Source organism: Nuphar pumila, chromosome 1, assembly GCF_984573655.1.
Source record: "Nuphar pumila chromosome 1, dmNupPumi1.hap1.1, whole genome shotgun sequence".
NCBI classification, from domain to species: Eukaryota; Viridiplantae; Streptophyta; class Magnoliopsida; order Nymphaeales; family Nymphaeaceae; genus Nuphar; species Nuphar pumila.
This window is the reverse complement of record NC_143249.1, coordinates 149,998,862-150,070,950: the sequence shown is the minus strand read 5'-3', so window position 1 is coordinate 150,070,950 and position 72,089 is coordinate 149,998,862. Positions and strand designations below refer to the sequence as shown.

The 72,089-nt window shown below is 35.0% G+C and overlaps 1 protein-coding gene across 1 annotated transcript; it reads left to right on the top strand.

Moving 5' to 3' along the window:
• Positions 1-26,078: 26,078 nt before the first annotated feature.
• LOC149849217 (uncharacterized) lies at positions 26,079-46,456 on the top strand. The gene is made up of 5 exons (XM_090013722.1): positions 26,079-26,345; positions 26,514-26,672; positions 26,755-26,835; positions 46,053-46,176; positions 46,280-46,456. Exons 1-4 carry the CDS (start codon positions 26,218-26,220, stop codon positions 46,162-46,164), a joined length of 480 nt encoding a protein of 159 aa, XP_089869848.1. The 5' UTR covers positions 26,079-26,217; the 3' UTR covers positions 46,165-46,176; positions 46,280-46,456.
• Positions 46,457-72,089: the final 25,633 nt, after the last annotated feature.

The following is a 72,089-nucleotide window of genomic DNA, read 5'->3' as shown; positions in this document are numbered from 1 at the left end:
GGTTTCATTCGTATTCTGACTATGGCCATAAATATAAATTTCACCAAGTTTGTCAACTCCCTAAGAGCTTGTGCACTTGCCATTCGTGTCAACCATAGTAGATTTGAAAAAATGTGCATGAATCATACATCGGATATTGAAATTATACGAAAGCAAACTATATGCAATGCACCCAATTCTAAGCAGAAAATGTAAATCTTATTCCAAATATTACATCTGATATTTACATTAAATTGAAATAAGAAAAAGAAATAAAAGAATAAAATCTTACACTTGAATATTCCTGCAAAACTAGAAAATGGGGTTAGCACAGAAATATAGGTTTATCTGGATTTATCTGACAATATCAAAAAATTATCGGATTTTACCCAAATATAAACCATGATTCATACCTCTCTGATATAAACATAAGAAATAAATGATGAAAATGGATTGAAAATATTGGAAATAAGATTTGGAAATTCGAAATTGGGATAAAAAAGACCAAAATGCCCTTGATAACAAGACTATGGCCTTTAAATCAGGGTTTTCAGAAATATATTTTATAAAAATGAGAGTTTTGAAATCCAAATGAATGTAAATGAAAATAAAATTAAACACAAGATGATATGACATGATTTTATGCATGAAAATATGAAAATAAAAGTTTGGAAATTCGAAATTGAGGTGAAAATGACTAAAATGCCCCAGATAACAAGACTATAGCCTTAAAATTAGGGTTTTCAGAAATAGTTTTTGTAAAATGGGAACTTTGAAATTCAAATTCATGCAAATGAGATTAAAATCAAACATAATATGATATAAAATGATTATATGCATGCTAAAACTCTAAAAATGCAAAAATATCACAAAAACACTGAATTTTGCCTGAATTTGACAATTTAACTAACACACAAGACAATTTAACTCAAAATTAAACCAAATTTGGCATGGACACTTATTTTAATCTTAAGAATGGAATGGAATCTGAAAATCTATTTTTGGTATTTTTTTAATATGGAAATTCAATAAAACCCTAAATTACAAGATTTTTGCCTGCATGCCCTAATGATAACCTAGTTTTGAATAGAAACTTATCATGGAAATGCACCAAATTTTGCAGGGTGACATAGGACAGTTAGGCAATGATTTTTTCCTTTTATAGATTTAGGATTCGACCTATGGTCGGAGAATTACAACTCTGGCAAGTTAGATCGGAAGCTGGTGAGTTTGGGAGTGAAGGTAAACTGACAGGTTTTCACAAAAATTAGGGAAAAAATTGAAAACAGTAGCCAAATGATATTTTAGGAGTATCTCACTAACAAACGGAGGAACAATTCCTTTTTTTACTGTTTTGGCATCCGACTTATGGTTATAGAAGACACATCGAACTAACATGACCCTAATTCTGACAAAATTGAACTAACAGGTAATTGACAGATGAACTTTTAAAATCTAGGAATAACAGTAATGTAAGTCCTAAAATTTTGAAATTCTGGTAAATGATAGAGAATGTTCTGAGAAACAATTCCTATTTTGATAGTTAGGGCATCCGACCTACGGATTGAGAAGCCACAGTGGATTAAGGTCGGTCTAGACCCTGACAAGCATGTAACAGGCTTTTCACAGGGGTCTACAAATCCCAAATTTTGATAGATACCAAACTTTTTTAGAAAAATCTCATAAAATACAGTAAAATAGTAGATTCATCCACGGATCTATTGTATTTTACAAAGAGTGATTAGGATCTCCCATGAGGGAGATCTCAAATCCACAAGTCTGCTACAGGAGGGGTCCCACATTTTTACAGAGGTAAAGACCCGACCCGGTATTGGATTTTTAAAATGAGGGTGCAGACATCAAAAGGGTCTGGTTTTTTTGAAAAAAATTGGTAACAAATAAACTCATATATGATAAAAATTTCAAGTTTTAACATAAAGAATTCCTACATAAAATAATGGATAATTCTATAGAATACTAACTTAATTCAATGAAATCAAAACAATACTTAAGCAAAATGTAAATCTAACTAGCATGATGCTTAAGGTATGCAACTAATCATGGAAAACAATGAAAATAAAAAAAAAGTAATCGAGGGGTATGAACCATATTGCTTTTTTATTGTTGTGAAAGGAGGGATCTGATCCATCAGTCGGATGGATCCCTTCCTCTACATAGCATTAACATGAAATATACAGAAAAATATATATGTTCACAAAGGGAACAATAATAAAATTTTAGAGACGACTCAGTAGGATAGGAAGAAGCTTACCTTGGCTTGGATAGGGATCGGCTGGAGGAGCAAGAGGTGTGGTTTGTGGAGGTTGGAGGTCTGCTATGGTTGAAAGGAGCTTGGAAGGGGCGGCAGCAAGGTTGAAGGCAACTTGGGCTTGGATAGGGATCGGCTGGAGGTGTTCTTGGAGCAGGTGGCGCCGGCTGGAGATGCTTCAACGTTGGAGAAGGTGGAGTTGCAATGGAAGCGGCTGCTGTAAAGGTGTTGGAGGTAAGCTAGAGGTTGGTTGCAATGGAGTCTAGGGAACTTGCTGTCAAGGGGCTGTGATAATGGAGGGCAAGAGAGTGAGAGAGATAGAGAGAGCTGGAGAGAAGAGAGTTAGGGCTGAGGGAGAGGTGGAAATTGTCCCAGTTGTGTGATCATTAGGGGTTTGGAAAGAGAGGGAGCAATAAGAAGGGAAAGGAAGGAAGGAGGGAAAGAAAGAGAAGGGAAAAAGAAAAAGAAAGAAAGGAAGAGGGGTTGGCGGCAAGGAGGAAGGAAGAAAGAGGGGAAGGAAGAAAAAGGAAGAAGGAAAGAAAGGGAAGAAAGAAGGAAAGAAAAGAGACAGAGAAAAGGAAGGAAAAAAGAGAAGGAAAAGGGAAAAAAAGGGGGAGAGGGGGTCGACCACCTTGGTGGGACCCACTTCTCTAAAAAAAATGGAATAAAAATAAAAACAAATGAAAAGGGAATAAAAGAAACATTTTTTTTATTCATTGGAAGGAAATAAAATCAATGGTGACGCCACTTTGGAGTGGGGCTATATATCATTTTGAAATTCATTTTAAAAAACAAAGGGGTGAAATGGTTTCTTTAGAAAAAATTTCGGATGAAATGAGTTATTTTTGGCAACTTTGCAATGAAGCTCAAAATTTGAAATTATATACCCCTTTGCAGAGTAGATCTAGTTTGAAATTCAAAAAATCAAGTTTGAAAAGAATCTAGATTATTTTCTCTGGAAAATATTTCCAAATTTAGAGCCCTGTGGGTAAAAATATCAATTTTGGAAACCTAGGGTTTGAAGTTGAACTTTGAAAACTTTAAAACTCAAATCTGGATTGAAATTTTCAAAACTGGAGTTCTAAATCTCGAAAATGAAATGATATGAAATGATGAAAAATGATGAGGAATGATATGAAATGCCATGCAAAATGCTAACCCTAGATGAAGAATTTTAGATATTAGACCCCGATCGACAGTTGTATCAGTTCAGAAAGTGGTAAAATTGATAAAAATGGGCAAAATGGTTCAAGAAATGTTTTTTGTCCCTGTCGGGCCTAGAGTGACACTAAAAATTGAGGTTTGAGCTGGTTTGAACTGAAATGAACTGGATTGAGCTGGGTTATAGGGTTTCAAAACTCAAATGGACTAACAAGACACTGACTCAACTAAACTTCTGGACTGAATTGTTAAGAAATACTGTCATTTTTAGAGAAATGGTGAGAAATGATCACTGGAGTGAAGTGAGTTACGAACAAGAACTGGGTTTGAGCTGGAACAAAGGTCAATAATACTGAGATGAACTAAAACTAAAGCTCAAACACTAGCTCAAACTAACTGAATTTAGCTCAAATCCAGCTAAAATGAGCTGAAATGGGCTAAAATGGGCTCCTAAACTGTGGGAAATGGATTTAAACTGAAACTGGAGCACTTGAAAACCTATTGAACTCAAGCTAGACTTAGAGGAATAGGATTGACCAAGAATAACTGACTCAGAGACAATTAGCTTGTATTCGAATTAGAAATGAGCTCATTTCTGAGAAAATGAACCCATTTTGGCAAGAATTTTCAGAAATGAACATGACCTGCTCACTGTGAGCTTGGGTGAGCTAGAAATGATTAACATTCTAACTGTTCTAAGCTTAAGAATGAGCTTGGTCGACTCTGACTGATATAGGTCTAGGATGACCTAGGGGTAAAATGGTAATTTTCCTAATGAAAGTGGGTAAAATGGTAATTTTCTAAGACATACTTGGGGTTAGACTCCTATATTGACCTACCAGGGTTGGCATCCATACGAGGGGGACTGTTTAAGAATGAATGAGGAAATTTTGGGGTGTTTACATCCTCCCGTCACCATGGAAAAGTGAAAAGATTGTTTCTGCAAGTTTCATCGAGCAATGGGACATGATACTGAACAATGCATCGTCCTCAAAAACATTATACAGGACTACATCGACAAAGAGCTTTTGGTACCAGAAGAAGTAGAGGAACAACCTACAGTCTTGACCAAGCCTTTCCCAGATCACTCAGAAGAATGACAATGTCAATGCCCTCTCATTTCTGTCATTTTACTTTTTGTTAGAACAATATAGTCCTAGTTGTTTTTCCTTTCCAAGTTGTCATTGCTTTTAATGCATCAATGAAATCATCAACCTTTTCTTATATATGGGCGTCACTTTCTCTATGATTTCTCCAAATTCTCATGCAATATATCTCTTGTAAATAATTTTTCTTTGAAAACTTTTGCTTGCCTTTCTTCTTTTGCAAAATTCTTTTTATATTTTTCCAAATCCACAGGGATGCTCATTACCAATTCTGATTTTCTTCCTTTGTCGTTATATTTTTCTCAAAGAACCTTCTTTAAATATTATTCTTTCTCCCCCATTATATTGGAGCATTTTTTCTATTATTTATGAAAAATCATTTTTCAAAAAAAAAAACCTGTATGCAGGCAGGATCAAATAAAATCTTTTGTCAACAAATTCTCATCAATCTCCAACAAGTCTTCATCAATTTCCAACAATTCTCATCAATTCTCATTTCCCTCTTAGGTTAAGGGATAAACCTGAACCTCGTTCTTCGAGGTATCTCCATTCAGGATAAGGGGATAATCTTGAAAGCAGGCCATATACAGTTAACTATGATGGTCTGTTAAACTCAAAATCTTTGTCAATCTTCATCAACTTTTATCAATTTTTATCCTTTTTCATCAATTTTTCTTAATTTTTATCAATTTTTATCAATCTTTCATCAATTTCTATCCCTTTTCATCAATTCTCGTCAATTCTTATTTCATTTCCCTTTCAGGTTAAGGGATAAACCTGAACCTCATTCTTCGAGGTCTTATTTCATTTCCCTTTTAGGTTAAGGGATAAACCTGAATCATTTTCCATGATTTCCTTAAAATTCTCATCAATTTTATTCAAATCCCATTCAGGATAAGGGATAATCTTGAGACCATTCATAGGAGCGATAAGGCTACCTATGAGAATTCTTTTACAAGACAATTTTCATCAATTTTCCTCAAGTTTCATCAATTTCTATCAACCTTTCAACAATTTCTATCCCTTTTCATCAGTTCTCCTCAATTTTTATCCTTCCCATTCAGGATAAGGGATAATTTTGAGCCCATCATGAACAATTCTAATCCTAAACCATCTTGGGTCAAGATTTTTGAATGAATTTCTCATCTTTGAAAAAATTGAAGTCTTCGAATTCAATTCAATACTTTTGTCGATCCCTCTCAAAATCCGGCTTTCAGGTTGGAAAATTATTTTTCCTTTGAAGATCTGAGTTCAGACTCAGGTTTTTCTTCAAATTTAATTCTCCTTTAAAGATCCGAGTTCTAACTCGGGTCTTCATTTAAATTAATTTTCCTTTGAAGATTCGAGTTCTGACTCGGGTTTTTCTTCAAAATTATTTTTCCTTTAAAGATCCGAGTTCTGACTCAGGTTTTCCTACAAATTATTTTTTCTTTGAAGATCCGAGTTTCGACTCGAGTTTTCCTTTAAAATCATTTTTCCTTTTAAAGATCTGAGTTCCGACTCAGGATTTTCTTCAATTTAATTCTCTTTTAAGGTCCGAGTTTCGACTCGGGTTCTTCTTCAAATTATTTTTTCTTTTTAAAGACCCGAGTTTCGACTCGAGTTTTCCTTCAATTTGATTTTCTTTTAAAGGTCCGGGTTCCGCCTCGGGTCTTTCTTCAAATTATTTTTTTTGTTGAAAATCTGAGTTCCAACTCGGGTTTTCCTTTAATTTTCTTTTAAGATTCGGGTTTCGACTCAGGTCTTTCTTTAATCATTTTTCCTTTGAAGATCCGAGTTTCGACTCAGGTTTTTCTTTAAATTATTTTTTCTTTGAAGATCCGAGTTCTGACTTGGGTTTTCCTTCAAAGTATTCTTCCTTTGAAGATCTGAGTTTCAACTCAGGTTTTCCTTCAATTTAATCTTCCTTTGAAGATTCGAGTTCTGACTCAGGTTTTCCTTCAAATTATTTTTCCTTTTGAGGATCGGAGTTCCGACTCGGGTTCTCTTTTAATTTAATTTTCCTTTGAAGATCTGAGTTTTGACTCAGGTTTTCCTTCAAATTATTCTTCCTTTGAAGATCCGAGTTTCGACTCGGGTTTTCCTTCAAAATTAATTTTCATTTGAAGATCCGAGTTCCGACTCAGGTTTTCCTTCAAATTATTCTTCCTTTCAAGATCCGAGTTCTGACTCGGGTTTTCCTTCAATTTAATTTTCCTATAAAGATCTGAGTTCTGACTCGGGTTTTCCTTTAAATTATTTTTCCTTTTGAAAATTCGAGTTCCGACTCGGGTTTTCTTTCAATTTAATTTTCCTTTGAAGATCTGAGTTCTGACTTGGGTTTTCCTTCAAATTATTCTTCCTTTGAAGATTCGAGTTCCGACTCGGGTTTTCCTTCAATTTAATTTTCTTTTGAAGAATCGAGTTCCGACTCAGGTTTTTCTTGAAATTATTTTCCCTTTTAAAGATCCGAGTTTCGACTCAGGTTTTTTTTCAATTTAATTTTCCTTTGAAAATCAGAGTTTTGACTCGGGTTTTCCTTCAAATTATTTTTCTTTTTGAAGATCCAAGTTTTGACTCGGGTTCTCCTTGAATTTAATTTTCCTTTGAAGATCTGAGTTCTGACTTGGGTTTTCCTTCAAATTATTCTTCCTTTGAAGATCCGAGTTCCGACTCGGGTTTTCCTTCAATTTTAATTTTCATTTGAAGATCTGAGTTCTGACTCAGATTTTCTTTCAAATTATTCTTCCTTTAAAGATCCAAGTTCAGACTCGGGTTTTCTTTCAATTTAATTTTTCTTTGAAGATCCAAGTTCCGACTCGGGTTTTCTTTTCGAAGATCCGAGTTCTGACTCAGGTTTTTCTTCAATTTAATTTTTCTTTGAAGATCCGAGTTCTGACTTGGGTTTTTCTTCAAATTATTCTTCTTTTGAAGATCCGAGTTCCAACTCAGGTTTTCCTTCAATTTAATTTTTTTTTGAAGATTCGAGTTTCAACTCGGGTTTTTCTTCAAATTATTTTTCCTTTTGAAGATCCGAGTTCTGACTCGGGTTTTCCTTTAATTTAATTTTCCTTTGAAGATCCGAGTTTCGACTAGGGTTTTCCTTCAAATTATTTTTCCTTTTGAAGATCCGAGTTCCGACTCGGGTTCTCCTTCAATTTAATTTTCCTTTGAACATCCGAGTTCTGACTTGGGTTTTCCTTCAAATTATTCTTCCTTTGAAGATCCGAGTTCTGACTCGGGTTTTCCTTTAATTTAATTTTTCTTTGAAGATCCGAGTTTTGACTCGGGTTTTCCTTCAAATTATTTCTCCTTTGAAGATCCGAGTTCTGACTCGGGTTTTCCTTCAAATTTAATTTTCCTTTGAAGATCCGAGTTCGGACTCGGGTTTTCCTTCAATTTTTTTTTTTTTTAAGATCTGAGTTTCGACTCAGGTTTTTCTTCAAAATTATTTCTCCTTTGAAAATCCAAGTTTCGACTCGGGTTTTCTTTCAATTTAATTCTTCTTTGAAGATCCGAGTTCTGACTCAAGCTTTCCTTTAAAATTATTTCTCCTTTGAAAATCCGAGTTCCGACTCGGGTTTTTCTTCAAATTTAATTTTTCTTTGAAGATCCAAGTTTCGACTCAGGTTTTCCTTCAAAATTATTTCTCTTTTGAAGATTTGAGTTCTGACTCGGGTTTTCTTTCAAAATTATTCTTCCTTTGAAGATTTGAGTTCTGACTCAGGTTTTCCTTCAATTTAATTTTCCTTTGAAGATCCAAGTTCTAACTCGGGTTTTCCTTCAATTTAATTCTCCTTTGAAAATTTGAGTTCTGACTCGAGTTTTCCTTCAAATTTAATTCTTCTTTGAAGATCTGAGTTTCGACTCGGGTTTTCCTTCAAAATTATTTCTCCTTTAAAAATCTGTGTTTTGACTAAGGTTTTCCTTCAAATTTAATTTTCCTTTTAAGATCTGAGTTCTGACTCGAGTTTTCCTTCAAAATTATTTCTTCTTTGAAGATTTGAGTTCTAACTCGGGTTTTCTTTCAAAATTATTTCTCCTTTGAAGATCTGAATTCCGACTCAGATTTTCCTTCAATTTAATTTTCCTTTGAAGATCCGAGTTCCGACTCGGGTTTTCCTTAAAATTAATTTTTCTTTGAAGATCCGAGTTCCGACTCAGGTTTTCTTTCAAATTATTTTTCATTTGAAGATCTGAGTTCTGACTCGGGTTTTCCTTCAATTTATTTTTTTCTTTGATGATCCGAGTTTCGACTCGAGTTTTCCTTCAAATTATTTTTTCTTCTAAAGATTCGAGTTTTGACTGGGGGTTTTCTCCAAAAATGTTTTTCTTTTGAAGAACCGAGTTCCGACTCATGTTTTTCTGCCAAGTCAATTATCTTTTCTTGAGGATTCAAGTTTCGACTCAGATTTTCCTCCAAATTAACCTTCCTTTGAGGATCTGGGTTCCGACTCGGGTTCTCTTTCAAAATAATTTAATTTTTCTTTGAAAGTCTGAGTTCTGACTTAGACTTGTTTTCTTTCAGATCCCAACTTCAGGAAGGATCTCTTCTATCGAAGAGTCGGTCTTTGCACTGGTCTCACTTTCTCCACGGTTCTTAGATTGAGTCCTTTTGAGCCAATTTCCCTTTTTGAGATATGATCCGTAGGTTGGATTCCTCCTGATCCAATCTTTTTCAAATGTTTGTCACCAAAATTTTGTTAAATGCCAAACATTTCAAAAATCAATCATTTTCTCTTGTAAATGACCCTTTTTCTATAGAGAGTTCGAGGGAGCTTGTTCCTTGTGCATACAATCATTTTTTATTGTTCGCAAAAACTCTTTTTTCAGGGAGAGTTTGAAGAGACTCATTTTTTCGTGAACTGTTTGCAAAACAACAACCCAATTTTTACACAAAGGAAGCCTTTTTCTAGGGAGAGCTTCGACGGAAGCTCGGTTCTTTTTGTGACCCCCAATTTCTTATTTTGGCCTCCCCATCGTAGAGGACCCTTTTTTCAGAGATAGTGTGATGGACTCGTTCCTCTATGGTATTCATTGATCTTATCCACCGGCCACCTTTCCATAAGAGAAGCCTAAGATTACAGAGTTTTGACGAAAACTTAATTTCTCTTCGAAAGTTTTGTTTTGCTAATACCTCCTCTTCAGGGAAGAGAGGAGAATTCTCATACCCGTTTAGGTCAAGGGTCAAGCTTGAGTCTCTTTTTGGGGAAAAAAAGAGGAGAATCTAGTCACGGATGTGTGAATTCGATGTGAAGCAATTACTTTCATCAAAGATTTCTAGAATATTTTGCCAATTTGTCACAAAAACAGTTGTTGATCTCAAAAGTTTATTGCACAAAATTTTACCTCAAGTTACCTTCAATATTCTCTCTAAAAGAGCGAAGCTTTTTGCGCGGAAAGAATAAAATTCAAATTTTTTCTGTTGGTCAACCGAAAGGGTGAAGATAAATCTTCGATATGACCGGCGAAGGAAAATTCAATGATGTTGAAAGGTCATAATTGAATTGATATTAATCATAGCTATGGCACATTTTTAAAGATCATTCTTTCGGCAATAAGGCAGTGGAAATATCCTGAGCGATAAAAGAATCCACCCAATCCCATCAATCATGTAAACTCCAATTAACTATCTGCAAAGAGGATCTCTCGACTATCATCAAGTTGAAGACTGATATACGAGTTAGATCTCCGGGGCCAAAGAAGACTCGTCATATCTCCAAGTTGATGGAGCATGTGATGTGTTCTTCCAGGAAAAGTTCAGATCATCGTAAAGTTGAAGGTCATTGTGATGAACCTCCTGACAAGCCCTCAAAGATATTTAATTTATGTTATCATCAAGAGATTTCAATCAAAGAGACGATATTATCAATCAAATTCCTGAGACCAAAGAAGACTCGGGTCATCTCTAAGTTGAAGGAGTATGTGAGGTGTCCTTCCAGGAAAATTAGAACATCGCCAAGTTGAAGGTTGATGGGATGAAATTCTCGCCAAATCCCAAGAGAGCTGAATTTTATGTCTCAAAAAATGCAAAAGGATTATCATGGGTAAACCCCAAATATCAAACTACCAAAAGTGCCAAGAATCATCTTTATCTATGTGAAATTCTTCTATCAATGTTTGTTTATCCAATTGCTTCCATGAAACTAAGAATATTTCCTCTCTTTTCATATCAAGGAAATGGATAGCTTCCTTGAAGAAAACTCAACAGCCACAAATTTGAATTTGATTCTAAGGAGTTAGCCCAATTGGAGGTAATACTCTAGGTAGAAAGAGGTAATATTTTTTGCACTAAACATGCATATTTCAATCATTTTTTAATCAACTACAATTTTTGCATTTTATTGGCAATATTTTCTGGCTATCCCAAAATAAAGCAAGAACTTGATGTCTGTTTTGATATATCCTGGCATTGTTTTGTCCCTCGTTAGGATTTGATAACCTGAGTTTTCAAAGTCTTTCCCTTTTGTTTTGATCTGAGTGCCTGGGCTCTCAAATTCGCACACTTTCCTATGTTCCCCACTGTCCCGCCATAGATAGTTCTTGTTCAGAGTAAGGGTTAAACCTGAATTGTTTTTGCAAAAGGTCATCTGTTTTAAAAGTCAGTCAGTCAGTCTCAGCAATGAGACGCCTCAATCGATCCCTTTTCAAGCTTTAGAGAACCCCATTTTCTTCCTTTTGCAAACCCCTCTCGGGAATGAAGATACCTTTTAAAACAGATGACCTTTTGCAAAAATAGATGATCTGAGCGCCTGGGCTTTTAAAACAGATGCCCCAATCAACCCCTTTTCAGGCTTTAAGGAACCCCATTTTCTTCCTTTTGCAAACCCCTCTCGGATTTATTGTGCAAAATCTGAATGTTCCATCATGGTTTCTTCATTCGAAGATTCTGTATTGTCATATTCGTTCAGGTTAAGGATTGTACTTATGCCTCACCTCACGAGGTATCTTCATTCCTGTCAGGGTAAGGGTTAAACCTGAATTGTTTCTGCAAAAGGTCATCTGTTTTAAAAGTCAGTCAATCCCAGTAATGAGACACCCCAATCAACCCCTTTTCAAGCTTTACAGAACCCCATTTTCTTTCTTTTGCAAACTCCTCTCGGATTTATTGTGCAAAATCCAAAGGTTTCATCATGGTTTCTTCATTCAAAGATTTTGTATTGTCATATCCGTTCAGGTTTAGGATTGTACATGCGCCTCGCCTCACGGGGTATCTTCATTCCCGTTCAGGGTAAGGGTTAAACCTGAATTGTTTCTGCAAAAGGTCATCTGTTTTAAAAGCCAGTCAGTCTCAGCAATGAGATGCCCCAATCAACCCCTTTTCAAGCTTTAGGGAACCCCATTTTCTTCCTTTTGCAAACCCCTCTTGGATTTATTGTGCAAAATCCGAAGGTTCCATCATGGTTTCTTCATTCGAATATTTCGTATTGTCATATCCGTTTAGGTTAAGAATTGTACCTGTGCCTCACCTCACGAGGTATTTTCATCCCCTTTCAGGTTAAGGGCTAAACCTGAACCTCATTTTTTTGAGGTGTTTCCTTCCCATTCAGGTAAGGGTAAAACTTGGGCCTCATTTTGATGAGGTATTTCTTCCAGTCCCCATCATGGTTTCCCCCATCAAGGAATTCATGCTTTCCATATCCATTCAAATAAGAATTATACCTGAGCCTCGTCTCACAAGGTATTTTTAAAAAATGTCCCATCATGTTTTCCTCATTCTGATAAGAAATCCATATATTTCTTCCCCATTCAGGTAAGGGTTAAACCTGAAATTCATTTTGAAATATTTTTGTCTCTTCCAGGTTAAGGGCTAAACCTGAATCCTTTTCAAAAAAGCTTATTTTTGTCTCAACCATGAGACTTTTTTAAAATCTCCATTTTCACCATTTTGGGACCTTCATCCAAAAGTCCCATCTTGATTTTCTCATTTCCTCTTATCCAATTATTTCATTCTTGAGGATTTTGTCTTCTTTCAAGCCATTCAGGATAAGGTGCCAAACCTGAGAATAAACTTTTACAAAGCAATTCTTCCACACCCAGTTAAGATTTTCTGACTGGAGCATTTTTAAAATTTGGTGTGTTTTCTTTACTACTAATCTCGACTTTAAATTGGCTTAGCAGCAAAGAGGGGCATTTGTGAACACCCCAAATTTTCTAAAAAAATCAAAAATTCCCTTTTTACACCTGGCCCCCAACTTCTGAATAAATTGGGTCAATTTCTGATCAAAATTCTATTCATTTCTCGGATTCACTAGAATCCAAATTCAAATTTCATAACTGACCCAATTTTGGATCCAGATCTAATATCCAAATCCAATTCTGAGCCCTATTATCCAATTTTCAATTCAAAATTCTAAAAATACAAAAATAATTTTCTTAATGGCTCAGACAGTTCATCCAATATCCATTTGGATCCACTCATTTTTGTGTCCCAAATTTCAAGATCCAAACTCGAATGTTTTACTAAAAACTCTAAATCCAGATCCATTTTGTTTTTGAAAATTTCTGAAATTTAACCCTATATTTTTACAAAATCTTCTTTTGTAAAAAACCTCAAGTTTTAAAACAAATATTTTATAAAAATGTTTCAAAAACCTTGTTTAGACCCCATCCCTTATATTTCCCTCGTGTTTTTAGGGTTTTCTTTCAAAACACAAAAAGAAAAAATTCGAAAAGTGGTCCCACCACCTTTTTAAAAACTTTTGTTTAAAAAGACCACCATTTTGAAAAAATTTAAAACTTGGAGGACCTGATTTGTAAAAATCCCTAACGGTCTCTCGTTATAAAAGAGACCACAGGGGTCGCTTGTGAAGGCATCCATGATCCATCCTTTGCATCCTCCATTGCTCTGATCCATTCCCCTTCTCTTTTCTTCTCCTTCCCATTTTCCTTCCTCCTTTCCCATGTCTTCTTCTTCTTCTTCACAGTCGGTTGAAGGAAGTTAAGACTACAACAGCAACTCAGAAGCCAGTTGACCCTGAAGCTTTGGCCATGGTAAGGATTCCCCCCTCCTTCTCTCTTTCATTTCTGTCTTCTTTTCCTATTTAATCGCCCCCATTAGAGCACCCATGTAGCATCAATTTTGCATATAGCAAATATTGATCTACGCATGTGAAATATTAACATAATGGTCTCATTCCAACATTTTTTTTGTTTTTTTTTTGTGTTTTGTTGTTTTTCATTTACATTGTATTTCCTTCAATGCTCTGTTCCATTTTGATAATCGGGTAGCAATTTGATCATCTTTTGATTTTTCTGAATTTTTGTTTCCATCTTGATCGTTTGTTGATCTTGATTGTCACGCTGATCTTGATTTCTTGTTCACATCAGATTTCCTATTTTATATAACCGGTTATGTCGTGTGAATATATTTTGTTCATCATATCTCTTGCTTGAATTCGTTCATAATGCATTTCCATCACTTTTATATCATTTCCGTAGCATTTAATCCTCTGCATCTGTTCATTTTCATTTTTGATCTGTCATCGGCATCTCATATCCACTTACATCCTCCATGTTTTACCCTATCATTTTGTTCTCCCTGTTCATCCATTTCATTCATGTAGCAGTGGATCATCGTCACATCCTCATACCCAGCAGTCCGAGACTTTATTGGTGTTGTCGTGGCCACACCCACTGACGTTAAAGGTGAGCAGGTGTTGAGTTCACTCAATTGACCAACAATATCATTGCAGATCAATTAAGAAGCATCACCTCCTCATTTACCTTCTGATGGGGCGCTCAGTGGTGAATTTTTCCTACTTGCTACACATGCTTTGCTCTGGTCATTGGATTCATTAGGATCACATACAAGCTCTATTCATATAGCTTACCCCTGATCCGATCATTTTAATTCTCTTGTGATGGGTGTTGATGCTCCCGTTAATTCAAAAAAATATTCATAAAATGAAGATGGTATGCATGGGTATTGTCATTGCCCTTTGATTTCTAGAGCTGCCTTTGTATATCCCAGTTACCTTAATGATTATTTTTTAGATTAATTTGCAGAAGTCATCTGGCAAGTCAATTTGTTGTTTATCTTACTGATTCACCTTTTGCTGAAATCAACTTGTTAATTAAGATCACTTTGTGGTGTTTATCTCAATGATGTGAGAAATTCACTGGTTAGAGGTTATGAAAAAAAAAAAAAAAACCTAATGGTCAGTGTGCTAGAATCAATGGATTTGCTAAAGCCTATTTGCTAATACTATTTGTCAATGTTGCTGCAAACATGGTTATCGGCTGAGATTATTTGTTGTCAAATTGCAGTCTATATGCCAAAAGCTAATTATTAAGCATTCTCAGTTAAAGAAGCTTAGCTTATGGGGCTGCTCTGGTTTATATACTTTGTATTTAATCTATCCAGAGCTTCATGATCTAAATATCAATTCATGCACAAACTTGCAACCAGAGGGGCTTCTTCTCCAATGCCCCTACCTTAAAAAAAAATTTGTTCATGCTTCTGGGTGTCAGCAAAAGCAGATTGGTGCAATTCAAAAACCAGGTTTTCAATGATTTTGTCAGCTTAACAACTCCCTTTCAATCTAAGCGGTTGGTAGATGGATCCAAAAGGGTTCAGGTTCCCTAGTTTGGTATCCAACATTCTTATGACAAAGATACAAGGAAGGTTAGCTTGCGTCCCAGATGCAGAGTGAAATTTGATTAGCCCATGTTCTGTTGTGGAGTTAGTTGATCAAGTGATAGCTGCACACAGAGAGATCTGATAAGAAGTGTTGGCCTTGACATGAATGCTTGCTTAACCTCCTGAAAGGGGCAAAAACTAATAGGTTAGAGTTCAATGTTATGCACCAATACACCACTAGCTATCATTGCATCCACACTTCATACTTCCAGCATCTACACATACACTTCACCAACAGCCACATCATTTTTACACTTTCACTCCCTTATGCACCTACCATTCACTGCATGCATTCCCTACCACATGAATCTCGGATTTATGAAAGTTTATATACAACACTTCTGCAGTTTGCCATGGCTTGTGTGCATTCACAACACCTACCTCACCACTCACATTTGTTGCACTTCTCACATCACTCACACGGTTGCACCTTATAATTTCACCTTGCTCCTCACCTCCTCACAACACAACCTTCACTGTTATTTCAATATGCACAACCCCCTGTTCACCACTGCATCACATTACTATTGTCTACCTGTACACACCTCTCACACTCACTACACCTCTGTAGCCTCCAACTCCAGCATCTTCAGTCCTTCACAGCAGCACGTTACCACTATCATCTGTCACACAAGACCCACACCTTCACTAGCATTTGTTGCCCAGCACACCACATTCACAGCACTCCCTGCTGCACCTATCCATGCTCTTGGTTCAAGCCTCAACATGACAAATAAGTTGCAAATGGCCATTTCATTGGCAAGTTCAAAGCAGTGGTTGTTAACTGAAACATTACCTCCATCACTGAATATTGTCCCCTGCATGTCTTCTGCATATGTATTATTCCCCTCCCAATCCAACATTACATATATGTCAGGTGGCATATATATCCAGTTTGATCTATGCATTGTACATGTCTAGTTGTACACCTATCCAATTGAGCCCATGTTCTTCACATCATAACTACTGTAATTTCTTGTGCCTTCATAGCTCACTAACTCCATTCATGCGCTGTGATTTCTATCTTTTCACAGCAACTCAATGAGTTGTTGTGGCTTCTTTAGTTGCACAGCAGTTCGATGAACTGTTGTGACTTCTACATTTTCACAGCAACTCAATGAGTTGTTGTGGCTTCTTTTAGTTGCACAGCAGTTCAATGAACTGTTGTGATTTCTATATTTTCGCATCAATTGGATCAATCGTTGTGGCTTCCTACACCCCTGTATCTTGCGATTCTCCATTATATATCACATTAGAACAATTGTGTATCAATCATTGGCATAATGCACATTCATTGTTTCACTGCACCTATTGCCTTATGCATTTCATCATATACATTGTAACATCCATTTTCTCATTACATAGGCATCTTAATATCCATCTTTCATTAGCTCAATGCATCAAATATATATCCCAGTTAGCTTAGTGCATTAAATATGCATCTCAATATATGTTTTCTTATTAGACATGATGCATTGAATTTTCATTAGCATAAGGCATATGCATGGACATCTCATCATTTGCATTCTAAATTCAATAAGATATTTGCAAACTTCATTTTACATTTGTTTGTTACCTTGTGCTAATTCAGTTTTTGCAGGAAATATATAGAAAATAATGATTTCCTTTCTTAGATTAGGAATTTTACAATTTCAATTTCAATTTCAATTTCAATTCAAGGTTGTAATAATTAGACATTAATGAGAAATCTTTATCTTTCTAGTTTAGAATAGAATATGTGAGCATATAATTCTCATAATTGTTTGTTTTATCTCATTTTATTTCAAAAATCCATAATGGTGAAACACGAATGGCACGTGCACCTTTCCAATAAGAGGTAAATAATTTTAAGTAAATAATTTACATTTATAACCATAGTCAAAATGTGAACAATACTTAGGATTTTTATCTTTTATAGAATAACATCTGACCTCCACCTAGGTCGCTTTTGAAAATCATCATATTTTTTTGAAATATTCTTCCTTTATCAAAATTTAATATGTGAATTAACTTAAGATATATTTGTGGCCATAGTCATGGATATATTGAAACTTAATTTAATTTTAAATCCTATAAAGGTACACAAATTTATTTTATTCTTTATTAGAATTTAAATATAGATTATATTATAATACATTTGTGACCATAGTCATGAATGTATTATGATTTAATCTTATTTCAATTCTATTAAAGAATGAAATATGTTTTTAAAATCCCAATCTTTAAATAAATTTCAAAGCATTCATCATTTAGGATAGAATTGCATTCTTTTTCATATTGTTTCAAGTCATCTTCCAAAAATCCAAGTGATTTTGAAATAAACTTTCAAAAACTCAGTTTTTTTATTTTCTAAATTCAAAATCATTTTCAACTTCCATTTGAAAATTCAGATTTATCCTTTTATTCTCAAATTCCATCTTATTTCAAATTCCAACTTTCAAATTTCCTTCTGATTTCAAATTCAAAATTCTATTGCCAATCCAATTTCAATCTTAATTTCAAAGTCTAAATTCAAATTTCAATTTCCAAATTCATTTTCAAGTTCAAAATTCAATTTTAAAATCAATTCAATATTCCAATTTCAAAGTTCAATTCAACTTTGAAATTTCATTCTGATTTTAAATTCCAAATCTGAATTCAAATTATATTTTCCAAGATTATGTCTCTAAAATTTCAACTTCTAAATTCATTCTTTGAACTTCAATTTCAGATTCTAAATTCAATTTCAATTTCCAATTCCATTTCAAAGTTCAATATCAATTCCAAATTCAACTATTATTTTCAAGTTCCATTTTCAATATCTCACTTCAAGTTCCAAAATTTAATCTTTTTTAAATCTCCCTTCTTCGATTCAAATTCTAATCTATTTTAAATCTTTGATTATTTCAACCTCAGAATTTCTAATCTCCTTTTTCAAATCCCAAATTCATTTCAAATTCCAAGTTTGGATTTAAATTCCGATTTTTTAAATCAAGTTTAACTTTTTGAACCATTTTTCAAACTTATTTCAAAATCACTTGAAAAAATCCAAAATTTTTGAAGCACTTCTCAAAGGCATACATCTTTGCATTTTCATTACACAAGCATAATTTTTTGTGCATTTAGGATTTCAGAATAATCATTTAGACAAATTTAGGCAAAGCAAAAGGCATTAATTCGATCCTTGGTTCAATTACCCCTGGTAAAAATGCCAGAAATGGTTGAACCTCGTACCGACGAGCGAATTCTGTCTCTCTATTTTTTCCGTAAAATTTCAAAAATGGAGGCAAGATAATTTTTCAAATCTTTTTCAAATAAAGGTCAAGTGAAACCTTGAAAAGGGTTTCTCTCTTCTTCTCTTTTTCTCCTAAAAAGGAGGAAGAAAGGAAAAGAATTTTTTTTGCAACGATCACAATAACATAAATCATCAAATACTTGAGAGAGAGTGATCGGTGAAGAATGGCTCCAGTGTGCTCGGTCTGCTTTGAACTGGGTTTGAACATTTATTTGAGAGGTCAAACTAGGTCAGATGAGTTCGACCTAGTTGAGAAAGAGGAAGAGCAGGTCAAGCTGCTAAACCCAAGTGGTTTGAACCAAACTAGGTTTGGTCCAAGTCAACTGGGTCAGGTGGGTTCAGACTTAGCCCAAGTAGGATAGGTCTAGGTCAAGGGAATCAAACCTAGTTTTAGGACCAAAAGGAACTTTGACTTTGACTAAACCCAAGTGGGTTCAAGCCAAGTCAAGTAGGTTTAGACCAGGTCAGGTAGGTTCAAACCAGGTCAGGCAGGCTCAGGCCAAGTAGGCTAGGTAGAAGAGGTTTTAGAGAGAGAAGGAGAACAAAAGAGAGAGAGAGGGGAGATGCCTATTTATAGGCAGAAGAAACTTGCTCTCCAAGTTTCCTTATTCCCAAATTGTCACTAGCTTTCCAAATAAGGATTGGAGGTTCTTTTTGTGTGGGGCCCACATAAAATATTTCATGAAATATTTTATGGGTCCCACCAACATTTTTGTGGGTCCCGTAAAAATGTTTGGTTTTTGATGATTTTTTTCTGAAAATTTTTGAGTACGTCATTCTCTTCATATCGACGTAACTACGAAAGTTGGCTCATACAAATCTCCTAATTTTACTCAGGGAGAAAGTTATGGCTCCCTGACTATTTGATCATATATTTGCGAAGATACAAATATCCTAAGTGTAACTGGTTCATAGAAATTGATTTGATTTGCATTTCGGGTTCATATGCTATTTTCACTTGAAAATGTCTCGTGAATTTATTCAGAACTTTTGCTGAAAAATTGTGGGTCTTACACAAATGGTTCTGCATCTTTCATGAATCTGATGAATTTGTGTTTTTTTATCAGTATACAAATCAGTTTGTAATAGTGTTCATTGATGATATATTGGTGTATTTTAATGATGAGGAGCAACATAGGACTCATCTTTGTATTGTATTAAAGATACTATGAAAACATAATGTTTTTGCTAAGTTCTCAAAGTACGAGTTTTGGTTTGATTGTGCTATGGTTATGGGCTACATTATTTCTGGTAGTGGTATCGAGGTGGATCCAACGAAGGTTGGAGCAGTGATGGCTTGAGAGTAGTCAAGGAGCATCACGAAAGTTCATAGCTTCTTGGGTTTAGCATGCTACTGTAGGTGATTCATTCAGGACTTCGTTAGAATTGCAGCCTCGATGATGAAACTATTGAGGAAGGGAGCCAAGTATGTGTGGACTCCGTAGTGTGATGAGAGCTTCAAGATTCTCAAAGAGAAGCTAACTTCAACCCCGATATTAGCCTTATCCAGTGGTTCTAGGGGCTTCGTTATTTATAGTGATGCCTCGGGTGTTGGCTTAGGTTGTATTTTGATGCAACATGGTAGGGTGATTGCTTATGCCTCGAGATAGTTGAGAATCCATGAGCGTAATTACCCGATGCATGATTTGAAATTAGCTGCAGTCATTTTTTTGCTCAAGATGTTGGGCCACTATTTATATGGTGAGACCTTTGATGTTTTCTATGACCATAAGAATCTCAAGTATATATTTTCGTAGAAGGAGCTGAATTTGAGGCAGAAGAGATGACTAAAGTTCCTAAAGGATTATGATTTCTCTATATCATACCATCTAAGAAAGGCTAATGTGGTTACATATGCGTTGAGAAGGAAGGCTTCGATTTCAAGCTTGATCAGTCAGGATTGGGATCTTCTATAGAGTTTCATCGATTGATAGTCGTTCGTGGAGAGTTCAAGCCATATTTGGTGCTCGAATCTGGTCACTAAGCTAGATATTCTAAACATGATCATTCTTGCCCAGAAAGTGAGTCTCAATTATAGCAATTTGTGACTGAAGCCAGTAAGGTTGATTCCCATTTTTTTGCAGCATTAATGGTGTTGTTTGTTTCATGCAAAGATTGTAGGTTCCTAGCAATTCTACCTTGAGGGAAAAGATTTTGATAGATGCTCACCAATCGAGATACTTTATTCACCTAGGAGTACCAAAATATTTAAGGATCGTCATATGAGTTTTTGGTGGAACAATATGAAGAAGGAAGTTGTCATTTTTGTTATGAGATGTCTAACCTGTCAACAAGTAAAGATAGAGCATCAAAGACATGAATGTCTTTTGTAGCCCTTAGGAAACCCAAAGTGGAAGTGAGATGGCACCACCATGAATTTTGTCATTTTTTACCCAGAATTCACATAAATAATGACACGATTTGGGTGATTGTGGATAGACTAATGAAGTTTGCTCATTTCTTGCCAATCAATAGGAGCAAATCATTAGAGAGTATAGCAGATTTGTATGTCGATGAGATCGTTCATCTTTATGGTGTTCAGTGATACATTGTATCAGATTATGATCCCTGATTCACTTAGCGATTTTGAAATCAATTGTAGAGTGTGCTTGGTATAAAGTTGAAGTTCAATACCGCTTTTCATTCTCAAACAAATGGTCAATCAAAGAGGACTATCCAAACCTTGAAGGATATGCTTCGCATCTTTATTTTGGATTGGTCATGAGAGTGAGATAAGCATGTTAAGCTGGCAGAGTTTGTATATAATAACAACCATCATGCGAGTATTCAGATGGCCCCATATGAAGCTTTGTACGAGAGGCCTTGCCGATTACCGAATTATTTGACTAAAGTTTGTGAACGAGCTTTGGAGTCGCTAGAGATTATTCAACATTATTCAGATCAGGTATAGATAATTCATTAGCGATTGTTGACAACATACATCCGACAGAAGAGTTATGCTGATAAGAGGCACAAAGATCTGGTTTTTACGGTTTGAGATCACGTCTTCATGAGAATCTCCCCCACTGAGAGTGTTTTTCGCTTCAGGAGGATGGGCAAGTTGAGCTCTAAATACGTTGAACCTTTTGAGGTGTTGAAGAGGATTGGTGCATCAGCTTATCAGGTGGCTTTATCGTCATATTTTGCATAAGTTCATGATGTTTTTCACATTTTGATGTTGCAAAAATATGTCAAAGACCCTTCTTTGTGATCCAATATGAGGATATTGAGGTACAAGAGGATTTGACAGTAAAAAAAAGCCCTGTTGAGATTGTGGACCATCAAGATAAGCTCTTGAGGAATAAGGTAATTTTGCTAGTCAAAGTGAGATGGCATCATCATGGTATTGAAGAATGCACTTGAAAATCATAAGCCAATATGCACAGTCGTTACACCTCGCTTTTTGCTTAAATTTTAAGAACTAATTTTTATAGTGGAGTAGAATATAATATCTGATATTTTTCTCAAATTTTGTATATATAAAAATTTGCAATATAGATGAATCTTTTATACCATTGACGTGTTTACTTGCATTCTTATAGATTTTTTGAGAAGAACAATCTTTATTTCATCAAAATTGGAGTTGTAACAAGTCCATAGCGTGGCTGACAAGTTTTAGGGACATAGTGGTCAATCTAGATTGTTCTTGGGGCATTTGTGCCTCGAGGGTCATAGTCATCCAACTTAGATTTAACCCATCTTATTCAACTATGTGAGGGACATATCCAAAATTATCCAAATTATTTGAGTGGCATTTTAGTAGTTTTTGAGTTTAGAAAAAGCTAGAAATGGGCTTAATGGTCTCATTTGGCCAAAGTTTGCTTTATGAAGGCAATTCGATCTTTGCAGCTTCGGTCCAGGCTAGCTGACCTATGTCACTCGATTCATACTGGGTCACGTAGTTCAGGCTGAGTTAGGCCAGATCTGACCAACCGTGATGGTTTGGTCTGATCAACGCCCTCACCGAAATCGGGAACCAGGGCTGGGGTTGAACTAATCTTGGCCCGTTCTTGATATATATCACTATAGATATGTTTTTTATTATTATTATTTTGAATCAAACATAACAACGCAGATTTAAGCAAAGTACATCTCTGTATGCAATAAAGTGTAGGAACCACATATCAAACATGGATGTATTGCTTTTGCATTAAAAAAAAAATCGCGATGCCGTTCTAATATCATGTACCCAAAGAGTGAATCAATGATATTTATTCAAAAAGAATAATGCATAAATAAATGTTCTTCCTTTTTTTTGAACTGATGATTAGAAAAGAAAACCATGAACTTTATATGTTAAATACATATATTCTAACATAATCATTTCCAACATAGATATACATATCATATTTCAAAGTTTTGAATACTATACCATTGTTATGGGATTCAAATGCACTTAATATGATGTTGATCTCACCACAAAAGGAGGATTGACAGTTATAGCAGAATAAAGGTGTTTGTATTTAGTTTTCTTTTTATATTGACCGTTAGTATAATCTTATTGTTTTTGTTTTTTAGTAGTGTAAAATTAGATAGATTTATTGTTGATTATTTGATTAGTTGTTGATTTCCTTTCAGTTGTTCTCAAATTTAGTTAGAATTATTATTATTTTGTTTTTAATTGTTAATTTTGTGGCCTTTTTGTTATTTCAATAATAGTCTTGTTAGTATATATATAGTTGTGTTATTTTGTTTTGCAGGTATTTTCTCTTAGAGGTTGTTACTTGCGGAGGAGAATATCTGTCATTGTCTCTTTAATTGAACATATATGCTGACACAATACTCATGCACTCTTGAGAAGAGATCCTACCTTGTTGTACGAAAATAAAACAAATCTAGTTCTAGTTATATGCACGAATTTGAGCAACCCACTGAGCTCCACCAATCGAGTCCTTCCACCAACCATTAGGAGAATGCAACAACACTTGAGGATGTAGTTTCTCGAATCGGTCACATTGCAACTCCATTGATAATTGGGCATCCTAATCTTTTGGAGATGGTTGTGGAAGCAGGACCGGATTCAACGATTTATACACCAACATCCCCTGTCTACTCCCCAACGACTTATGTTACTCCTCCAGTTTTGCCACACTATACATCGGCATCACCACCACATCCTCCTTTACCTGAGCAGAGATGTACAATGAACCTGATCGAATACTACAGGCATTACACTGGACGTAACTAGAATGTCTAGCACATCTAATTTTGTTATGAGTCAATTGATAGAACTCCAAGTTTTTGGGCTTCTACTTTTAAGGTTTTACCAACACTATTAGATTTTTGTGAACTTATTTTTGCTATGAAGCAAATGATATCCTTCAGTATAGTTGTTTTCTGAACATAGATAACGAACATATATGGATAGTTGTGTTGGATGATGATGATGTACAATCAATGTTATTTAGTGACAATGTTTACTTAGTTGCTCTCAGAGCTAAAAAAGTTGCTGCTTGCAAAGTTAAAAAAAAAAATGGTTAATGAATCAAATGATGAGAATGTGCATCTATCTATCAAGCTCAGACCTTTGGCGATCATCCAATTGTCCCAAATAGTGAACGATACTGGCATCCCAAACATTGAGCTCAGGCATGCAGAGGGCATACACCACATATCTGGTTTTATGAGTCACCAAAGCAATAAATTTCTTATAACTACTATTTTTGAGACCACAATAGATCTATAAGTAAGAAAATCAATGCAAAGATAACATATGTTAACCCTTTCAGAGGTCATAATTAATTGTCTACATCAACCACAAAAACATATCATTCATCTAATGAAAATAATATGTGAGAAAAGACTATCCATATATACTTCATACATTCAATTAACACAACTACCTACAACAACTACTCTAAAAACCAACTATCCCTTATTCAATACTTGTGCACCGTGAACCCTAGCCCCATTACATGAACAAGACAATAACGAATATTAACTAAAGGACAAACAAATAAACTATATATATACATATATATAAACCTAAATACAATATACCCTAAACTGTAAATCCGGTGGCAAATATTAAATAAAACACAGAGAAACATACAAAAAACATCTATAACAAATTAAAACTAAAAATAAATATGCATAAAGCTATTAAAGGATCATATCTACAAAAAAAAAGTTTATAGTGCAATAAAACAATATGCATATATATATATATATATTGTTTGTATAAAACTTAATTTTCAACCTAACTGAGAAAGTCAATGCGAAGGATGATACCACAACCTCGACAAAATGCAGCACCAAAAAGCAACCTAGCTTCATCGCAAGGAAAAAGGAACAATGTTGAGGGTTCTACAAGAAAAATATGATTCTTTTTAGACACGAATAAAAAAAAAAGAATAGAAATGAGTTTATATATCATTCGACAAGCATGTGAAGTTACGCTAGTTCGCATGACAAATATTTTAGTAGATAGCCACATATTTGCGTATCTCCTTGTTATTAAAAGGAGGTTCACATAATATCTCATGAATTTAATATCATATATGCGACTTTAGTCTAGTATTTATGAAGTTACGAGGTTTAGTTTAACAAGAGGTACATAAATATTTTTATGTGAATTTTGTGAGGCATAAGCATATTAAGTAGGATATAGATTAAGTAGGATATTCAAGAGGTTACAAGGTTCAATTTAACAGGAGGTTCATACCTTTTTTTGTGTGAATTTTGTATTATATATGCGAACTTAGTCAAGTATTTGTGAAGTTTTGAGGTTTGGGTTTAACAACATGTTATGAGGTTCAGTTTAACAGGAGGTTCACAAATATTTTTATGTGAATTTTGTAAGGCATATGCGAATTAAGTAGGATATTCAAGTGATTACAAGGTTCAATTCAACAGGAGGTTCGTACATTTTTTGGTGCAAATTTTGTATTATATATGTGAACTTAGTCAAGTATGAAGTTTCGATGTTTGAGTTTAACAAAATGTTCACAAATATGATCATGCAAACTTTGTGATGTCTACAAAAAATTGTGCAGACCTCCTTTTAATTAATGCGAACTTTGTGAGTTTCGCACATGCGAAGGGTAAAAAGGTCCTAACGAAGTTAGTTTTTTGCAATTTTAGACATGGGGCGAATTTTATAAATTGTGAAATATTTTAAAAAACATATCATTTATTTTTCATATATATTATATGTATATATATTCTGTGTAGGCCCATGAGCTTAATGGACGAGATATGGAGAGGGTTTTTTCCAATGGACTGACACGAAGAGAGGCTCTGGCTCAACTCGTCAATTGATGGACCGGTCCAATCAATGGCCTGGTCCATTAGCGGGTCGGGCTGGCCTAGCCACCCTTAGGAACCACAACTTGTAAATATCACCAAAGTTGATGGGATGTCACGGAGTTTGAAACCCATGGAGAGCATACCTTGCCACAAGATCGACCGTTGACCCACTTGATACCCAACCTGTATGATAGGTTGGCTTATTGGGCCAATGGGCTGAGCTATGGGTTGCCTTTTAGACTCATGCTCGTTAGAACTTAGGCCAAACCCAATTCATTAATAAATGGATGGACCACGCTGAAACAGGCCAGGGGTTGGGTCAGGCCGGTCCAATGCTCACCAAAATACAACATTTTTTCAATCCATGTCATGTACACGTACACGTCCGGGTCTTTGTAACCTACGCCGGGCGTTCTAACAAAAATAAATTTAACCGCAACCTTTTCTTTATATTACAGAAAACCTCGCATGTATCACCATGAAACGCTGTAGGAAGCGACCGTAGCGTGAAACGCAATCTCGTTTCCTCTTTGCATCGGCCAAAGATCGCCGAACGAGCATGGAATCAAGCACCATCAGCGACGATTTAGCTGTGGGATGCGTCCTCTCCATTAGAACGACTCTCGGCGAGGAAATCCAGGGGCAAATTATCACCTTCGATCGACCATCCAACATTCTGGCCATTCATATCCTTCAATTTCTAGCAATTTCTTGTTCTGAATCGCCCTCCTTTCCTTGTTTCCCTTTGTGGGTATCTCGAAAACGTCGTTTTTTTCATTGTTAAGGGCAACCATGTTGCGAAAAACACGCTTTTCCTCTCTCATCTGTTGGTTTCCTTAACGGTTTTGCAGCACAGGAGGGCCCCAAGAGCGGCCCTCGTCAGAACATTCGGTTGTTGAAGGCGAACTTCATCAAGGACTTCACTCTTTTGGGCCAATCCGATGACCCACTTGATGTGAAGAAATGCTTCCTTGATCTTAACGTTCTTCGAGCTAGAGAAGAAGCTGCTATCAGGTGGGCTTTTTTCTTCTCTTTTCGATTGGGAGAGCGTGTTTCTGTATCGAGTTTGTTTGATTGTTTGTTTGGTTTGTGGCAGACAAGCAGAGATTGACGCAGAGAGGATCGGCGTCGGAGTCACGGCTGAGGCTCAAAGTATTTTTGATGCTTTGTCTAAAACGTATGCTCATGACCAAAAAGTGTGTTTTGCTTAGTAATGCATAGACTCGGCCGTTTAATAGCTCACATGCAATCCTTTTCCTTTCTCTCTGTTTGATTTTTTGTTTAGAAAAGGAATATACAAGTAATTTGAATGGTCCATAAAAGATGCATAATATGATTTGTGCACCTTGTTTGACCTTTTGGATGCCTTATTTCTTCATGCTATGTACCAACTCATTTATGTTCAAACTTCAAGGAGACATGGATTTTGCAGGACATGGTGTATTTATTGCTTTGCTACATGTATTCTTATTGCAATTATTTGGTTTGAGTTCTTGAACTCCTGTTCAGTATGTTGGAACCACCAACCTTTTTATTCCTGGCAAGTGTTTGCTTTTGTTTTATTTGTTCAATTTTCTTTTGCAAATGCTTTAACTGTACGGAAGGAGTTGCTGAAACTGTTGGACTAAATCGACCTATCTTGGGAAAGATATATTGGTGCATCAAGGAACTAAAACCATCGGTTGGTACAGAGAGAGAGAGAGAGAGAGAGAGAGAGAGAGAGAGAGAGAGAGAGAGAGAGAGAGAGAGAGAGAGAGAGAGAGAGAGAGAGAGAGCATCTTTTGGAATTTTTTGAGTTCTTTCTAAATGCATTTGAATCCTCCCCAAATTAAATTGTCTGCCAGTGAAGGGTAAATGGTTGAATGTTACATCAAGTCAAGTTGCCATCTTGACCATCTTTTTGGCTTCTACTCGCAGTTACTGTTTTATTATAATGCAATCTTTGACATAGAAACTCTATATCTCTCATCATCATTGTTGTTGTTGTTGTTGTTGTTGTTGTTCTCATTTGTGTTCTTGTTTAGGTCTAAACTTCCATTAGTCCTGTATGAACTTTGAGCTTATCAATATTTTTTCTCTTGCCTTTACTTGCTTTTATGGCATCGAAAGTAAGTTATGAATTTTTTAGCCAAAAGAAAATGTACACGGACATCAGATTGAAACTTATTCACAAGCTCTTCCATTGGTTATGAATTGATAGATTAAGTCTTGAGAAATTGTTCTGATAAACAAAATATTCAATTACTCCACACTCCAAGGGGCAAAACTCCATAGGTGTTACCTTTGTGAAAGCTAAATATAGACTAGATGGTGCACGACTATAATAATCTTATGAAGCAAGTTTTTATGAAGATTATCTTTGTATAAGAGATGGATAAAAGCAATCCTTCTTTGAAGGAAACATGGGAATTGTGGTGGAGGAAATAAATAAAGTGGGTTCTATTAAGTGCTGAAGGTTGGAGGTTGGATTAGTCGATTGCTCTTTTCAGTTACAACTTATTCATCATATTTACTGATTATAAGGCCATGGTTGATGAGTATCTCGATGAAATTCACTAGTTGTTTTGAGTTTGAAGATGTTCTAATAATTTCAGGACCTAGGTTGAACTTGGTTAAAATTACCATAAATCTTATCTAGCAGCTGGTGTTGCTCAGTTTCTCAAAGTCAGGGTTTGTTGACATATCTAGGCTCTTTTCTGAGCCACTGACCATTGAGGACCAAGTGAGGGTAAAACCAAACCAAAGATGCAGTTGATGACTAGAGTTTTGGAACTTCCAATGACGCATGTCAATGGGATCCTTCTATTGTCAAATGAATTAGCTTAAAAAAGGTTCAATGTCTTTGCACAAGTTATAGATCTTCTCTAGATATACAACCATGCATTTTATTTTTTTGGGAAACTTTTCGCTGCGTCATCTCTGAATTTATAGTTGGTCCTTGCTTTCACATAAGCTGTAGATCTTGTTGAGGCCCTCCAACTATGCATATACAATTTACCTTTTACTTTGCCTGATCTCTAACACCATGTCTCTAAACTTCATCTACATTTTTTATGCCCTTGTCCTTAGTTTTGTAGTACTTTGCCTGATTACCAACACCGTCCTTGATACTTATTTTTTTTAGTTTGTCTTTTTGCTTTTTAAGATTTACCATCAGTTATGCATATTTCAATTTTCAACTCAGATTGTTTGTTTATTATTAATCATAATGCCTTAGGGTTGTCGCTTAAGAAAATTTCTTTTAAAAATGACATTCATGCATTATTACTTTAGGATGTGAAATTTGGATATACAAAATCTTACCCATTTTATAAAAAAATAAATATCTTCATTCACCCATTTATTTATTTAACCGTCTCTTTCCTCTAAATTTACAAAATCCTTATGTCATACCAAGTCTGCTGTACAAAGTTGTGTCTCTGTTGTGTCTTCTATCTGTATTCGTTGTGTTTATATGACATTGTTTAGATCATGAGCAAATGACTTGATACAGACACAAGTCAAAAGCCAAAGGATGTAAAATGTCAAAGGCCAGCTAGAGACTAGATGATAATGTTCGTTTGGACATATTTAATACTTGGAATTGTTTAAATTAAAATCTAATTCACATGAATATAACTAGTTATAATCACTTAATTTATAATGAAACCAGTGTCCTTGCTCTAACTTGATCAAATAAAATCAAAATTAAACCATACTTGAAAAAAACTGTATTAGCATTAAGCAGAGCTAAATGGCCTTCAAACCAAAATGCTTCAGAAAACTGTTTTGTTTTATAAGAATCCTGCTACTTGTGCTACTATTTAGGTTTCATTTATTCTAGTAATCTTGCGATGGTTAGATAACTGCATAACTGCGCATGTATGGAGAACATATGATTTTTGACATGCAAGTGTGTTATTGCCTCAGTTAAATAGTTTAAAAATCTTTCTACTTAGCTGAACATATCTGTGTATCCTGATCTCAAACTTTTGTCTTGATATATTTGTAACTTAATTTTCCTGAATCTTAACTTGGTTTAGACTCTGGAGTCATCATTTTAAGCTAAAACCCCTCATCAAGGCCTTTTTGCTAATTTGCAAAATTTGTCTATGAAAGTTTTCTAAGTTTTTTAGAACATCTCCGTTGACATAAGGTCAAGGTGCCTTTATGATTTCTGCTTATTCACATGCACATGAATAAAATAAACACAAAACAGTTGAAATTCAAATGACTGAATTCTTTTTAATCAAGAATAGAGGCTTGCAAGTCTGTTACAATATCCAACATACCCACAGATAGTGTCTGTACATGCAATAGAGGCAATTAAAGCATGTGCCTCTTGATGGCATTAATAAGCTTTTTATAGGTGCAAATGGACAAATTCTTCTTTTGTATGGATGCTGATTCCTTGCAGCTTTATGGCTAGGTTATCGTCCCTGATCACTGAACATTTCTCTAAGATAATGTAATCAGAGTCACATTTTTTGTTTTGAATGAATCACGAATTAGGGGAATATGAAGATGCGACAAGTTTTATAGAAGACCTTGTAAGAATATTCCTTGACGATGTGAATTCTCCTCTTTTTCCAAAGAAAAGATCACAACCTTCTAGGGATAAGTTATTCATATTTCTTGAACTGCTCAGCATGAATCCATGGTGAAATCAGGAAGTTCCCAATGTAAGAGCTTTGAAGCCTTCACAAAATGGTAAAAAGGGCTTTTAGTCTTCGAGTTTCATAAATATCTATTATTTCTAAAAGTTATAACAAAGAATAGCCAGAAACTAAAATATCCAGTGGAAGATTCAGTACTGAATCCAGTATTGGATTCCATGATATAGGTTGTACCACATGAACTGATTAGATATGAGAATTTGCAATATGAATACTAAGAGTCAATCATATGGATAGCTATAACATACCTCCTATGTCACATAGGTGCGGGTGTTGATGCAGATATGGGTGCGGAGGGTGCAATATGGCAATTTCAAAAAACTTGGGTACGGGGATGCACACCCACACCCACATATATCTGTGTGTGTATAATATAGATAAAGCTGGACTTGGTTAGGAACTTAGGATTAACCAAATCTACTTTCGGACAGAAATAGACCTCAGTTCAGTTGACTTCACCTGACACAAAGGAAGCCATGTCTGTGTGTCACACCGGGTGCGTTGCCCTATTAGAAGTGTCCATGTTACATAGCATACCTCCTAAAACTATTCATGGATTGTACCTGTAAACACAACAATTTTATAGTTGTGGACCTTCTTAATATCTGAAAAGATAATTTGGAACATTCTCTTCCCTTGGTAAAACATGCTTTGTGAGTCGTTCATAGATGGAAACTTAAAAACAACGAAGAAATTCATCAGGCGACATTATATTTTCAAACCTTGATATTATTAGTCCTATTAATATTGCATCTGTTTCACTAACGGTGACATGTTTAGGAATTATGCTTCATATCCAGCACTAACATACTTCCATCTAACTCTTTTCTGTGGAACTTGGAGGATTGCATTAACAGCCACCTTTCCCTTGTCTTTTCTTTAAGGTTCCCAATAAACTCTCTCTATCCAAAAAATTCTTGGGCCTAGCAATTCCTTTCCCCCCTTCTCTTTCTCTCTTACCATAACTACCCTCAATTTTTACAATATGATAGAAATATCATCTCTCTCCTCCCCATAACTACCCCAACTTTTTAAATATTACGAAATTAATATCATTTAATTTAACATGAACTTTTAAACATAGTATATTAAAATATTTACACACACATACAAATATATATATATATATATATATATATATATATATATATATATATATATATGCCTGTAGCCGTATCTTAATTTATAACAAATTGATGTGTTCATGTCTCGTGCGCGAGTCACATGAACTTACGTACCCGTATCTTTGTGACATAGGGGTTAGTATTTGGATCCAACCAGATCTTTAACCTAATTATTCATTAACCCTATCTACAATCCACCAATTCCTTTAAATCTGGGTTCCATGCCTTTAGTCATTGGACCCCCCCCCCACATCACCAAGTGCATACTCGAGCTGAGGCTTTGAGGTGCTGACTGGGCCTCCCACTCCCCCTTAAGATCACACCTTGTCCACAAGGTGAGGAGTGGGGGTAGCGCTGTAGGAGGTCATCTTCATACTCTCAAGTAGCCAAGTCCAACATGTTGCCATTCCAGGAGCAGCTCCGTGATAAGCTGTCCCCTCCTTCCGTCATCTTTGTTTGGCTAGAAGGCGTGCAAGTATCGAAAGGTGTTCTCCCATGAGGGGTGGGTTAGGGGTGACACCTTCAATGGATTCTTTATACAGCTTTAAACAAGAGAGAGAAAAACAGGATGGATATCAGAGGATTTTGGCAGCTTTATTGTAGTAAACCAGCTCGGGAGATTGGCTCATACGTGACTTGTTGGCAAGGAATCCTTCCATGAACTGGTTGACATCCTTGGACATACCTTACCAGAAAATTCTGTGTGAATTGTTTGTAGGTGTGCAGACAGTTAGGATGTCCCATTGTGGGTGTGGCGTGATAGTATCCTAGTATCTGATTTTTGTAGGCTGATGTTTGTGGCAATACAAGCCTACCCTTGTATTAAATGAATGGTGGCTGAATCTTGGCAAGGTCTCCTGGTTCTTGACTAACTTGTCCTTCAATTGCTTTATGTCAAGGCCTTGTTGCTGCTTCTGTTCCAACTCTGTGAGGAGTGGGAGCACATGGCATGGAGAAAGCTTGCTGCTTGCTTTGTCACTTGGATAACAAAGCACCTGTGAATAATTTTGTCTCATCAATCTTAGCCGATTTTAGTAAAGGTTCCAGACAACCACCCTCATCCTCTGATGTAAACTCACGAGATAGGGTATCTGCCGCAGAGTTTTTCCTGCCACATCTGTATTGGATGCTTTAGATCCACTTGTGTTGGGCTCCAGTAGAGATTGTATGATTCAACAGATATCGGAGATTTCAGTTATCAGTTAAGATTATGAACTTCTGCCCCAACAAATATGGCCACTAGTGGTTTAGGGCCAACATTATGGCAAACAATACCTTTATCATAATTGGAGAGAAACGTTCGGCAATGACTCAGCTAAAATACATGACGAGATTATTGAGACATGATCGGGATGTCTCTTGGATCTGGATCCATTCAGAAGATCTGACCCGATCCATATGCTGTCATGATTCTGACGTGTGGTAATTGTTCTTTTATTAGTTTTATGTATTTCATTATTACCTCTGCCAGTTATGTAAGATCTGTATTTAATATGGGGTCAATGTTGTAATTTATTGTCATTGATTGATATATAATAGTAAGTATACCACAAGTTCCCATATTGGGAAACATGAATTCAAAACCTGCTTATTCCTCTATTCTCCTCTTTCTCTTCTCTGCAACAACTCTGAAACCACAACAGGATACCAAAGTCTATTATGGTATTAGAGCACCAGGCCGATTGATGGGACCTATCCAAGGTATGTTCTTATAGATCTTGTTTGCCTTTCCGAATCACTCATTCTGCTATCTTGTTTCCTCTTCTCTAATCACGTTCTTTCTTTCATATTATTGTTGTTTCCCAGTTGTTCCCCTTTATCACATTATTTCTTTCACATTATTGCTGTTTCCCAATCGTTTTCGTTATCTTGTTGGTTAAGCAATCATTCCCTCTATCTTGTTGCTCAAGGCAGGGCATATTTCCTCCTTTCTTTCTCCAGATCAGATCTGATATACCGAGTATATTGTACATCAGATCTGATCTGAATATTATGTTTTATTCATTGATAGTTATTCTCGCTTCACCTGGATATACTTCATGAAACACAAGTCAAAGTTTTTAGATTGTTCCAAGACTTCTGTGCATTTATAAAAAATCGTTTCTCTTCTAATGTTATACATTTTCAATGCGATGGGGGAGGTAAATACTCTTCAAATGACTTTCTTGATTTTCTTCAAAATAATAGTATAAGTAGACGAGTGCTTTGTTTACATATCCTTCAACAAAATGGAGTGGTTGAACGGAAACACCGCCATATTGTTGAGAGCACTATGAGCATGCTTCATGATAGTAATGTTCCTATTAATCTTTGGATATAAGCTTTTCACACTACACATGTGATTAACTGCCTACTCATGGAAATTCTAGAGGACAAGTCTCCTTTACTCTTTTTGGAAAACATCCTGATTATAATGACATGCGTATTTTTGGTTGTGTTTGCTATGATCATGTTGACAAGTCTATGAGAAATAAATTCTAGGATAAAGCAGTCAAGTGCAGGTTTGTTGGATATGCGGATGATTATAAAGGATACAGATGTTACGATCCTGTAACTAAACGTATCAAGATTTCCAGAAATGTTTTTGATGAACAAAATTTTGAGAGTATATCATTGTCTCAAGAGCAGGTCTCATCTCAAAATGTTGAAGTTTATGATCCCTAGATGAGTGCAGAATTATTTACAAAAGACGAGGGGACTTGTTAGCCATTCTGTGAAAAATTAAATTCATATGGACACAATCTTGAACCTTCATATACATCATAAAACGAAAGGTCTAGGGAATTTCAGAGATTCTATGGTCAAGTTTATGTTCGAAGAGAGAGAGAGAGAGATCCTGTCATATACAATACCGAGCAGAATATGAGTCAACCTCTATTAAGAAGATCGGAAAGGATACGTCATCCTATTCAAAGGTGGGTCAACTATGATAATTTTTTCATGGATTTTCAGTTGTTTATGTCACAAGTTGAGAAGCATAATGAACCAGTCAATTTCTATCAAGCTATTAAATCCCATAAATGAATAGAAGCTATGAATGAAGAGATGGAGGCATGAGTGCCAAACCTGGGAAATTGTTCTTAGACTCGCGGATAAAACCGTTGTTCGGTGCAAGTGGGTTTATAAGATTAAATATAAGGCAGATGGATGCATTGAGAGATATAAAACAAGACTTGTAGCACGAGGATTTACACAAGAATATGGGTAAGACTATGATGAGACCTTTAATCTTGTAGTTGTTAACAACCTATCCATCACAGTTTTTGTACCATCCCATCCTCTCCCTTGATGGAACTAAAGAGACGAATGCGTATGTTAGGTTCTATTTTAACTGACAACATATTCTACGTGCTCTGGTCCTTTAAAGTTTAAACCAACTCGAGCATCTTGCTTGTGAAGGCGATTATCACTATTTATGTGATTTCCTTTTTATTGTTGTGCATTTTTACGATACGAGGTTACTATAAACCTTTCATTCAATCATCGTAGTACTAACATGCTGTTCATGTCAGATAGTACCACTACGATAAGAGGGATATTGGTTTCTCAGAAAGAAACCCCAATGTCATTTAAAATTTTCCTAAGTTCTGTGCTTTAGGCCAGAAATATCCAAGTTATTTTGGATACCAAAACAAAAGACCCAACGTATGTACCACTTAGGGCTACGTAGTCAAAGCCTTTCTGTTACACAGGTTTTGAGGGAAAGACTCGGTTGCGAATACGCAAACGCTGAAATACTTGTTTTGCTTTTTGAAATAACAAATAATATGAGCTTTGAAATCTCTCATGTGAAATCCCTTTTTAAAAACAAAGACTGGGCGAGTATGCGCAAATCTGCGTCTTTAAATGCAAGCGTAATACAAAGTGGGTAAGAGTATGCAAAACTGCATACTTTACAAAGTTATATATATATATATATATATCAAAGCATAAGCCTGTGCATATTACAGTGCGACAGCTAAGTAAATGACATGAAGCAAGACTCGATGTGCGAAACCACATATCGAGCTAAATAAACTGCGTAAGCGATACATGATGTATGAAACTATACATCAGCTAAATAAATTGCGTAAGCAGTGCACGATGTACGAAATCGTACATCGGCTAAATAAATTGCGTAAGCAGTGCACGATGTACCAAACTGTACATTGGCTAAATAAATTGCGTAAGTAGTAGACTGTGCATATAACAACGCGACGACAAAGTAAATGATATAAATTTTAAATGGACAAGAATACACAAAACTGCATCCTTGAGTTAAAAGCACATATATATATGTTTATATATATACGTATAAGTTAGAAATATTCTGTCATTTGTTCTCGTATGCAACTTTCTTCTACCTCGGAAATGGTCTAACTCGCTGACGATTCCGAGCATAGGTTTTTAAAGGCTTGTGCCTTAGTAAGCATGTCACGCCCGTTATACCGATGTGGTGCGCTAAAAAATATTTTATCGTGCTGCGAAAGAAACGATGCAACCGTTTTAATTTAACGAAGTAAGCAACGTTTGTATTGTAGGGGTCGAACCCGAACCCAGTTCAAGTCGACCGGATTGAGCTGGGCGAAAAAAAATGGATCAAGCTAAGTTTGACCTTTGTCGAACTCAGCTTGACTGAGCCAAGTGAGGGGCAGCCCATGTTGCCCCTTGATTGAGCCAAACTCGGTTCAAGAAGACCGAGTCGGGCTCGGCTCGGTTGTGCCTGACTGGCTGAAGGCGGGGACCGAGCTGGGCTCGATAATGACCGATCTCAACTCGGTCGGGCCTACCCAGCATGGCTGGGCAGGCCACAACCAAGCCAGGCTCAATTCCTGGCAAGAGGGGAAACAAAGGGGAGGGATGCGTAGCGGCACCCGCGTGGTGCCGCTGTCCCTGGCAGGGCAGCAACACTAGGCGGTGCCGCCACCACCGAGAGAGAGAGAAATAGGGGCAGGAGGGCCGCCCTCCTGCCGGCAACAGAGATGAGAGAAAAAGGGGCAGAAGGGCTGTGACCTCCTACAGGCAACAGAAATGAGAGAGAGAGGGGCAGGAGGACGACGCCCTCCTGCCGGCAACAGATGAGAGAGAGGGTAGGAGCCCCCCCCCCCCCCCCCCCCCCCCTTGCCTGGGGTTATCAAGGAGACGAAAGAGAGGAAACACGCTTCCCCTAGTCCATACACGTTTCCTATAACTTTGGGTGAAGTCAACCACACTAAGGTCCATTTTTGTCCAAAAGCAGATTCAGTTAACCCTAACCAAGTCCAGTTTTATGTATATTATATATAAATATATAAATGCGCACACATTCACGTATACATACTTATATACATATATATATATATATATATATATATATATATATATATATATATATATATATATATATATATATATATCCGCACCACTGTAGTGTTGTTTTTTATTGATAAGGAAAAACAATTATAGATTGTTAATTTGATTTATTGCTTGGATTTCTATATGATGAATTGATGATATGATAAATTTTTTTATTTCATTAGTTTTAACTTGAAACTATTAAAAATTATATATATATACCCTCCCTGCACCCAAGTTTTTTTAAAGTGCCGCACCGCCGCATAGGCACTCGCACCTGCACCCGCACCCATGTGACATAAGTGTTAAAATCTCTCTCTCTCTCTCTATATATATATATATATAAGAAGTATATTCTTTTTGTAATACCCGATAAGGGTGATTTTGTCTTTTCACTCTCTTTTATGCATATTCATCCTTTTGAATACGTTTGTAATTTATTTTTTCTTTTTCTTTTTCTATTTTTCTTCTTTTTCATTCTTGAGGGACTCCACAAATAGTTGTTGTGACCCCTCCAACGTTTAGAAATCTAACCGTTGGAGGGGCTCCAACGTCTACATTGGAGCCCCTCCTTTGCTCCTTGTGGATTATATATAGGGGTAAACTCCCTTTGTATTCTTTAAGCTTTTTAGTAAAGCTCCTATTCACATCAATAAAGATTCTTCTTATTTTATGCCTCTGAGCATTTGTGTTCTCATTTATGTGTTGTGCCTTTGTGCACATTTGTATCAAGTTCTCTTTTTGTGCCTTTGTGCACATATCACATTATTGAAGATTTAGTGCCTTTGTGCACATTGTCTCTTTGAAGACACTTTTACATGGTATCAGAGCAAGGTTGATGAAAGTATAGGTCATGTTTCGTCATACTCCTGTGGTTGCCTCGAAGTGCATGCACTTTCTCAATCTTTCCTTTTTGACGTGGAGAGCTCTTGCAATCCACTTCTAAGTATCATTCATCTTCTCAAGTGAGCTTAAAAGACCCCTTTGGTAAGAGCCTTTATTCTTCAAGTTTTTCTTTCTCATATACTTCTCCATGGCGGAAAAAGATTCCCATTTTTCTCTTGGCTTTAAGCTCAATGGGTCAAACTACCATGTTTGGGCCGGAAATATGGAAACATACATCAAAGGGAAAGGACTTTGGGGGTATATCCAAGGTTTAATACCAGAACCGAAGCAAAAAATTACGATGGTTGAAAAAGAGAAAATAGAAATTCTTGATGGAGAAGAAAGAACAAAAGCACTTGAGGAATATAGCAAAAAACATGAAGAGTGAGAGATGAAAAACTACAAAATCCTATCATGGATTTTTTCTTCTGTTGAGACAAGGATCAATGCAAATATTTTAAAATTCAAAAAAGCGTCTTTAAGTGTGGGAATATCTTGAGAGGATGTATACCTCAAGAGGCTTATCCCATAAGTATTATCTTCAAAAGAAAGCTTTGACTCTCCAACAAGGCGAAATGATCATTAGAGAATATTTTGCCAAATTATCTTCAATTTGGGATGAGCTTGTTATGCTTGAACCTAAGTGGAGTGGAGAAACCATTGACCTTCGCCATAAACAATTGGAGGAAGATCGGTTCTTTAATTTCTTAAATGGGCTTAAGCTCGAATTTGAATAAATAAGGTCTTCTCTCCTATCTTCTTTTACTTCTCCTCCTCTTGAAGATGTTCTTACCAAATTAAGTGGAAAGGAGACTCGTTTGGGAACAAGTAAATCAAACCTAAGTGTTCTTGCTATACCTTCAAACAAAGATGAAAATGAAGGTGCTTATGCCGTCTCTAGATTCGGAAGCAACTTAAAGTCATATAAGCCTCCTCACTTCAAAGATCAAAATCAAAGAGAAGGAGGACAAAGTAAAAGATGGAATCAAGGGAAGGAGTATGGAAAAATCATTTGTCACTTTTGTAAAGAATCGGAACACATTAAGCCAGTTTGTCCTAAGTGGAAGAAGAAAATAGCTATGTCTACTACTTTTCAACCACAAAGAGAAAAAAATCCATCTACTTTCAATAATGGGGCATTGTCCTTAAGTCAAATCATGAAGGCTCTTCAACCCTTACTCAAAGGATCTATCTCTGGTGCCGCTATGTCTTCTCCTCCCAGTAAGATCTCTTGGCTCTCAGATTCGGGTGCCTTTTTCCATATGACTCTAAATTTTTGTGCACTTTCCGAATATTCAAAAAATGTTTTTCCATCGTTTGTTTCAACCGCTAATGGTGCTTCTCTTGAAATCAAAGGAATTGAAAATTTTGAAAAACAAGATTTTTTTATTCCAAAAGTTAGATTTATACCAAAATTAAATTTAAACTTGCTTTCGGTTTCTCAACTCTCAAACCATGGATGTGATGTTAAGTTCTCATCAAATAAATGTTGGGTACAGGATCGTCGGTCCGGTAAGTTGATTGGGGAAGACTCTAGAAAAGGAGATCTCTACTATATGGAGTTTCTACAAATTCCAAAACATTCTTTTTGTAATATTGCCCAATATAAAGATATAAATGTTTCACATAAAAGACTTGGACATCCCAATATCGTCAAGCTTTCTTATTTGCATTTTGTTAAGGATCTCTATAAAAGTAATTTCACTTGTAATGATTGCATTCTTGGAAAAATGAGAAGCTTGCCTTTTGAACAAAGATCTATGTTTACAAACAGACCCTTTGAATTTGTGTACTCGGATATATGGGGACTGACACCCATGATATCTAAGAGAGGATTCGTTTATTGTGTTATTTTTGTTGATGATTATTCAAGATTTTGTTAGATATACTTTCTTAAACATAAGTATGAAGTCTTTGCAACGTTTAAGACATATCATATCATGATTAAAAATCAATTTAATGGTAATTTAAAAATCTTTAGAAATCTTTCAAGTGATTTTAAAAATTATCTTGACAACTATGAAATAGTTCATCAAAGATCTTATCCCAAAATACTGCAACAAAATGGTTTAGCCGAAAGAAAACATAGGCATATTATTGAAACAACTAGAACCTTACTCATTTCACAAAACATTCCTAAAAGATTTTGGGCCGAGGCGGTTCTTACCCAAAACTCAAAAAAGATTTAGATTCTATGATGTTAAGAACAACAAACTATATGTCTCTAGCAATGTGACTTTCTTAGAAAATGTGAATGATTTTGAAAAAGATGAATCCCATAAAGAAAATATGGATTATTCTTTCTTGTTTGAGTTACTATCTAGAGATGATGATATCTCTAGCGATGATGAACTAGATGACTTTAGTGAAAAAGAAAACGTAGTTGAAAACAATCATCCTTCTTATCAATCTATTGACCCACCTATAGAGGAAAGAACATCTAATGATCCCATTACTTATACACATAGAGACAAAAATAACTTTAAAAGTGCAATTGAAAAGTATAGTGAATCTAGTGAATCTTCCTCACTAACTAACTCTCGTAGAACCGAAAGAATTAGGAAAAATCCTTCTAGATTTATTTCTTATGAATCCTTCTTGACTAAATATCGAGCATGCCTTAGTTCTATTCATTCTTATATAAAACCTAATTTTTTTTAAGAAGCCGATAAAATGATAGAGTGGAGGGAGGTAGTGAATAATGAACTTAGAACTCTTAGGAAAGCTAAAACTTGAGAATTCCAAGAATTGCCTAAAGGAAAGAAAACTATAGGATGTAGGTGGGTTTTCAAAGTTAAAACCAAGAGTGATGGGTCTCTTGAAAGATATAAAGCCCGTCTTGTTGCCAAAGGGTATAGTCAAGAGTATGGTATTGACTACGATGAAACCTTTGCTCTGGTTGCACGCATGGTTATTGTTAGGTGCCTAATTGCAATTGCATCTATTAAAAAATAGAATATATATCAAATGAACGTTAAAAATGCTTTCTTAAACGAAGATTTAAATGAAGAAGTTTATATGAATGCTCCTCCGAGTATGAATGTACCTAAAGGTAAGGTTCTTTGTCTGCAAAAAGAGCTCTATGGTTTGAAGCAAGCTCCCAAGGCTTTGTATGATTGATTTACCAGTGTAATGATAGAAAATGGTTTTGTTTCATACTATACTGATACTGCTCTATTTGTCAAGAATTCTGATACAAGTATTGTAATTCTGTTATTATATGTTGATGATATGTTAATCACATGTGATGATGCAATAGGGATCAAAAGTATCAAATCTACTCCAACCGAAAAATTTGAAATGTCAGACTTTGGTTTTCTGACATATTTCTTGGGCATTGAAGCTGCCTATTCTCATAAGAGATATTTTTTGTCTCAAACTAAACTTGCTTGTGAGATCATTGACAGGGCAGACATTTCAGATAAAAAACTTGTGATACTCCTGAAGTAGTAGGAATAAAAATGAAGATTGATGATGTGATTCCCCTAGCAAATCCTACTTCTTACAGGCAACTTATTAGTTCATTAATGTATCTTAGTATTACCAAGGCGGATATCTCCCATGCACTGCATGTTGCAAGTCAATTTCAATACATGCACCAACAACAGTTCATATGAGTGCTGCGCTTCAAATCATTAGATATGTGAAGGGATCTATAAATAAGGGAGTATTTCTATCTTCATCTTCTGAGTTAAATTCAATTGCTTATACTGATTCGAATTGGAGAGGTGACCCGAATAACTGTTACTCCACCACTGGTTTTTGTATCTTTTTAGGAAAATCTTTGGTTTCATGGAGATGCAAGAAACAATAGAAAGTGTCGTTATCTTCTATGGAGGCAGAGTATTGAGTCATGGCAACCACCACCATGAAAATTGTTTGGATTCGACAGTTACTGAAAGATATGAGGGTTAGTGTTCAAAGACCTACAAAGTTATGCTGCGACAACAAAAGTACCATATATATTGCAAAGAATCACACTTTTCATGAGCGCACAAAACATATCGAGATGGACTGCCACTATGTTAGAGAAGAATATTTAAAGAATGTCATTGATCTGCCTTACGTGACATCAGAATATCAACTAGTTGATTTTTTCACTAAGGCGTTGTGTTTACCGCAATTCCATTTTCTCCTTGACAAACTTTCGGTTATCGTACCGTAAGCTTGAGTGGGGATGTTAAAATATGTATATATATATATATATATATATATATATATATATATATATATATAAAAGAAGTACAATCCTTTTGTAATACCTGATAAGTGTAATTTTGTCTTTTCACTCTTTTACGCATATTCATCCTTTTCAATATGTTTGTAATTTATTTTTTCTTTTCTTTTTCTTTTTCAATTTTCCTTTTTCATTCTTGAGGGGCCCTACAAATAGACGTTGGGACCCCTCCAACGGTTAGAAATCTAACCGTTGGAGGGGCTCCAACATCTACATTGGAGCCCCAACTTTGCTCCTTGTGGATTATATATAGGGGTAAACCCCCTTTGTATTCTTTAAGCTTTTTAGCAAAGCTCCGATTTACATCAATAAAGATTTTTATATTTTATGCCTTTGAGCATTTGTGTTCTCATTTATGTGGTGCCTTTGTGCACACTTGTATAAGTTCTCTTTTTGTGCCTTTGTGCACATATCACATTATTGAAGATTTAGTGCATTTGTGCACATTGTCTCATTGAAGACACTTTTACAATAGGCACCTTTGGGCATGAAAATGTTCGAGGGGGTTATGATTAAACATTCCCTTTGCTAGTAGCATGGTTGCATGGTGGAACTGTGAAAGATTGCTCTTTTTGGTTGTTTGATTCTGATGATCAAGTGGAGGTGGAGTTTATGCATGGAGATGTTCTAGGAGGGGGTTATGATTAGCATTCCTTTTGCTAGAAGCATGGTTGCATGGTGGACTTGTGTGAACAATTTCTCTTTTGGTTGTAAGATTCCGTTGGTCAACTGGAGGTGGAGTTAAAAAGTCTGCCGATATGTTACAGTGCTGTTTTCTTGCCTAAAATACAAGACTAATCTTTAAACCAAGCCAGAGACTAGGTGAGGGCATCTGCAAACTAGGCCCGTGACTGTTCCATTTCCTACAGTAATTTCAACCTTGCAACAATATATATTTAGAATTTATATCTTGCATAAGATTGTGTAATCTGTTGCTATTGTGGCATATGTGTAACTATATGCTTACTGTACATCAATAAAATAACATGGTTGCATTATATGAAGCACTATAATAGAAACATGAGTTATATGATTTGGAATTTCTTCTTTTGGATCCCATATGGAACACTTTTGGGAGTCTACAGGCAATCAAAGAAGTGGCTGAGTTGATCAGAGATCACTATTTGTGGGTGTTCCGCCCTTCCAGCTGAACAGAGAAATATTGATCCCTAGTTCATGTTTGCTCTAATTTTTCAACAAGGACATACTTTTCTATCACCAGGTAGGAGTCCTAAGGGGTGGACCAGAGGGAGAGGTGAGATCTTTCAGCCTAGGGTACAGGAGATTCTCGACTTGTTGCTCAGAGCTACTACAAAGCACAAAAATTTTGTTCTCTTGATCACAATCTGACCTGCTTCGGCACTGAAGGAAACTGGTTGATTTTCTTATCTTTCATGTGACATTTGGATTGATAAAAGTATCACCATCTTTACAGAAGGGTGGCAATAAATCCAGTTGTATATCCAAAAAAAAGATAAAAAAACAGAAAAAAGGAATAACAGAACAAAAGTGAGATATTGGAATCACATTTGTAGGAATTCTGTAGGTTCAATCGCTCGGTTTGAGATATTCATTGAGATCGCTTGAGATTTTTTGGAAATATTGAAGGATTCTCGTCTGATCACATTTTCTGTAGGAAAGCATCCATGGGTTTTTTCAGTAAACCAGCAAAGGGAATGCATATGCAGTCTGAATATACACATTGTGGATCCTACCAAAGAACTTGCCATCAAAATAAGAGACTTCATAGCAAGTACAATTAAATGTGTATTGGTTCTGCTTAAGATTTTGAGATGTCTATCTTAACCACGAGACTGGTTTGTGTCCTGTTTTTGCTTCAAGCTCACTGTGTACAATTAAAGCCTTCTAGTTTGCAAGTGCAATATTTTCTTGTGCAATTCTTCCTTTAACAAGGGTTACTTTGGTTTTGGTTAAGTTTGTCCCTCACTGAGCCGTTGAAGTATCATTTTCCCCACCACCTCACCTTGAACCCAATGGGCTTGATCAAAATGTTGCAACGTTGGGTGTGGTGGCCTGCATGGGACAGGTTTCAGAGCTGGTCGGAGTACCCTTACTAGCCCAAGGATAGTCTTCAATGATATCTATCGTTGATGGACCCTGATGCGATGCCTGGTGTGATGACTTATACTCACAAGGTCGCCTTCTGGTCGTGGAAAGCGGGATCTCATTCCACTTCAAACGCTTGCCCTGGATGGAATATGCAGATGGGGTACTTATCTTCCGTGAGAAAGTGGATTCACTGATCAAGTAGGCCCCACTTCTTTTGATTATCTTGGGGTGAAATCAACCAGATCGGTCTGACCTTCCTGAAGGATGTTAAGATTTTTCTCATTGAGCTGACTGCTTGTATGGATGTCTAAAGACCCGATGAGCGAGTTGACTTGACAAAGTCAACCATATCCAGTGTCGTGACTTGTGTAGATGCTTTTGTAATCTTCATGTAGTCCTGTCTGACCGTTCTTTTAGTGTTATATGTCCAGAAGGTCTAGCCACATATTCCAATTCTTGGGGATGTGTCATCGGGTGGCTTAGGAGCACCTGGATTTTCCCTGTGCTTACTGATTATTTTATTAATGCACTGGTAGGGGTTCGACAAATCCCCAACAGTTTCCTCCTTAAAAAAAGAAAAAAGAAAAAAAAGGAAGGTTGCTTTAGCAACCTGCTTGAACTTGGAGGTTAGAATTCAAGTGCATATCTTGTAGATTGCATGACATGGGAAACAAGATGTAATTTATTCCTAGAGGATGTTCCATATTTGACAATGAGAAGAAGTCTGGTTGTGTTCATCCTTTGAGGAAAGGGGCTATTATCCATGAAAAAGCAAATCCAGTTATCATATCTTTTCACCTACATGCATGCATTCTGTGGGAAGACCATCAATGTCGGGTCCCTCTTTGTCCATGGACTTGGTTCTTTGAATACTTGAGCAAATCAAGGAAGTGCCTTTGGTTGGGTCCATATTATCCTCAGGAGACATGGTTATCCATGCTATTGAAAAAATTGGGATTAGAAGGGTATCATAATTGCTACTTATGGATTCCAACTGTTACACCCTCCTATTAATACAAAAAGTGTTACACACGCGGACGTTATAAAAAGGGACCATCTTTTATCTTATATTCGGAAAATAGACCCCTGTTTTGATAATTGACATTTGAAGACTCCAACTTTTTGAAGATATTGTCAGAGGGAGGCATTAAGTCAATTTCATATTTAAAATATATGTATTATGTCTTTTTAACCTTCCTGTGCAAAAATGTTTGTACTCTTAGATTAGTATACAGGAGGGGCAGTTCATTAATTTTACCATAACTCATTATTAACCCGAGTAACTGGGCCTTGGATCCCTCATTGTCTATTTCTTCAAAAAAATAGGTTAAAATATCTCTTTTGTTTACATGAGACTTTTTGGATATAGAGTTAAACTTGGGTTCTTATTGAAAATTTCCCTTGTGAAAACATCTGTGCTATCCAAGAGAGGGCCTGTCATAGCCCCAAGGGGTGTTGGCGTAGTGGGGTGGGGCCTTGGCTGCTAGACGGGCAGTCAAGGTTCGATTCTCATGGGTGTCACCCCTCTGCGCAAGCCAATGCTTAGCATAGGCCCCGGGGGCAGGGGTCCTAGCGTCAGAGTTTTACGCTGCCGGAACGATGGCTGTAGGTATGACAGGCTGAGCCAGCACGACTAGGTCTTCGTGTCGGGTGCGGTTTCTTCGGGTTATAAATCCAAAAAAAAGAAAGAGAGGGCTATCATGAAAATTTAAAATTTGTTAGGGATAACAGAAATCAGCTTGTTTGTTAAGTAGTAAGGCGTAATCCACTTCATACATGCATTGTGCGTGTGTGGGGCGTGTGGGGGGGAGGGAGGGATTCAAATAAATGGCAGTAGTGGGCCTTTTGCTAGGAAAACTTTAGTGCACCAGCCTTTACCTGTTGCTGAACTCAGTGCCACGAGTCATTGATGCCACTCAAAATACGGTTAGTGTTTCAATGTTGGGAACTAACCTTCATAGAATCACTGCAGCGCCACTTCAGCCCTAGCAGGGCTGAATACAGGAAACTCTGTATAATGTAAAATTCAAAGATGCTTAGTTGAGAGAGAGAGAGAGAGAGTATATATGAGCACAAAGGATTTGAAACATCTTTTTGATTTACCAACCAGGCTTCCAGTTCGTTGGGACAAAACTGTCATAGTTGTGATGAATGAAGTGCGAGTAAGCAGCCCATACCTTCCAGAAAATGTTAGTGGAGGAACTCCGGCTGCTAATGATTGAGTGAAGAAAGTGGTAAGAGACCATGCTAATGGAAGTCGTATATCTTTTAAATTTTCTTTTATATGCTTTATCTACAGCTTGTAATAATATGGAATCCTTTTGATTGTGTTTCCAGCTTGAGCTTGAGAGGAAAAGGTTGCAAGCTCGTAACTCCACACAGTGAGTTCTTTTTTTCCTTTTTCTGTTTTTCTTTTTCCTTTTAAATCTCAAACTCCGAATTGCAATACCATATTTCAGAGTTACTATTTATGAAGAATGAATCCTATACAGACCAAATCATCTTTGAAGAGCATCCAAGACTTTCTCACAGTTCGTGTCATTGTTCATGTGATGGCGTGTCATTATAATGTGAAGATTATTGCTGTGATGTTAACATGAAATTCAGTTATGTTTTAAGTATCAGAGGTGCAATTCAAGCTATAAACTCATCTTGATCTCAGATTTGTAGTTTGGATGTGTCCATGTTGTGGTTGTATGACGTCAGTAGTTGAGTTTAGCTGCTACTGTATACTGGCATATTCAGCGGCTGAGCTTTCTATTGCATACCCACCAATCGTTCACCTATTCCGGGTAAGTAACGACCCTAGCAACTCTATAACCACACAAAGCAGACTTAAGTGGTGTCCTTGATTTTGCAAAAGAGGGTGAAAGTTTCAGTTGGTATACTGATTTTCTACTTTTTGGCTCTCCTTGCTGTTTTCCCGTTAGAAGCTGTATGAGATCGAACTCTACCTCACCTGACTTGATTCAAAACTTCTTTAAGGTCCAACTTAAGCTTTGCTCTTACTAGTTCAGATGCCTCTGTCTCTCTCTCCTCTCTGGTTCAAGTTTGACACTCTGATAACATGGTGCTGCATTAGCAATTATGCTATTCTATCATGAACTGGTGTAGAGGCTCGGTCATTGGGAAGTACATTATTTTGGATCTGTATTGGACCCATGTGATGATCCGTAAGTTGACTGTGCCATATATGGTCGGGTCCTGGTCTGGCTCTAGAGATAATCATAAGCAACCCAGGGACAATCAAAGTAAGGTATTTTATCTCAACAATCGTATATGTAAAATTCTGTTTGGACCTAGGTTAGAAGTGCCTTAGAATGACTGGTTTCTGATTGTAGCCAATAGGCATGACCTGGATCCAGGCGGGAAGAATGGGAACGCACTCACTTGATCCATTGTGTAAGAATTGAGTTTGGATGTGGGTATAACATGGCGCATTGAGAGCCTAACGGATGACATGAATATTGTTTTGAAATGTAGACATGGCAATCTGGATAGTGTTTCTAGATCTCACAAATCTGATGATACTGATTTTTCTTAACTGAAATATCTTTTTTTTTATTTGTTAGCCAAGTTAAGGGATAATCCCTGCAGGATCTGAACCTGAGGTTCCTTGGTCATGATGGTGCAATCTCACCATCCACCTATCTCATTCGACCCCAGAATATTCTAATTTGATTACACAAGATTGAAAATTGTTACACTTGGACATGCTAATCTGAATGATATTGAGGGCTGCAAATGAACTATTTTGTCCAGCTTCCAGTTGGAGCGAAAGTAGATATGGTTGGGTTGGATCTTTGATATGGATCCAACACCTTTTTCTTAGACGTGGTTCTTAAAATAAGATTGGGATGAGAATTCATATTGTATTTGGATTTCACTAATTGCACTTTGTTCGGAATCATAATACCATTTTGTCGGAATTGTTTTGGGGTCTTAGATCATGTCAGATCCCTTCACATGTAAAATCCTTGTTCCCAAACTTTTTTTAATAGAACCAGGGTTACCATACAAAATTCAAGTTTGGATTCAAATATACATTGGCTATGAACTAGATAAAGATTCAGGTTTGGATCTACTTCGGATCTATACCTGGAACAATAATGTTCCAGCTTGTAATTAACTTCTTTTTTGCTCCTAGCTCAAGGCTTGATAAGCAACTACAAGTTTGCCTGTTATTGCTTGGCATGGCTCACTACGCATACTCTACGGGTAATTTGATGCATTTTTTAAAAAAACTCTATAATTTTTTATATTCTTCTCATGTTCAAAATAGTAAATATCTAGATTTAAAACGACTTTTTACCCTTTAGTCTCTGTTCTTAGGTCTGTGTCTCTTAGCTTTGATGTTGAAAACCTGCATTTTTATAGTCGTTGAAAAGCTGAGATATAAGCTTGTAACTTTTATGTTTTGAGTCAGAGTCAAAAACCCCTCTAAGGTTTCCATTTTTGAGCTCCAAAATCAGAATAAAAACATGCTCTGTAAATTGGAACATACGACTGCACTTTTTCTATCTGTTTTATGACATTTTTTAGCCACACTGAAAAAAAGAGAGGATAGAGATAGATCAGGACGTTAGCTTTCCAGCGCAATGAAGATCACCTTAATTTGATGAGCAGTTGAGAAGAAATGTTATATAGAATATAAATTGTTCAGTTCTTCCAGTCTGCAGAGCATGCTTCTATTCCGTTTGTGGAACTAAAAAATGAGAACCTTAGAGAAGTTTTTGGTTTTGACTCAAAACAAGAAAGTTATAGGAATATGTTTCAACTTTTCGGCGACTAAAAAAATGCAGGTTTTCGACATCGAATATGAGAGATACAGACCTGAGAACAAAGACTGTTTTACAGAAAATATATATGCGATTTTTGTATATATTTCCTACAATTCTTAAATATATGTGATTTATTCCTATATATGTGATTTTATCATATATATGCGATTTTTGCATATATTTTTTTGTGATTTTTTTTTAAATATATGTGATTTCTTCCTATATATGTGATTTTCTCTTGAATATATGCAATTTTCTATAAAATATGTATTTTTTCTCCTAAACATGCAATTTCTTCATAAATATATGTGATTTCCTCCTATATATGCGATGTTTCTCCTAAACATGCGATTTCCTTCTAAATATATGTGATTTTCCTCCTATATATGAGATTTTCTCTTAAATATATGTGATTTTTCTCTTAAATATATATGATTTTTTCTTAAATATATGCAAAGTTCCGCCTATATATGTGATTTTTGTTCATGAAAATTATATATATTTAAAAAAATCACATATTTAAGAGAAAATCATATATAAAAGAGAAAATTCACATATATAAGTGAAAACTCATATATATTTAGGAGAAAATCACATGTTTAGGAGAAAATTTATATATATATATATATATATATATATATATATATATATAATGAGGAAATCACATATATAGGAGAAAATCATATATAGAAGGAAATCACATATATTTAAGAGGAAATCACAAAAAATACATGCAAAAATTGCATATATATTTTCTACAGAACAATCTTTGTTCTTATGTAAAACCTGCAAATTTTTGATATTTTACGAGAAAATAACAATGAATTTAAGGCTAAAATATTAGTTAAAATTCAAATAAAAATTAAATTAAAATTCAAGCATTAATCAAGATTTAAAATAGATTTCAAGTTGAGAATTTATTCTGAATTAGGGTTTTGATTTTTTATCGGATTTAATCTAGATTTAAGCTGAACTTAAATGAAATAAAATTTGAATTTCAATATTAGCCCGGATTCGAATTTAGTGCGTATTTGAATTTGGAGTCTTATTGAATTTCTAAAGCTTTATCAATTTTGATTTTGATTTGGAAATTTGAATTCGGATTGGATTTGAACTCAGAGTTAGTAAATATGTCTCAAATATTATAATTAGATTCGAGTTTGATTCAAATCTAAATCAAGACTTGATTGAATGTCAATTCAAGTTTGAATTGTATAATAATTTGAATTTTTGTTGAAATTGAAATCTTAAATTGAATTTAAAGGTAGTACCTACAAATTTTTAGGGTAGTTTTAATGAATAAAATAATATTAATGATGAATTTTACGAGAAAGAAGTGTAAAAATATAAATTAGCCAAAGATGAATTATGAGAAATATCTTATGAAAAAATTAAAGTTGATTAGAGTTGATTTTAGTGAAATTTGCATTCAGAATTGAATTTATAAAAAAGATAAAATTTAATAAAATAACTGGTCAATTTCATCGAAATAAAGTCGAATATGATTTCAGACGAATTTAGGATAATTCAATATGTATATAATGTCAATTTAATAAATTTGAATTGTTAGTTTCATAAGATTGAAACCTAATTCATAAAAAAATAAAATAAAACACTGAAAATGACAATGGGTCCTATCGACCCTACTGGAAATGGCTTTCGAGGTTCATTTCTTAGAAAATGATATTTTTAGAAAAAGAAATTAAATAATCTAGATAAATTAACAATGCTAATATATACTAAGAATTAAACTATGTATTACGAAAGACTTAAAAAAATTTAAATGTAAGAAATACACTGACATGCCCAAGTGTTCTACCAACCCTAGTGAAATTTCCTTTCTCAAAAATTATTTTTGAGGAATTAAAAAATTGTTAGAGAAGAAAAAAACATACAATAAACAACTAATATATCCAAAATTTTAATAGAGGACATGCACCTACATTTGAATTTAATTTAAGAGTCATTTCACTTAAACCTAGATTCTAGTTTTGAGAGAATTGAAATCCAAGTTACTAAATTAATTAATTAATTAAATAAATAAGTAGGATGAAAATTTTGATTCAACCTAATTTAGTAAAAAAAATGTCAGAGTCTATAGGTGGGTCGTCACATCCTATGTGGCACTCCTTTTCAACTTTAAAAAGTTAAAATAAAAACAAAGCTTTAAAATCACACTTTTTTTTAAAAGTTACTAAAAACCAATATATGAAACATAAAGTCAAAACCTTCTATTTTTTAAGGGAAGCCTCCTAAGAGAGAGGGGGGGAGGGTATGCTTCTAGGATGGAATGGTTGGAACAAGAAGGAGAATAGAAGGTAACAATGGAAAAAAGAAAGAAAGAAAAAAAATATATATATATATATATATATATATATATATATATATATATAAAAGAGATTTTTTATGACTAGCCAAACTTGCTTGCCAAGCAAGCAAGTTTGAATGTCATGGAATATGGAAAAGTCCAACCCCATGGGGGTCGACAAGCACCCTATTCATACAAGTTATATTATACATACACTATAGATCATATATGTGATATACACTAATTAAGGTCTAGAGAAAAAAATAAATAAATAAAATAAATATAGAAAGTTTGACAACTCTTTCCTTTGCATATGGGAAGGTTGGAAACTCCTAAGGTGGGGGGGGGAGGTGTCAACCAACCTATTCCCTTCTCATTAATACAATATGTACTATGAAGAATATACAAATATAACTTATGTTAATTTAAGCTAAATGACATTCTAATAAAAAAAAAGAGAAGATTTAAAAGAGAGAAAAAGGAAGTTATAAAACAAAAGAGATTTCCAAAGAAAACCTTGATGGAGATCTCACACTCACCTCCTATAAAACCATGGGAGTGTTTGCTCCCTTGAGATTTTTTCCCTTTTGCTCTCTCTCTTTCCCTTTGTTCTCTTGACTCCCTTCTTCCTCTTCTCTTTTTCTCTATGTATCCCTTGTGCTTTCTCTCTTGGTCCAACAAGGAGGACACCCACGTGAATTAATCGAGCGTAAGGACTTCGTTGGCACGGTCATCATATGTGTTTGGCGGCCGGTTCATGTCCGAAGTTTGATTTCGTAAGCATATAAAACAATTTTGCAATAAAGGTAGGGGGTTCTATTCTCTATACGTAATTCAAAACTCGTAGGCATGAGTTCTTCAAAATTTTTATAAGAACATACCCTATATCATGCCTCTCACACGTGTATTTGGCATAGGGTTGTCGAAATATAAAATAGAGAGGGTTTTCGAAAGAAAACTCCCTCCAAAAACCATTTTTTTCAAAATCGAATTTGAGGACCCAATTCAAACTTTTGATAAAAGAATAAAAAGGGTATTTACGTAAGAACTTATGTTGTGACTTATTAAAATGGAGTTAATTTTGATTTTTCCTAAAAGAAATCGATTCACCCCCCCTACTAGATGAATTTCTGAATTAAAATAAAAAAGAAAACCATGCATGCATGCTATCGATTTTGTCAGAAATAAAATCTGTAATTTTTGAAAAATACATATAATATCTATTTGTTTTCCTCCAAATTTTAGTTAAAAATTATAGTCAATATTCATGTGAATGTACTACAGTAATTATCATGATTTTCCTTATTTTTGTCATAGAAAAATATGTGTTTTTATGTGTTGCAAAAACTATTGAAACTATTTCTAAGGAATTAGGCTTCGGGAAGACGGGTCTTTTTTTGGCCTAACAGCTACGAAAATGAGATTTGTTCATGGTAGATTAGTTAAATGTAGTGTAGTTATGTTTTTATGATTTTACTTAACCGTTTATATGAAAAAAAATTAAAAATATGAATTTGGGTGGCCTGTTTTAGCCCACCCAAATGCATATTTCTTGTTAATACGTATTTTTGGTCTGACATCGATCGATAAATCGTTCGTATCTCCTTCATTCAGAGAAGTTTTTATGAACGATTTATTGTGTTGGAAAGTTAACAAAATCTCATAGCTTCTATGAAATTTTGAGCTCTGTTCATGGACTGAGCACTGAACTATGACCATCGAAACAAAAAAGTACGGGTCTGCACTAAATCATTCGTAACTCCCTCATCCGGATGAATTTTTATGAATGATTTGTGGTATCAGAAAGCTGACAAAATTCTTTACAAACTGTGAAAATTTCAGTTCTGTCTGACAACTGCAAAATTTTCTGTAACCTCTGTAACAGTCAGACATAATTAAGTTTTCGCGAGTTTGAAATCGGTTTAAGTCCCTACTATCAAATGCTTGTGAATTCTATGCCTCTTTGTGTGTGCCCTTGTGAATGAATGTTGTACTGTCTATGAACTATTAAAAGATTTTTTTTCCAGGAAATTAAGTGCCCAATTATAAAGCACAAACTGTATAGTGTGCTAAGGCCCAGGCATGCCTTCATGGCCTCTCGCTAGGTAATGGTCCGAAGTGCCCATCTTGCGAGTTAAATGCGAATTGTTAATGAACTGAGCATGCTGTAATTTTTTTCATATGACTGTCATGTACATGATGATAATGATGATGATGATGATGTGAATGATTGGATGCATTTAGTTTAATCGAAAATTCATTATTTTGTTTATGCATTTGCGCAGAAGTTTGAAAATAGTAAGGCATATACAATGATATCAAACTAAATGTTTCAAATATGCATCCACAAGCCCCAAAGTGGTCGAACCTCTTAAGTCAAACTATTATGTGAATGTTGCATGTAAAATAAATGATTTAAAAGTTTAAACATGTAACATTAAAAGATCAATAGTTACTAAGAGAAGATAAGTGATACTAGTCTGACTTCGTGGGTATCGAATTGAGCATGAAAGGTTGCTCCTCCCCAACCACGAAGATAAGAAAACCCTTTATATTAGACTGCAACGTGGAGGTACAAAATCTCATGAGTAGAGTCTGATGCATCGCGATGGTAGTGTGAGAACTTCTCTCGCTCTTGTCATCCTTAATCTGACACTTGCGAATAGTGCTTGGCCAGGCCAAAACCATCATTTGATTGAAAACACTGCCTGTATCGTGGCTCCGACCTATGACTGCTGCTTGTGTTTGTACCCATAGGGATAAAAATTATAACTTAATTCGACTGTGCATTAGATATGCATGACATGCACTACATAAAAAAAAATAATTAAAGATAATAATTGGTTCATGCATAAAGTCGACTTCGGCAATGGTAAGTGCATGCATTCTTAATTGTTCATGCATATTTATTTGTTCAAATTTAATGAGTGATTGATTGAAAGCAATTTAGTAAATTTATGCTTGAATGATATATCAGAAATTCATTTTTATTTTTGTACTATGCTTAATCTTGTTGAATATATGAAAAATCGAAGTAATTCCTATTTGTTTAATTTATGTGTTCTGAATAGCTCTACCCTACTGAGATAATATTTGTTTGACCCCCATTGATTTTAAATGTTTTCAGGTAGTGAGTGAACTCACATATGATGACGGAAGGTTGCGACAGGGACCGATCCAAGCCTTTCCCAACCTTAGAGTGTTTTTGGACTGCGAGCATCTTAAAATGTTCAAGACTCTAATCATTTGATTTAAAATTTTAAATAAACTTGTTATCATTGCAAAATTTTACTTTTGCAAGTCAAACTGACATTTGAAAAAGATTTTGAAAATAACTCGCTTCCATTTTAAAATGCAGGATAATTCTAAAGAATGGGATTCGCCTGTTGGTACGAGGTTCAATCGTTCCTGGCACCATAACTAGGGGTAATCAAACCAAGGATCAACTATGTGCTTTGCTTTGTTCAACTTGTCTAAATCGATGTTCTATTCTTAAATGCATAAAGAATCAGGCATGTTCTATGAATTTTTTAAAATGCAGATTTGAAAACATGATGTTTGCTTAGAATAATTGGAAAATACTTGGAAGAAAGACACCTTTGAAAATCGTGAATTGCATTTGTAAAACTTTTTTGAAAAAAAGAAAAATCGATCTCTAAAGATATCTTTATGTTTTGAGAAAATCGATTTTGAAGGAAACTTGGATAAATTTTGAGAAAATCAATTTTTCTGAGATTGGATCTTTGAAAGACTGAGTGTGTGGCCCTATGAAATATTTTCATGATGCAATCTAACCTAGATGATGTATGAATGCAATTTTAAGAAAATATTTTCTGAAGAATTTATGAAAAATCATTTGAAAAGGAAATTTATGTGCCTTATAGAATTTCAATGGAATAAATTCTCTACATATCCCTGACTATGGCCACGAATATGTATGGAATATAGTTTATTTGATTATAAACGGGGACAATATTTAGAAAAACTTTAAAATATGCAATAATTTCTGAAAATGCCTAAGAGTATAGGCTATTTGTGGCTTAGAAAAAAATAATAAATCTGGGTTTCGTTCATATTCTGACTATGGTCACAAATACGAAACCCACCGAGTTTATCAACTCCTTAGAACCTAGTGCACATGCCATTCGTGTAAACCATGGTGAATTTGAATATGCATATGAATCATCATTCATCACATTAACATTATTGAAAAATAAAACTATATGCAATGCAATCCTATTTTGAGTAGGAAAAATAAATTCTTATTCAAAATTTATAATTACAATTTAAATAAAAAGGAAAAAAATAAAAAAATACTCTTGAATTTTCTTGCAAAACTAGAAAGCTTGTTAGTGAAAATATGTCGACTTTTCTGGATTTATCCAATAATATCTAGAAATTACTGGATTTATTCGGATATAAGCCTTTTTTCATGTTTTCCTTAGATAAATATAATAAAAGATGATATAAAATTGAAGAAATAACAAAAATAAACAACTTTGAAATTTGGAATTGAGAGAAAATAACAAAAATACTCCTAAAAACAAGACTATGGCCTTGAAATCAGGGTTTTTAGAATTTTTTTTTTGTAAAACTTTGGATTTAGGGTTCAAATAGATTCAAATAAAAGCCAAATCGGGTACGAAGTACCCTAGCATGATTATAAACATGATTAACCCTCTAAAAATATAAAACTTTTTCTAAAAAAATCAAAATATCACAAAAATAGTGATTTTTGTCAGTGTTTTACTCGAACTGGGACTCCGCGGGCATCCTGTTTTCATGATTTAATCAAATAATATATCAAATGAATTAAAAAATCTATAAAAATCGACATGGATAGTTATGATAACTCTAAAATTAAATTGCATCCAAAAAATATATATTTTTGACATTATTTTAATACAAAAATTGAATAAAACCCTAAAATACGCAACTTTGCCCGCGAGCACGTATTTGTCACAATGTCAGGACCAAATCAAGTATCAAATCACTGTGTAAATTTATAAAAATTTACAGAGAGATATTAGGCAAAAAAAAAGATATTTCCCTTTTATAGATCAAAAAAATCATCTTCGGTTAGGGAGATATCGCTCTGGCAATATACAATTGATTTTGTCTTATATGTAATGAGTTGAAATAAATACATCCGGTTTTGGGTACATGAAAATATAACAAATCATGTTCAAAAATTATAAAATTTTAGCAGATAAAAGTAGACACACAGAGGAAGGTTTTTCCTTTTACGGATCATCGATCGGATCTCCGGTGAAGGAGATACGATTGACACAAGTCGATTTAGGGTTTAGAAAATACATAACGACTCTATAAAACCGATTCTACTTTCTGTCAGAGGAAAAATAGCAAACAAATGCATAAAAATCTGAATTTTTTACAGGAAATAGAATAACGAAGACACTGCAATTTACGGATCATCGATCGGATCTTCGACGAGGGAGATATCGCCTTGGCAAGTCATTCCTGAATCCACATAGCGTTTTCATGGTTCAAAAAGCATAGTTCGGTTTTTTATTTTTTTGACAGGGTTCCAGAACCCAAAACAATCCGATTTTTTATAGGAAATCACTGACAAACGTATGGATCAACCCTAAAAAAACCATATTTTTTTGACAGAAACTTGAACATAAAATAACATGGCTCCTGCATGCCTAGGATCGAGATCCATGGATTATCGATAAAGCATTAATAAACTAATCTAATCATGAAAAATAATAAAGAAAAAACAATAAATAATATAACGAATTTGGATTTGATGCTTGACTGAATAAAATAAATATTAATATGATGAAATAAAATAAAAAAAATTAGGGAAAGCATGGTTGAGATTCGATTTAGCCTTCGAAAGAGAGATTCGACCCATTGAACGGGTGAATCACATCTTTTATTCGGCATAAATATAAAAAATATGGATCTAAGCTATTCTAATGGATCAAGAACGTAAAATACATCAAGGTACATCATTAGATCACGTTCTTAATTTTTTTTCATGTTTTTTGAAGTAAAAGCATGCTTGCATCCAACAAATAAAGGGCGATAATGGTGAAATCAATGAAATAAAGCAATAAAAATGATTAAAATAATAAAATAAAATAAATAAAACCTTATCTTGGGGTTTGCAACAATGGAGGAAGGCTGCTGGAGGAGAGGATCACAATTTTTTGAGAGGAAGAGAGGGTGAGAAAGCATGGGCTGGACCCCTTTTAGGTGCCCCTATTTATAGTTTTTTTTTGGATTTGGTTTAAGAAGAGTTTTGATTTGGGCTATTTTTAATTGTTTTGGATAAGCCACATGGGGGGACTATTTTTCTAAACTCTCCTAACTTAATTAAAGCCCTAATTACTATCCTAATTAAGTCTTAATTGTTTAAAATAAATCTCAAATGTGGCGCCACCCTATGTGGGCCCACATTTATTTATTTTTTAAAACCATAAAAAAAGAGTTAAAACAAATTTAAAGTTTTAAAATCAAATAGAATTTTAAAATCAATTAGACTTTCAAACTTCTAACCTAATTAGGACATTGACTAACCCTAAGCTAACCCTAACTCTTTAAAATGTAGCGCCACCCAGAGTGGGCCCCACTTGATTTTTCAAAGACGATTTTAAAACTTGAAAATACAGGGTTTCAAAAAGAGGTGAAGAATGAAATTGGTTTTGAAATTGAAAGTTTTGAGTCCATCAGAGTTCTGAATGGATCGAGACTCCTCTAGATGTGGCATCACCTAAGTGGGCCCCACATCAGGGTTTTGAAAAAAAGTTGAAATAAAGACTGAAAAAGGGTTTTTAAAATAGAGTTAAAATCACTAGATGACAATCAGGGGTTAAAAATATAGCCCTAAATGAACTAAAACTCTAGACTAGAGTCCTAAACCAACTATGACTCTAACATTTAGGTTTTTGAAAGCCAAACAAAGAAGTTTTTAAAAGATTTTCTCAAAACTAGTAAAAATAAGTTAGAAAATACAGTCAGGGTTAGAGTCCTAATTCAATCGAAACTCTGAAATAGAGTCCTGACTCAACTGAGACTATGCAAATGGACTAATTTTTGAAGAACGAAATGAAAAGATTTTCAAAACAAATAGAATTGAAAGTGGAAATAAGATTCAGAATAGAGTCCTAACCCAATTAGGACTCTGAGACAGAGTCCTGAAATTTTGAAACTCTTTATTTTTTGGGGGTTTTAAAGACAAAAGAGATTTTGAAAGATCTTCTCAGAGATTAGTAACAATAAGCAAAATACGAGACCAGGGTCAGAGTCCTAATCAACTGGGACTCTAGAATAGAGCCCTAGAATTTTGAAACTCTTAAAACCGAATCTGTTTTAAAAAAACAAGTGAAATAAAAGTAGAAAAAGGAAATCAGAGTAGAGTTCTGGATCGACTGGAACTCTGGGACAGAGTCCTAAAATTTTGAAACTCTATAATGAAGTCTTGAAATTTGATTTTTTGAAAGATAGATAAAAAAATATTTGAAAAATTCTCTAAAATTGAAGTCAGGGTTAGAGTCCTAATTCAACTGGGACTCTGGAAAGAGTCTTGATCCGACTAAAACTTTAAAATTTTGAATTCTTTTTAAATATTTTAGAAGGTTTTCTCAAAAATAGGTGAACACAACAATGAAAGATAGAGTCCTGATTCGACTAAAACTCTGAAGTAGAGTCCCAGTCAAAATAAAACTCTAGAATTTTGACCAAAATGAAAGATTTTGACAATTTTTTGTTGAAAACAAGTAAAAATAGAGATGAAAGACAAAGTCTTAGTTCGACTGAAACTCTAAGATTTTGACTCTTTTGAAAGTCAGATGAGAAGGTTTTCAAAAACAAGTAAAAAACATGAATAAAGGATGAAATCAGGATAGAGTTCTAATCTTACTAAAACTTTGGGACAAAGTCCTAGTTCAACTGAAACTCTAAAATTTTAGCCAAAATGAAGGATTTTGAAAGGTTTTCTCGAAAACAGACAAAAATAGAAGTAAGAGGCAAAGTTTTGATCTGACAGAAACTCTGAAAAAGAGTCCTAATTCAACTGAGACTATGAGATTTTGGCCAAAATGAAAGGAATGGACAAGGGGTAGGATTACTTCTAGTTTAAAACAAAAATGAGATTTTAGAAAAAGGCTTAAAAAGGTGAAAAGACAGTGTCTTAATCCGACTAAGACTCTAAAATTTAAGAATTTTGGATGAAAGAGGGGATCTAGAAGCGACACCACCTAGATGGGTCTCATCTGAGAATTAAGATCAATTAAAAATTGAGTTTAAAACGAATCCATATCGCTTTCTAAAGAAAATATTTTGAAATAAAAATCCCGGGGGTTGGCAAATGACAAATGTTGATCTAAAAGCCCAAGTTTTTTAAATTGATTTCGAAAGAAAAGTTTTAAAACTCGAATTTAGATTGAAGATTTTGAAAATAAGAGTGTTGGATCTCGAGGATGATATGCAATGCCATGCAATGAAATGATACAAAATGATATGGAATAAGATGCAAAAGGCAAACTCTTGATGAGGGACTTGAAGTCCCGGACCTCGGAGAAAGACAAGGTATTGAAATTTCTTGTCTAAAGACAATAATTGATATTTGAAATTGAGCTAAAATAGAGATTAAATCTTGATTTCAAGATGGAGTATTAAAATTTAGTATAAAATTTGGGCTCTTGATGGCCCTGACTCAGGTGTCGACCAGTTGGTTCTCTAAAAGCTTCAGAGGGTGGGCCCCAGTGGCAGGAGGCAAGTGTTTGTGAATGAAGGTAAAAAATTGGGGTGTTTACAGATGCTCTTCTTTGCTACTAAGACGGTTGAAGGCTGATCTTAGTGACAAAAAAAACACACACCAAATTTGGACTATAAAAATGCCCCAGTTAGAAGAACCAGTCTGGGTATAAAAGAATTTGCTCTGGTGATGATAATAGATATGACGTAGAGAATGAAGAGGAAAATTCGCCTCATCGGAATGAGGCTCAGGCTTAGCTCTTAACCTGGATGAGACGAAAAATACCTCATGGAAGAACGAGGTTCAGGCTTGACCCTTGACCTGAAGGGGACGAAAAACAAATACCTCATGGAAGAACGAGGTTCATGCTTGACCCTTAACCTGAAGGAGACAAAAAAAAAATGGAATCTTAGGAACAAGAAACCATGATGGAACCTTCGGATTTTGCATAATAAATCTGATAGGGGTTTGCAAAAGGAAGAAAATGAGGTTCCCTAAAGATTAAAAGGGATTGATCTTGGGCGTCTCATTGCTGAGACTGAATGACTTTTAAAACAGATGACCTTTTGCAAAAATAATTCAGGTTTAACTCTTACTCTGAAAGGGAACTGCCTATGGTGGGACAGTGGGGAACACAGGGAAGTGTGCGAATCTGCGAGCCTAGGCGCTCAGATTAAAACAAGAAGGGAAAGATCTTCAAAACTTCCATTATCAAGTCTTAGAGAGGGATGAAAACAATGCCATGATATATCAAAATAGACATCAAGCTCTCACTTCATGTCAGGATAGCTTGAAAATGTTGTCAATATAATAAAAATTATAGTTGATTGAAAATAATTGAAATGTAAGCACATTTGTGTAAAAATATATTTCCTCTTCTATCTAAAGTATTACCTTCAACTGGGTTAACTTCGTAGAATCCAGAATCAAAATCAAATTTATTGCTGTTGAGTTTTTTCAAGGAAGATATCCATTTCTTTGATATGAAAAGAAAGAAATTTGTTCTCAGTATCGTGAAAGCAATTTATGAAAAGGATATTGATGAAAGAATTTCATATGAATAAAGATGATTCTTGGTAGTCTTGGCAGTTTGATATCTGGAGTTTACCCATGATGATCTTTTTGCACTCTTTTGAGACATAAAGAATGAGTTTTTCTAAGATTTGGCTAGAATTTCATCACACCTGCCTTCAACTCGGTGATGTTCTGATTTTTCCTGGACGTACACGTCACATGCTCTTTCAACTTGGAGATGATCCGAGTCTTCTTTGGTTCCAGGAATTGAATTAATGATGTCTCTTTAATTGAAATCTCTTGATAATCTTTTGCACTCTTTTGAAACATGAAAAGTGAACTCTCTTGGGATTTGACGAGAATTTCATCGCATAAGCCTTCAACTTGATGATGTTCTGATTTTCTCTGGAAGGGTACGTCACATACTCCTTCAAGTCGGAGATGATTTGAGTCTTCTTTAGTCCTAAGAATTATATTGATAAAATTGTATCATTGGATTGAAAATCTCTTTATGATAACAGTGATCAAATATCTTTTAGGAATTGTCGGGAGGTTCATCGTATCAGCCTTCAACTTGACGATGATTTAAACTTTTTCTGGAAGAACACGTCACATACTCCTTCAACTTGGAGATGATTCGAGTCTCCTTTGGCCCCGGGGGTCTAACTCATCCATCCGTCTTCATCTTGACGATGATTGAGATATCCCTAGCTTGATTGATTGAAGAGATATTGAAGTTGAGATTGAGTGAATTTTTTTTATATCACCATGATATTTCCACTGCCTTATTACCAGAACAATAGTCTTTAGAAATGCGCCATAGTTATGATCAATATCAATTCACTTATGGCTTTTCAACATCATTGAATTTTTCCTTTACCGGTCATATCGAGGATTTTTCTTCGTCCTTTTGGTTGACCAACAAAAAAGCTTGAATTTTATTCTTTTTTCGCAAAAGCTTTGTCCTTTTAGAGGGAATACTGAAGGTAATATAAGGTGAAATTTTATGCAATAAATATTTGGAGATTAACTATTTTTTATGACAAATTGGCAAAAATATTCTTGAAATCCTTAGTGAAAGAAATCGCTTGACATCTAATTGACACGTCCGTGACTAAATAGCGAACCTTGAAAAAGGCTTGGTATTAATAAAAAATCAATTTGAAAGTTGAATTTTGGAAGAGAGACCAATATGAAAACCGAATTTTGGTGAGAGGACCACAACAAAACTGGATTTGATAAAAGAACCAACGAGAGGTTTAGGTTTTGTAAAAGGACCAATGTAGAGCTGGATTTTGTAAAAGGACCAACGCAAAGCTGGATTTTGTAAAAGGACCAACACAAGGCTAGATTTTGTAAAAGGACCGGTGCTAAATGAGATTTGTAAGGGCCAACTCGAAAACTGGATTTTATGGAAGGACCGATGCTAAACCGGATTTGAAAGGACCAGTGTTAAACTGGATTTGTAATGACTAACTTGAAAATTGGATTTTATGGAAGAACCAATGCTAAACCAGATTTGAAAAGACCAATGCTAAACTAGATTTGTAAGAACCAACTTGAAAAATGGATTTGTAAGGACCAACTCGAAAATTGGATTTTATGGAAGGTCCGATGCTAAACTGGATTTGTAAGGACCAACTCAAAAATTAGATTTTATGGAAGAACCGATGCTAAACCGGATTTGGAAGGACCAATGCTAAACTGAATTTGTAAGGACCAACTCGAAGATTGGATTTTATAGAAGGATTGATGCTAAACTGGATTTGGAAGGACCAGTGCCAAACTGGATTTGTAAGGACCAGTGCTAAACTGAATTTGTGAGGACCAACTCGAAAATTGGATTTTATGGAAGGACCAATACTAAACCGAATTTGGAAGGACCAGTGCTAAACTGGATTTGTAAGGACCAACTCGAAAATTGGATTTGGAAGCACCAATGCTAAACCGGATTTGGAGGGACTAGTGCTAAACTGGGTTTGGAAGGACCAATGCTAAACTAGATTTGTAAGAACCAACTCGAAAATTAGATTTTATGTAAGGACCAATGCTAAATTGGATTTGGAAGGACCAATGCTAAACTGGATTTGTAAGGACCAACTCGAAAATTGGATTTTATGGAAGGACCAATGCTAAACCGGATTTGGAAGGACCGGTGCTAAACTGAATTTGTACGGACCAACTCAAAAATTGGATTTTATGGAAGGACCGATGCTAAACCGGATTTGGAAGGAAGTTCGAGTCGAAACTCGGATTTTCTAGACCAATTTTAGAATTTGAAGGAAAGAAAATTGGAGTCAGAACTCGAATCTTCAAAAGAAAACTAGACCAGTGTGGACTGGGTTTTGAAAACATTGACCAATAAAAACCAGATTTAGAGAGTTCGACCAGTAAAAACCGGGTTTAGAAAAAGGCTTAACCCGAAAGTTGATTTTGGCAAGACCAGTGAAAATGGTTTTGATAAAAGACTCGACCCGAAGGTCGAATTTGAAAAGGATTGGTGTTTTGAAAAGTGTTTGTTTGTGATGGGAGATTTTTAATCTTCAGCCTCACGATTACTTGGACAATTGCAGGGAGTCTCAGGATTATCCCTTATCCTGAATGGGTAAAAATTTGATGCAAATGTAAATGGATGCAAATAAATGCAAATAAATGCAAAATATAAATGAATGCAAATAAATACAAATAAACGATAAAAGATTTTGTTTGATCCTGCCTGCATACATGACGTTTTGAAGTAGATACATTTTTTTAAAAATGCCCCAGTGTAACTGGGGAGTAAGATGTTGGACAAAGGGATAAACAATTGATGAATGCTCTCTGAAGATAACATGGCGATAGATTGACAATGCGCTTTTTGATTGATTCGTAAGGCACTGTGAAAGAGGTCACTCCTCGCAAGCAGACATTTTGCAAAGAAGGAGATGGTGCCAAGTTATAAGAAAAATAGATAATTTTATTGATGCGTTAAAGAAAGAATGACAAATCAAGGAAAGAAATGAGACTACATTGTCCCTTTAAAATGACAAAAGCAATATGAGAAAGCATTGACATTGTTCTTGAATGATCAAGGAAAAGCTTGGTCAAGACGATCGACTGATCTTCTTCTTCATCTATCACAAGAAGCTTTTTATCGATGTAGTCTTGAATGATGTTCTTAAGGATGAAGCAACGTTCAATATCATGCCCCATTGCTCGATGAAACTTGCAGAAATGATCTTTCCATTTTCCTAGGGTGATTAGAGGATCAACAACCCTTGGAAGTTTGATCATATCTTTTTCGAGCTGGTATTCAATAACTTTCTCAAGCAGTTGATCTAAAGGAGTGAATTCGCGGTCATAACCCCAACCGTCGCAATTTATCTTCTCTCGAGTGCTTGGTTTCTGCGGGAAGCCAGAAGACTTGTTATCATGCTTGAGGGCATTACCCTTTTTGCTTTTTATGCCGCTGCTATTGTTTTGGCCTGTGGTGTTGGTTGCGCAAGTGACTCACACTTTTCCCTTGGCATCTGAGCTATTCTTCAAGAGCATGAGACTCTCATATATACCATTTTCTATACCCATTTCGAGCCATTCAGCTTGTTCTATTAATTTGACAAAGGATTGCGCTAGAGAGGTAGAGGTCAGACCCCTCAAGGGTTGGGAGAAATTATTTAGGATCACTGACATTGCATGCCCTTCTGATATCAGATCCCTCATTCGATTGCAAGTGGATCTCCATCAGTGAATGAAATCTTTGGCTTTTTCGCCCTCTTTCTGTCTCAGGCTGCAAAGATGGTTCAAGGTGGGCAAGGCTTCAGTATTGAATAAGAATCGTTCGATAAATAGGTTGAGTACCTTATCGAGCTCTCGCAGCTCAATTGGATTGATATACTCGGAGTACCATTTGGCTGTTGTGCCTTCCAAGTTGCGTGAAAAGCATATGAACAAAGCTCAATTGTCTCTCTTGAATCAGTTGCATTATGCAAAGAACATGACTAGATGAGCCTTGGGATCGCCAGTCCCATCGAATTTGACAAATTTACAAGAGAGATCTTCCAGACTATCATCCCCTTCAAGACCATCGTAGAAGTCCTCACTAGTATAGACCTTCTTGCTTTTATCTTGGGCTTGTAGGTCCTTGACCATCCTGGTCACTTCCTTCAACTGAAGTTGGATTGGATCATTAACCTCTAGGGTCTGCTTCTTCGACTGGTTAATAGATTTGAGCTCTTGAATGAACAACTCCTGTTCTTCTTCAGAATCTTCTTCCGCTGAATCTGGCCTTTCGGACTCATTGTCCTACTGAACCTTCTTTCGGGTGATTTTGATGTGTTTTCTGATGGTTTTGCCTTTAGTTTTCTTCTTGAATGACGCCTTTCCTGAGCTAGCCTCAGCTTGCTTCGATTGCATCTTGGACATCATCTTTTGGAATAACGTATACATAGAGGGATTAATGTCATCGCCATCTTGTTGACCCTGTCCTCTGGCCGAACTTGGGAAATTCATCCTTTCTTGCTTGCTGCTAATATCATTGACATGCTGCAGTCTTCTTGCCTGATCTGGTTTGAACCATTCAATAATGTTGATACTCTTTTTAGGACAAAGGGAATGGTCAGAATGGAAAAAAAATTTTTGAGGACAACAATTTGAATGAAAAGGATAAGAGAAAAATCTGATGAGATTAGGTTGACAATTTTGAAAAGATATCCCATTACCCTAGATTGGGTCATCACTGAAATTGCGATAATTGCGTTGTTACTTCAACAAAGAAGTACACAACTAAGGTAAACCAAAAGGGAAGGCAGACAAATAATTTCCCACAACCATGATCATAGAATTCACTAGAAAATAAGGTAAAGGGATTTTTTGAAAACATGATTGAAATTCATGAGAAAAACACATGATTTTCTTGAGGGAAATAACAGGCAAAATCAAAATAAAGCTGGAAATTTGAGATCCAGAGGAAAGGAAGGATGAAAAATTGCCTGGAGTTTTGAGAAAAAACAGAGGATTTGCAAAAATCGTCCAGGGTTTGAGAAAATAAAAGAGAATGTTTGGTAATACATGAAAATAAGTGAAAAATAGGGGATTTTAAAAATCATCCAGTATTTTCAGAAAAATATAAAGAAATAAAATGAATAAAGGGAAATAATTGAAAATTCATTCAATCACATCCTTCAGAGTCAAGTATGCTCATACAACATTCCCTAAAAGCTGACTATAGATGCACAAGTTTTGAAATAGCTATAAGACCCTAACCCTAACTCTAAAGCTCATATCATCTGTGTCTAATCATGCTATGCCGATATACTCGAGTCGAAGCCTGATATATGTGGCATAAAAAGATTTTCTCTGGTTCTAAGCTCATGCTTTCCAACATCCTTGAGCGCTTGCCGATATACTTTGGACTATGGCCCTCGGTACGTGGTGGGGGGGTCAACCCAAATAGATGACCCATTTGTAAGGCTTTGTCCCGAACTATGGTTCTGGAAGAAAGCCCAACAACGTGGTGGGCAGGTAAAAGTAGGTGAGACTGTTTTTGAAATATGATCAACATGCAAGAAAACAGAAGACTCTAATGACCTAAAGAAGTAGAATTTTGAAAAATTTATGAGGAGCAAACATTGTTTTCAATCAGATCCTAGATTGAGGAGGATTGTATTTGACCTAAGTCTATGTGAGCATGAATAATGCCTCCTCAATCGGTCCTACCAAACTATGCCTAAGTTTACATGCAAGACATGTCAGCTGAGTTTGATTCTAAGCTCCTAGGTTCATAATATATAAAGCTGACATTATAGAACACAATTTTGACAAGTTGAATAGAACAAATCACAAGATTGATCAGGCGGAGACAGGTCCCATCACGGTCGCCAAACCTGTTATCATTGCAAAATTTTACTTTTGCAAGTCAAACTGACATTTGAAAAAGATTTTGAAAATAACTCGCCTCTATTTTAAAATGCAGGATAATTCTGAAGAATGAGACTCGCCTGTTGGTACGAGGTTCAATCATTCCTGGTACCATAACCAGGAGTAATCGAACCAAGGATCAATAATGTGTTTTGCTTTGTTCAACTTGTCTAAATCGATGTTTTATTCCTAAATACACAAAGAATTAGGCATGTGCTATGAATTTTTGAAAATGTAGATTTGAAAACATGATGTTTGCTTAGAATAATTAGAAAATACTTGAAAGAAAGACACCTTTGAAAATTGTGAATTGCATTTGGAAAACTTTTTTGAAAAAAAGGAAAATCGATTTCTAAAGAAATCTTTATGTTTTGAGAAAATAGATTCTGAAGGAAACTTGGGTAAATTTTGAGAAATTCATTTTTTCTAAGATTGGATCTTTAAAAGACTGAGCGTGTTGCCCTATGAAATATTTTCATGATGCAATCTAACCTAGATGATGCATGAATGCAATTTTGAGAAAATATTTTTTGAAGAATTTATGAAAAATCATTTGAAAAGGAAATTTATGTGCCTTATAGAATTTCAATGGAATAAATTCTCTACATATCCCTGACTATGGCCACGAATATGTATGGAATATAGTTTATTTGATTATAAACGGGGACAATATTTAGAAAAACTTTAAAATATGCAATAATTTCTGAAAATGCCTAAGAGTATAGGCTATTTGTGGCTTAGAAAAAAATAATAAATCTGGGTTTCGTTCATATTCTGACTATGGTCACAAATACGAAACCCACCGAGTTTATCAACTCCTTAGAACCTAGTGCACATGCCATTCGTGTAAACCATGGTGAATTTGAATATGCATATGAATCATCATTCATCACATTAACATTATTGAAAAATAAAACTATATGCAATGCAATCCTATTCTAAGCAAGAAAAATAATTCTTATTCCAAATTTACAATTACAATTTACATAAAAAGAGAAAATAAAATAAAAGAAAATACACTCTTGAATATTCTTGCAAAACTAGAAAGCTTGTTAGTGAAAATATGTTGGCTTTTCTGGATTTATCCAATAATATCTAGAAATTACTAGATTTATTCGGATACAAGTCATTTTCCATATTTTTCTAAGACAAACATAATAAAAGATATAAAATTGTAGAAATAAAAAAAATAAACAACTTTGAAATTCAGAATTTAGAGAAAAATGACAAAAATAGTCCTAAAAACAAGACCATGACCTTGAAATCAGGCTTTTCAGAAAAGATTTTTGTAAAACTTTGGATTTAGGGCTTAAATAGATTTAAATAAAAACCAAATCGGGTATGAAGTAGCCTAGCATGATTATAAACATGATCAAACCCATACAACTATAAAACTTTTATAAAAAATTTAAAATATCACAAAAATAGTGATTTTCGCCTGTGTTTTACTCGAACCGGGACTCCACGGGCACCCTGTTTTCATGATTTAATCAAATAATATATCAAATGAATTAAAAAATCTGTAAAAATCGATAGTTCTGATAACTCTAAAATTAAATTGCATCCAAAAAATATATATATTTGGCATTATTTTAGTACAAAAATTGAATAAAACCCTAAAATACGCGACTTTGCTCGTGGGCACGTATCTGTCACAGTGTCAGGCCCGAATCAGGTATCAAATCACTGTGGAAATTCATAACAATTTTTAGAGAGATATTAGACACAAAAATAGAGATTTCCTTTTTTACAGATTAGAAAAATCATCTTTGGTTAGGGAGATATCGCTCTGACCATATATAATTGTTTTGTCTTATATGTAACGAGTTGAAATAAATACATCCGATTTCAGGTACAGGAAAATATAGCAAATTATGTTAAAAAATTATAAAATTTTAGCAGATGAAAGTAGACACACAGAAAAAAGTTTTCCTTTTTACGGATCATCTATCGGATCTTTGGTAAAGGAGATACGATTGACACAAGTTGATCTAGGGTTTAGACAATGCATAACGGATCTATAAAACTGATTCTACTTTCTGTTAGAGAAAAAATAGCAAATAGATGCATAACAATCTAAAAATTTTAGAGGAAATACTAGACAGAATAACAAACGATACTGCAACTTACGGATTTTCGATCGAATCTTTGACGAGGGAGATATCGCCTCAGCAAGTTGTTATTGAACCCTAAAACAAATCTCAAATGTGGCGGCACCCTCTGTGGGCCCACATTTGTTTTTTTTAAACCCTAAAAAAAGAGTTAAAACAAATTTAAAGTTTTAAAATCAAATAGAATTTTAAAATCAATTAGACTTTCAAACTTCTAACCTAATTAGGACACTGACTAACCCTAACTCTTTCAAATGTGGCACCACCCATAGTGGGCCCCACTTGATTTTTCAAAAATGATTTTAAAACTTGAAAATACAGGTTTTCAAAAAGTGGTTTAGAATAAAATTGGTTTTGAAATTAAAAGTTTTGAGTCCATCAGAGTTCTGAATGGATCGAGACTCCTCCAGATGTGGCGCCACCTGAGTGGGCCCCACATCAAGGTTTTGAAAAAAAAGTTGAAATAAAGACTGAAAAAGTGTTGTTAAAATAGAGTTAAAATTACTAGATGACAATCGGGGGTTAAAAATAGAGTCCTAAACGAACTAAAACTCTAGATTAGAGTCCTAAACCAACTATGACTCTGACATTTAGGTTTTTGAAAGCCAAACAAAGAAGTTTTTGAAATATTTTCTCAAAACTAGTAAAAATAAGTCAGAAAATGCAGTCAGGGTTAGAGTCCTAATTCAATCAAAACTCTGAAATAGAGTCCTGACTCAACTGAGACTTTGCAAATGAACTAATTTTTGAAGAACAAAATGAAAATATTTTCAAAACAAATGGAATTAAAAGTGGAAATAAGATTCAGAATAGAGTCCTGACCCAATTAGGACTCTGGGATAGAGTCCTGAAATTTTAAAACTCTTTATTTTTTTAGGGTTTTTAAAGACAAAAGAGATTTTGAAAGATCTTCTTAGAGATTAGTGAAAATGAGCAAAATACGAGACCAGGGTCAGAGTCCTAATCAACTAGGACTCTAGAATAGAGTCCCAGAATTTTGAAACTCTTAGAACTGAACCTGTTTTAAAAAAATAAGTAAAATAAAAGTAGAAAAAAGAAATCAGAGTAGAGTTCTGGACCGACTGGAACTCTGGGACAGAGTCCTAAAATTTTGAAACTCTACAATCAAGTCCTGAAATTTGATTATTTGAAAGATAAATAAAGAAGTATTTGAAATATTCTCTAAAATTGAAGTTAGGGTTAGAGTCCTAATCCAACTAGGACTCTGGAACAGAGTCCTAATCTTACTAAAACTCTAAAATTTTGACTTCTTTTAAAAGATTTTAGAAGGTTTTCTAAAAACTAGGTGAAAACAACAATGAAAGATAGAGTCCTGATCTGACTAGAACTCTGAAGTAGAGTCCCAGTCCGACTAAAACTCTAGAATTTTAACCAAAATAATTTTTTTTGATAAATTTTGTTGAAAACAAGTAAAAACAGAGATGAAAGACAAAGTCTTAGTCCGATTGAAACTCTGGAATAGAGTCCTAGTTCGATTGAAACTCTAAGATTTTGGCTCTTTTGAAAGTCAGATGAGAAGATTTTCAAATACAAGTGAAAAACAAGAATAAAAGATAAAATTAGGATAGAGTCCTAATCCGACTGAAACTCTGGGACAGAGTCTTAGTCCATCTGAAACTCTAAAATTTTGGCCAAAATGAAAGATTTTGAAAGGTTTCCTCGAAAATAGACAAAAATAGAAGAGACAGAGTTCTGATCCAACAGATACTCTGAAAAAGAGTCCTAATCCAACTAAGATTCTGAGATTTTGGCCAAAATGAAAGGAATGGACAAGGGGTAGGATTAGTTCTAGTTTAAAACATAAATGAGATTTTAGAAAAAAGTTTAAAAGGTAAAAAGATAGAGTCCTAATCCGACTAAGACTATAAAATTTAAGGAATTTGGATGAAAGAGGAGATCCATAAGCGAGAACACTTAGATGGGTTTCATCTGAGAATTAAGATCAATTAAATATTGAGTTTAAAACGAATCCAGATCGCTTTCTAAAAAAAATATTTTGAAATAAAGATCCCCGGGGTTGGCAAATGGCAAATGTAGATCTAAAAACTCAGGTTTTTGAAATTGATTTCAAAAGAAAAGTTTTAAAACTCGAATCTGGATTGAAGATTTTGAAAACAAGAGTGCTGGATATCGAGGATGATATGCTATGTCATGTAATGCAATGCAATGAAATGATACAAAATGATATCAAATGAGATGCAAAAGGCAAACCCTGGATGAGGGACTTGAAGTCCCAGACCCGGGGAGAGACAAGGTATTGAAAATTTTCGTCTAAAGACAAGAATTGATATTTGAAATTGAGCCAAAGTAGAGATTAAATCTTGATTTCAAGATGAAGTATTGAAATTTAATGCAAAATTTGGGCTCTCGATGACCCTGGCTCAGGTGTCGACCAGCTGGTTCTCTGAAAGTTTCAGAGGGTGGGCCCCAGTGGCAGGAGGCAGGTGTTTGTGAATGAAGGTGAAAATTTGGGGTGTTTACAGGACTATTATTATTAAGTTTTGAGATGTAATGGGCATTTAATTGATTTATGAATGTTTAATTTTCTGAATTAAATGCATGTATGAAAATGAATGTGGTCGAGAAGTAACGCGCCATGTTTTTGTTCTGTTTAGTTTTTCGCTGCCGTTTTTATAAAAGTATTTCAAAAAAAAATACTTTTGGGTGTTTGTGAATGAAGGTGAAAATTTGTGAATGTTTACAGGACTATTATTATTAAGTTTTGAGATGTAATGGACATTTAATTGATTTATAAATGTTTAATTTTCTAAATTAAATGCATGTATGAAAATGAATGTGATCGAGAAGTAACGCGCCATGTTTTTGTTCTCTTTAGTTTTTCACTGTTGTTTTTATAAAAGTATTTCAAAAAAAAATCTTGATTTTCAGGGGTACAAAATTACAACTTGATATCAAAGCAGAAATGAAAGATTGACTCAAATTCTGTTGATCTAGCTGACATCGTTGTATGTTTTTATGCATTGACATGAAAATAAGTTAATCATTGTTTAAATTTTTATGATTTGTGCAAATTTAGAATCTAGAAGCTAATTATGGACATCAGTAGATAAATTTCGTTATGAAAACATAACAAATTTTATGTATGTTTATGAGTTTTAGATGTTTCGTGTTATGAAATACACATGTTTTAAATTATGAGACATAATTGATTTAATGAATCATAAAAGGTTTGAAATGAGCTATTATGTAGTAGGAGCATAATGATTTTTATTTTGAATTTATTAGGTTCAATTATTTGATATTGAATTTTGAGGACAAAATTCTTTTT

Coding starts and splice junctions, on each gene's coding strand:
- LOC149849217 (XM_090013722.1), top strand. CDS start 26,218: ATGGAATCAAGCACCATCAGCGACGATTTAGCTGTGGGATGCGTCCTC. Junction 26,346..26,513: donor TCCAACATTCTGGCCATTCA/TATCCTTCAATT, acceptor TTTTGCAGCACA/GGAGGGCCCCAAGAGCGGCC. Junction 26,673..26,754: donor AGAGAAGAAGCTGCTATCAG/GTGGGCTTTTTT, acceptor GGTTTGTGGCAG/ACAAGCAGAGATTGACGCAG.